The sequence below is a fragment of the Castanea sativa genome, chromosome 6 (assembly GCF_040712315.1).
Source record: "Castanea sativa cultivar Marrone di Chiusa Pesio chromosome 6, ASM4071231v1".
Taxonomy (NCBI): domain Eukaryota; kingdom Viridiplantae; phylum Streptophyta; class Magnoliopsida; order Fagales; family Fagaceae; genus Castanea; species Castanea sativa.
In genome coordinates, this window is record NC_134018.1 from 12,333,855 (window position 1) to 12,405,943 (window position 72,089).

General features: G+C 33.1%; 5 protein-coding genes across 16 annotated transcripts; 2 read left to right on the top strand and 3 right to left on the bottom strand.

Annotated features, from left to right (window-relative positions):
* The first annotated feature begins 14,617 nt into the window (after positions 1–14,617).
* LOC142641544 (receptor-like protein 7) lies at positions 14,618–23,610 on the top strand. 12 transcript variants are annotated; one of them, XM_075815984.1, is made up of 11 exons: positions 14,618–15,777; positions 15,867–18,052; positions 18,332–18,432; positions 20,805–20,892; positions 21,051–21,148; positions 21,392–21,438; positions 21,552–21,765; positions 21,893–22,090; positions 22,244–22,278; positions 22,390–22,489; positions 23,171–23,610. In XM_075815984.1, the coding sequence occupies exons 1-2, from the start codon at positions 14,631–14,633 to the stop codon at positions 17,774–17,776; spliced, it is 3,057 nt and encodes a 1,018-aa protein (XP_075672099.1). In that variant the 5' UTR covers positions 14,618–14,630; the 3' UTR covers positions 17,777–18,052; positions 18,332–18,432; positions 20,805–20,892; positions 21,051–21,148; positions 21,392–21,438; positions 21,552–21,765; positions 21,893–22,090; positions 22,244–22,278; positions 22,390–22,489; positions 23,171–23,610. The 12 variants fall into 12 exon arrangements, with proteins under 12 accessions (XP_075672099.1, XP_075672104.1, XP_075672097.1 ...); XM_075815989.1 differs by lacking the exon at positions 20,805–20,892 and having other exon boundaries at positions 21,893–21,956; positions 22,049–22,090; XM_075815982.1 differs by lacking the exon at positions 20,805–20,892.
* Positions 23,611–28,943: 5,333 nt separating this feature from the next.
* Positions 28,944–40,340, top strand: LOC142641363 (rab GTPase-activating protein 22-like). Its single transcript, XM_075815783.1, has 11 exons — positions 28,944–29,542; positions 30,390–30,485; positions 32,325–32,428; positions 32,982–33,238; positions 34,315–34,437; positions 35,460–35,548; positions 35,870–35,975; positions 37,308–37,405; positions 38,457–38,717; positions 39,291–39,374; positions 39,985–40,340. The coding sequence occupies exons 1-11, from the start codon at positions 29,453–29,455 to the stop codon at positions 39,997–39,999; spliced, it is 1,323 nt and encodes a 440-aa protein (XP_075671898.1). The 5' UTR covers positions 28,944–29,452; the 3' UTR covers positions 40,000–40,340.
* A 2,875-nt stretch (positions 40,341–43,215) lies between these two features.
* On the bottom strand, positions 43,216–46,328 carry LOC142639467 (COBRA-like protein 10). The gene is made up of 2 exons (XM_075813638.1): positions 45,737–46,328; positions 43,216–44,817 (listed from the first exon to the last, which is right to left on the bottom strand). The coding sequence occupies exons 1-2, from the start codon at positions 46,326–46,328 to the stop codon at positions 43,391–43,393; spliced, it is 2,019 nt and encodes a 672-aa protein (XP_075669753.1). The 3' UTR covers positions 43,216–43,390.
* A 1,862-nt stretch (positions 46,329–48,190) lies between these two features.
* LOC142641740 (DDRGK domain-containing protein 1) lies at positions 48,191–54,110 on the bottom strand. Its single transcript, XM_075816226.1, has 9 exons — positions 53,925–54,110; positions 52,807–52,944; positions 52,549–52,657; positions 51,211–51,314; positions 50,604–50,705; positions 50,346–50,507; positions 49,956–50,012; positions 49,647–49,683; positions 48,191–48,694 (listed from the first exon to the last, which is right to left on the bottom strand). The coding sequence occupies exons 2-9, from the start codon at positions 52,924–52,926 to the stop codon at positions 48,489–48,491; spliced, it is 897 nt and encodes a 298-aa protein (XP_075672341.1). The 5' UTR covers positions 52,927–52,944; positions 53,925–54,110; the 3' UTR covers positions 48,191–48,488.
* Positions 54,111–58,686: 4,576 nt separating this feature from the next.
* On the bottom strand, positions 58,687–62,856 carry LOC142638363 (thiamine thiazole synthase, chloroplastic). Its single transcript, XM_075812384.1, has 3 exons — positions 62,218–62,856; positions 60,010–60,498; positions 58,687–59,073 (listed from the first exon to the last, which is right to left on the bottom strand). Exons 1-3 carry the CDS (start codon positions 62,635–62,637, stop codon positions 58,921–58,923), a joined length of 1,062 nt encoding a protein of 353 aa, XP_075668499.1. The 5' UTR covers positions 62,638–62,856; the 3' UTR covers positions 58,687–58,920.
* Between the last annotated feature and the right edge of the window lie 9,233 nt (positions 62,857–72,089).

Below are 72,089 nucleotides of genomic sequence, written 5' to 3' on the forward strand. Positions count from 1 at the left end.
ATGAGATTGTGTGAATGAGAAAGCAAACGAATAAAATATTATATTTTGTTTTAGAATTGAGCTATAGTGCGATTCTAAATTTAGAATCGCACTGTAGTACAATTCCAAATATTTTTGCAATAGTAGCCTTTTAGAAGTTCGGGTGCTGGAGGTTTTTTGAGGCTTTGATGCTAAATATGCCTACATATGGCATTTACAAGTCTGGGTGTGAATGCTCAGGCTACGAATAGAAATGGCAAAAGGTGGGTAAATTATATTGTTCATCTCTTGCAAACGTGGATTAGTTTAGAATTTCATATATCTTTAGATAGGAATTAGTTTTTAGTAGGGATTGCTTAATCTATTTAGGGGCCTAAGGCGAAAACTAAAATTGAGATCTTTTATATATTTAAATATGATTTAAAAAAATTAAATATTACTTAAACTCTATTATCTTGTTTTAGATGTAAAATTTTTACTAATTAACACAAATCAGATATAATGTTTTTTTTAGAAAGTCTATAGACACAAAAAAATTTGACAAAACTTCACACCTATTAGTACGGTAGATTAATAGTGGTAAGTTTGCCAACTCAACTATTTGAAAAATGTTACTTTCACAATATTTTTCACAACAATTCTTAGGTGTTAAGTTGTTACTAGTTATAATTTGAAACCACCACTGAATTTTTTTTTGCCATCAATAACAACTTGTAACAATATGCTACTTAGGATTTGTTATAAAAGTATTGTGAAAAATGTTGTGAACTTAGAATTTCTCTCTTTTTCTTGTTTTTCATTTGATAAAAAATAATATTTTATTTATTGGCTAGTATTTAGACTTAATTAAATTAAAATTTGGGGCATTTTTTTTTACTTGGGGTCTTCAGTGAACGCATCAATTGCTTCTATAGTGGAGCCGGCACCAACGTTTATTTTGTTACAAACCGCTCAATCCCAATACTAGATCCTCTATTGGAACATTTGAAGCTTTTAGTGTTAAAACTAGATAATAATGAGAAAAACTGGATCTAGAATTGAATATTTTTTCTCTCAAATCTTTGTCTCCTTAGAAAGCCCACTTGGAAATTTTCAATTTTCATTCTTTGTTTCCTTTCATCACTTTGTATTGTTTAGTCTCCAACAAAGTGTAAGAAAGTAAAGAAAAATGAAATCTTGAAGCTTTTATCATAAAATGGAAGTGAATTTTGTTTGTGGTTAATCATTTTTTTTTCGTAAGAAAATTTAAAACTCTTGGGATTTCTAAAGTTTGTGGAATGAGGATTGCATATTGTTAACGGACAAAGTTTAGCTACAAAGCTACAACCTTACTCAATAAAATAAATATTACTATATATTTTAAAAATCTAACTGTTAATTTGCATGTTCTATATGTTATTAATATACATGTCCAAATTTTATGTCAATCAGATATCATTTACTATATAATATATAAGTTTATATTTTATGCATAATGTTAAACTATAAAAACTTGCAATTTAAATAATTTATTGATAACATAGTTATTGATCTTTAATTTTATAGAAATTTTGCAAACATGAAGGATATAAGAAGAAAATGTAATCCAATGGTAGATTTGTCAAAATTCACCTCTAATAAAAAGATATTAAGTAAGGTTGCAACTTAAGACTACAACTAATTTTGCAGCTAAATTTTGTCCATTGTTAACATGTAACCCCCAATAAAAAAGGCAAAGATACTAAGTCAATTTGCGTATTGTTAGGGGGACAAAAAATTTAACCCAACAAAAAAGGAATTGACTGCAAAGTTTCCAATTATTTTTTTTATTAGTCTTTTTAAATTAATAATGCCACAGTTGGTTATTTTATTAGTCTTTTTAAATTAATAAAACCACTGCTTGGGCACTTTGGAATAACAGGAACGAAATTTATCATGGAGGTGAAGGCAAATCAGGTCCGGCTTTGGCTCTTTGGGCAGCAAGTTATCTTCAACAGTACTGGTCTGCAATAGATTCATGTGTTGAAGCTGCATCAGATCCGGTTCTGCACTTACCTGATGCACAACAATAGCCCTTGTACTCGGCTTGGTTGCCTCCTTCAGTGGGTTTATTTAAAATTTATGTAGATGGGGCTCTTCTTACATCAAGGAAGCAGGCTGGCATTGGTGTTGTAGTAAGAGATGTTGAAGGCAGATTAATGGCAGCTTTGTGCAGAAAAATCAAAGCCCCATTAAGGGCACTTGATGTTAAAGCTAAGGCCTATGAAGCTGGTATGTTGCTAGCAAGACATTTGGGGCTGTAAGATGGGGTGTTGGAAGGTGATTCCTTGACAATTTCTAATGCTCCCAAGCAACTTACACAGCCACCTACTTCTGTTGCTGCTATTGTGGAAGGCATTCATGAGTTAGGTGCTGAAATTGGTGCTGTTAATTTTTCTCATGTGCGCAGGATTGACAATAAGCCAGCTCACATTCTAGCAAGACAAACTCAAAACCTTGTCAATGATGTAATTTGGATTGAAGAGATTCCTTGCTATATTCAGCAAACTCTTATCCAAGATGTATTTGGATTGTGATGTTATAATAATAGTTTTCAGTGTGCTTATAAAAAATAATAATAATAATAAAACCACAGTTGGAATTGACTGCAAAGACTCCAATTATTTTTTTATTAGTCTTTTTAAATTAATAATGCCACAGTTGGTAATTTTATTCGTCTTCTAAAATTAATAATTCCACAGTTGGAACTGACAGCAAAGACTCCAATTATTTTTTTAATTTGTTAGTCTTTTTAAATTAATAATGCCACAGTTGGTAATTATTAGTCTTTTTAAATTAGATACAGAGATGTTGACTATATTGTCAAGGTGGGTGATTGAAAGAGATTTCTAATGTGCCGTAAAGGGCTTGTTCAAATGATGGATCATTGCTTAATTAATCCATTATATTTGCTTGGTTTTTATTTAGTTATTAGTTTTGTCCAATAAGGGATTGTACCTTGTAGCTTAAATTGTCATGGATTGAGTAGATATGATGTTTGCACCAAAAAAAGAGAGAAAAAGACTGGACATGGATATCGTTTATTACATGCTTGAAATGTTATAAAATAAGCATTCAACATGTAAGAGTTGAGCTTCAAAAATCTTAGATAACATCAAGGATTCAGAGTTTAAAAATTTGTATAGTACTTTTTAAAAAATAGTACAATATAAATAAATAGAATAAGAGTTGGGCTTAAAAAAGCTGAAATACTGAAAATATGCAGTTATGCACCTTTACCGGCTACGAATAGAAATGGCAAGAAGGTGGGTAAATATATCGTTCGTCTCTTGCAAACGTGGATTAATTTAGAATTTCATATATCTTTAGATAGGAATTAGTTTTTACTTTTTAGAATAATATCACTTGGGAGATTTATGGGACATAATCTTTTATTCTTATTTCCTAAAAATTCACCCATACACCTACGTTTATTTTGTTACAAATTGCTCAATCCCAACACTAGATCCTCTACTGGATCATCTGAAGCTTTTAATTTTAAAACTAGATAATAATGAGAAAAACTGAATCTAGAATTGAAAATTTTTTCTTTCAAATCTTTGTCTCCTTAGAAAGCCCACTATGAAATTTTCAATTTTTATTCTTTGTTTACTTTCACCACTTTGTATTGTTTGGTCTCTAAGAAAGTAAAGAAAAATGAAATCTTGAAGTTTTTATCATAAAATGGAAGTGAATTTTGTCTGTGGTTAATCACATTTTTCTTTTCGTTAGAAAAATGAAATCTTGGGATTTCTAAAGTTTGTGGAATGAGGATTGCGTGTTGTTAACATGTAGCCCCTACTAAAAACGGCAAAGATACCAAGTCAATTTGCGTGTTGTGTTGTTTAGGAGAAGGAAAATTTAACCCAACAAAAAAGGAATTGACTGCAAAGTTTCCAATTATTTTTTTATTAGTCTTTTTAAATTAATAATGTCTCAGTTGGTAATTTAATTAGTCTTTTTAAATTAATAAAGCCACAGCTAGAATTGACTGCAAAGACTCCAAATATTTTTTTATCAGTCTTTTTAAATTAATAATGCCACAGTTGGTAATTTTATTAGTCTTTTTAAATTAATAAAGCCAAAGTTGGAATTGACTGCAAAGACTCCGATTATTTTATTTATTAGTCTTTTTAAATTAATAATGCCACAGTAGTTGGTGACTGCAAAGTTCAATTCTAGTTTATTAAATTGGTTTATAATTAACAATTAAGAATCTTCTTGTTAAAGAAGACTACTCAACTGAAGGGTGATTGAATAAAGACGAAGACGAAGACTTGGTATATTATTGTTTTGTCATTTCCACTTTTATTTTATGGAAAACTGAAGAATTGTGGAAGGATTGCACCAGGGAAACTTTGTGGAAGAAGATCTCCCAATCTATACATGAATTTCATACTACTATGCCTAAAGAACTCCATGCTTAAAATACAGTGCGTAACTACATTTTTTATTGATAATTTTTTTAAAAAATTTTCATAACTTAGTACTTAGAGCGTGGAAATTTGAATCATATATATCTTTATTATAAATACTAGAATGTGTTAACCACTTGAGTTATTAGGCTCTTAGCAATTTTATCAAATTTATAACTCTTTTTTCTCAAGTTGTAATATTTTGGTGTAGTAAGCTAGACATTTGAAATTGGGTTTTACTAATTTATTTTTCAATTTCCTTTTATTGAAAAAGTAGTAGATAAGTTTCCTTTTATTAAAAAAAAATGTATGACAAATTTATTGCAATGTGCAACATTTCCAGGAATCACTCATAAGTTTTTTAGATTATCTATTTGCTTCTTCTAAAAAAAATGCTCTATTTGCATGTGTTGACTCGACTTTGTTTCCTTTATATATAAACTCCCATCCGTTTTCTCAAAAAAAAAAAAAAAACTCCCGTCAAGTACTCCTTATCTCTTACCAACTAACATTTCCATTACAACTCATCTTTTTTCTTTCTCTTCTTCTCATTTAAATATTCACAACATTTTGCTCATATATTGCAATGACTTCCCTTACCAACGATAGAGACAAATATCGTTTAACTAATCAAATAGTTAAAAAGATCCCCACGTACAAAAGGTAAGGCATTAGAGACGTGAAAAAAAAAATGGTGCAAGTCTATGAAACCAAACTTTATAGACTAAAGTCTAAACAGAATTACATGTTTAAGTCCACTTTACTTTTTAAACAAATGCTCTAAAGTTTGTACTCAAATTTTCCTTCTCTTTTTAGTATTTGTGTTTGAATAAAAAATAAAATATAGAAAATAAATATTATTTAAGTGATATTTAGTATAAAAATGTCTACTTATTATGTTGATTTCATTATTATCATATTATGTGGCTTTATTTTTTTAGTTTCATTGGTAAAGATCTATCAATAATATTTTTATTATATTTTAAAAATTTATATAATTTATAATGCTTTTAGTCAATCTTTAAAAAAAGATTTTAGCAATGTATTATTTATATACTAGTTATAGGCCCATGCGTTGCACAGTTTTATGAAAAAACTAATAAAATATATGTATAAATAATTATATATTTTAATAATTATTATAACAAAATAAGTACTAATTTGTTAGTGACTTGAAGTATTGTTAAAAATAATATTTTTTACATTCGGAAAATCTTTGAATACCTATTTGTACACAATGTTTTTAAAGTATCCTTGTTCTTCTTCGTCATTATTCTTTATTAAAATCTTTAGACATAGTATCATAAAAATTGGCCACTTTAAAGAGATAGAACTATTCGGAGAATAATAACCTTTAATTTGTTCTAAACATAAATTCATATAATACAAAATTTATTTGAGAAACAAAAAGTAAATGAATAGTTTGAATTGTAAGAGAGACACTACGTGTAAATGAAAAAAAAAAATTGCAGAGCTCTACATATAGATTACACACCTTTCTTAGGATGCTTGAAATCTTTTATGACAAACCTAGAAAACAAAATCAAGAAAAAAATTAAACCAAGTTAAAAAAAAAAAAAAAATTGAACCATATAGATTGTAAAATTGCATATGAGTCTATGACCATTTAATACCAGGCTTTAAAAAAAAAAATTCTATACAAAGGTATCATTTCCACTTTGATTTTACTACTTTAGTCAATAAGTTCCATAATCGCAAGGAAAAAAAAAACCTATTTTATAATGATGGCCCAAGAGTAAAAATAATCAATGCATAAAAACGATTGATATTGGAAGAATGATGACTATGATTCTAAAAAAAAAAAAGAATGATGACTTTTTAAAGATTCTGGAAATTCGAGAATTAAATTTTCAAAATTTTTGCAATTTAAAACCAAAAAAATAAAAAGATTAATGAAGAATTTGTTGGAAATAGAAAATTATACTAATAATTAGCAAAAAAAATATTAATTAATGTTGCAAACGGATACATAATTCTATGCACACTTTACATAAATAAATGTTGATATTCAAAATAAAAATAAAAAGGGAACAACATGAATAAATCATACTCGACAAAATCTATTTCATTTTTTTTTGATAAATTATATGAAATAAATTCTATTGACTTAGTTTTAGTGTATTTAAATGATCTAGAAAAATATTGAAGCATATACTTTTGAGCCTAATCGCATCTAACAAAATAATAAAGCATTCAAAATATTGAAAGGCAATTTAAGTTCATATATGCTTGCATGAGATACGTACCTTTCCATAGTAGCAATGGAAGCCTCATCTTTGAGATGAAGAATCAATGTGATGCTAATAAAAGCTGCCTAAAAAGTTAAAGATTCAATAAAGATAAGAAAAAATTATCAAGTGTAAGTAATTATCTCACTAAAATAAGGGGTAAGATTTCTTTCTAAAACTAAATTAAATTGATAATTCCAAATTGAATTTTAAATTGATAATTATTTTTAAAAAAAGTACTAAACAATTGATAAATCCAAAATTAATATAATCTCGATAATATTATAAATTAAAATTAAAATTAGTAATTCAAGAATACACATGTAGAACATCTTGATAATTTGATGTAACATAAAAATCAAATAAGAAAATTGTTAAAATCAATCTACTAGTTCTAACCATATTTAATCATAAATTCTAAGAACCTAAGCATATAAATTAGATCAAAGCTAAGAAACTTAGTTTAAACAAAAGGTAACCAATACACAAAACCTAATCAATTTAATAAAAACAAAATACAAAAACAAAGAAGGAATCTTCAGAAACTTGACAATGTTTTCAAATGTATTGAATTCATTAATTAAAATCACATGAAGACAAAAAACCAATAGTAACACCAACGAAAATAAACAAAATGATAATGATAATAATAATAATAATAATAATAATAATAAGAAGAAGAAGAAGAAGAAGAAGAAGAAGAAGAAGAAGAAGAAGAAGAAAGAATGCACACCTGCATTGTCATGGGATTTAGGCATTCACATATTGAAGTAAGCTTCACTCCTAAAAGGTTATATAAGGTTATATATATTGGTAGAGTTCCATTTGAAATATAATTCATTTAAATCTTATTGAAATTAAAGATATCTAATCAATGTGTTTGTTTTTATCCCATAAAAATTGGAATTAAAAAAGTTCATATGAATAGAATGGGAAAAAAAAATTTTGATTCAACATATCGTAAAATATAAAAAAATTTAAAAAAAAAGAGAGAAAGAGAACATGGTTGATTGCTATAATGTTAATTAAATGATAAATATTATCTAAATTAAATTTTTGTATGTTAAATATTATCCCTTAATTTAAGAAATATATCCTAACAAATAAAAAAAATAATGTTAATCTAATTTTATTTAATGATAAGAATGAATTAGAGTCCGGATTAATCTAATATTAATTTACCTACAATCTTACATGAAGCAGTTTTTATTTTACGCTTACTATATAATATTTTTTTGATTAATCTAATATTAATCTATACCTACAATCTTACATGAAGTAGAAATGAAGTAGTTTTTTATTTCTTTATTTTTTTTAAAGAGATAAACTACTTAATGATAAAAATGAATTAGAGTCCTGGTAGTATACTATTCCTTTTTAGTTCTTTAAAAATCTAAAAATTTAATAAAATTTCTACAATTTGGTGAAGCCACGTAGCGCAACCACGGCGTCTAAGCCCGACTTTTATTATATATAATATAATGATAAAAATGAATTAGAGTCCTAGTCGTATACTATTCCTTTTTAGTTCTTTAAAAATCTAAAAGTTTAATAAAATTTTTGCAATTTAGTGAAGCCACATGGCTCAACTATGGCGTCTGAGCCCAACTTTTATTATATATAATACTAGTCACTAACTCGTGCGATGTACGAAAAAACTATTGTTGGGGGCGAAAAAGTTTTCCTTCCAACAAATGAGATTTATGTTGGGTTGGGTGCCTAAACCGAAACTTGACGATGGGCTTAATGCACGGCCCAAAAGCTATCAGCGAAGATCCAAAGAATTCACTATATTTTTATGCCTTGGGCCTAGATTGGGACTAACAAGAATGGCCCATAAACAATCCCTATAGCAGACACGTCAGTGTGGTTAAGAAGCATACTATAAGAAATAGCCCAGCAGTAAAAGGTTTCTGCAGAAAATAACCCAGCCGTAAAATATTTCTGCAGAAAAAGTAACCTAGCGGTAAAGTAAGACGAAATAAACTTTCAGCTGTTAGGTATTTCACAGATTAAGGAAAACATCTACATTTTCATACTCATCATCCGTTAGCTTTGAAGAAGAGTCTTCTAATACAATAATATGAGAGAAAAATTTTATGGTAACAATTACATCATAACCATCAGTAGTAAACGAATAAGTAAATATTATACGTTCCATAATAACGAACAATGAGGGAAACTTAGTGTGAGATGAAGGGAGGGAGAGAGAGAGATCCCAGCTAGCGCAACAAGATCATTATGGTGCCAAGGCATGCGCATGGACGTAGTATATATAATGAGTAGAGAGTCATTTGTGAGTAGTACGAGTAATGAGTGAGAGTGTATAGCAAGGCTGCTGGGACTTTCTGCTGGGGGTAGTTGCGTGTCTTTGAGTGGAAGGGTTGCTTTTGAGTTAGGAGCTGGAGAACTTAGTTTTCATGCTTGAAGCTGAGAGCTTAGTGACTTAGAACTGTGCTGGAGTTTAGAGAAAGTGAAACAGAGGAGTTGAGTGAAAGTTCTTCTCTATGAGTATATTTCTTCGTATGTTCTGTTAGTTGGGTTTTAGGGGATAATTAGCAAATAATTTCTGCTAAATCTTTCTCAATCTTCAGAAAACCCTTAGAGAATCGTTTCTAGGATTTTAGCTAAGAGTGGTAAGCTCAAATTTTAAAAGGTTCTTGCTGTTTTAGGTAATAACAACTGGAATTCTGACTTAGTATTGAATGCTGATTGGCCTTGGCTGGTGGGGTTAGAGCACGCATTAGGCTAATGATCTTGGTTATGCTGCTACTAGATTCAGAGCTCCCTAGGGCAGATTGTATCACCCCAAGCTAGGTGTCAATTTTGGAGCCCTTGCTGGGAACTCTGGTGGGATCCCTTTGGTGCCTTTAAACCACATTTTCCTAAGTTTCCTCATTTGGGGTTTATGTACTTGGTCCATGAACCAAAGAATACATGTTTTTAGTATGAAAATGAGCTGATTTCAAGTTGTTTCAGAAGCTTTAATGTTTTGGTCATGGCTGTTCTTGTTTCTTGACTAAATGGGCTAGAGAAGAAAGAAGGGACAGCTGGCTGAAGCTTCCCAGCTTTTTGTCAAGTCACCTTCAGTTTTATGTCACATGAGAAATGATGAAATTTCAGCTTGTGAAGGAAGGGTTCAACTCCTGATGGACACATGTCCTTTTCTGATCTGATTGGACAAGTTGGAACTTGATGGCAATGGGCTCCAGCTATTAAGTTGTACTGAGTTTTGGCTTGTCAACTCACGTGAGCTTCAGCTGCTGGGATTTGTGTATGAGTTGGGCTGGCTTAGTTGAACTTTGTAGTTGAGCTTCTTTGGGCTTGATTATCCCTACAAAATAAAGAGTTTTGCCATGAGTGATTTACATGGGCTTTTATAAATTTTGTAAGAGAAGTATTTCTTGAGAAGTGAGTATTTATATTTCCCATGAGTGAGGGATTTAGTATATGTAAAACAAGTGTTAAGATAATATTTGAGTTTTGTAAGTATGTGCCAAAATAGCATTTGGGTTTTGTAAAATAATTGCCAAAATAATATTGGGCTTTTAGAAATAGTTACCAAAATAATAGTTGCCAAATTAGTATTTGGGTTTTGTAAAATAGTTGCCAAATTAGTATTTGGGATTTGCTAAAATAGTTGCCAAATTAGTATTTGACCTTTGCTAAAATAATGCCAAATTTGTATTTGGGTTTTTAGAAATAGTTTGAGATTTTGTAAAAATATCGCTGTGTAGTAACGGGCTTAGTAAAGGTGCCGTGTAGCAACGGGCTTAGTAAGAGTGCCGTGTAGGAACGGGCTTAGCAAGAGTGCCGTGTTGCAATGGGCTTAGTAAGGTGCTGTGTTGCAACGGGCTTAGCAAGGTACCGTATAGCAATGAGCTTAGCAAGGGTGCCGTGTAGCAACGGGCTTAGCAAGGTGCCGTGTAGCAACAGACTTAGTAAGAGTGTCGTGTAGGTGCCGTGTAGGTGCCATGTAGCAACGAGCTTAGTAAAGGGTTTTGTTGGGCTTTTCGAGTCTTGCCCACAAGTTAAACGATCTTGGGCTTTTTTGTGGAGGAAGTATAATTTTGTGGCCCAATGTTGGTAGCAATGTGATGGGTATTTTTTTGAAAACCCAAGTTGGTTAAAAAACGGTCGGGGGGATTTGCCTGGGGTATTCAGGCTAGCGCGTTCCTATCTCAGCTTCGGGGCACATATTGGGCCTTGAATAATATGTGGAATATAATGGGTAATATTTGTGAGAGGACCCAAGATAATTTGTGAGGTTTATACATAGGGAATATTTGTGGGAGCCCAATAACATGCAGAATATTTAAGTAATATGTGAAAAATATTTATGTGAGCTTCAAAATAATTCTTGGGCTTATGTGGGTATTTTCGTGAGTGGGCTAAAGAAATTAGGGCCCAAAAATTTGTACCTCAACAACTATTGACTCTGAAAAAAAAATCCAACAATGAGTAAATAGACATTCTGAAAAAAAAAATATTTAATTAAAATTAATCCAAACAAATAATTAATTAACAAAAATATAGCTTTTAATAAGAAAACAAAAAATCACATGAACCTAAATAAAAAGCATCTAAGGTGAAGAATTAAGATCAAACTTCAAAATTTATAGAATCCTCAAATTCTACTTCAAAACCAAACCAAATTCAACAAATTTATATATAACATACCAATTAAAAAAATTTGTTCCCTAGGCTGGAAGACATAGGTTGCATCTCTGATTTTTCTCCAAAAAAAGAGAGAGGTTTTATTTGCCATGTACAATTATAAAATAATAATTAGTAAAATTTTTAAACCGTAAACCAAACCCACGATTATCAACGTGAGTCTTTTTTTTTTTTTTCAATGTTAGTTTTTTTTTTTAGTCCTATCATAATCTTTGTTTTTATATAGATTATCAATGTTTAAGTTTGAGTTTAAGTTGGACTTGTTAAAGATATAGAGTTTTACTCCTTGTTAAGTTTTGATTAAACAAAAATAATTTAATTTTAAAAAATTGATAATGATGAGTTTGAGTTTAAGTTGGACTTATTAAAGAGATAGAGTTTCACTCCTGGTTAAGTTTGAACTAAAAATAATAATTTTATTTAAATAAAATAATGATTTTAGTTAAATAAAATGATAATTTTATTTAAATATTGTGCTAACGTGGAAAATTGTGAAAGTTTCAGAGGTTTCGGTTTTATTTTTTTTGAGTCCTATCATAATTTTTGTTTTTATATAGATTATCAACATATAAGTTTGAGTTTACGTTGGACTTGTTAGAGAGATAGAGTTTTACTCATTGTTAAGTTTTGATTAAACAAAAATAATTTTATTTTAAAAAAATGATAATGATGAGTTTAAGTTTAAGTTGGACTTGTTAGAGAGATAGAATTTCACTCCTTGTTAAGTTTGGACTAAAAATAATAATTATATTTAAATAAAATGATAATTTTATTTAAATATTGTACTGACATGGAAAATTGTGAGAACTTCAGCACAATATTATTATTATTTAAATAAAATAATATTATTATTTTCCACGTCAGCATAATATTTAAATAAAATTATCATTTTATTGGGCCAGAAATGGAGTAAAATTACTCTAGTTGTGTAGTTTAATTATTTAGGCATAGAGAGCGTAAACGATGAATGAATAACAACAAAGACGAAGACTTGGTGCATTGTTGTGTTGTCCAAAAAGTAAGAGCATGAAAGCTCATTGTTTTCTTATTCCCACTTTAATTTTCTGGAAAACTGAAAACTTGTGGAAACTGAAACCTTGGAAACTTTGTGGAAGGAGACCTCTCAATCTGTGCATGAATGATAATTATTAAATTTTCATGAATTTCATATTATTATGCCCAAAGAACTCGACGTTTTAAATATGTACAGTGCGTGTAACACGTACAAATCTAATAACTTCATATATTGTTTATTATTATTATTATTATTATTATAAGTTAGTAATTGGAGTGAAGGGATTTGAATCATATATGTCTTTATTATAAATAGGCTCTTAGCAATCCTCTTAAAGTTATGACTCTTTTTTCAAGCGGCTAGACGTTCAAAATTGGTTAAACTTGCCCCACCCTTCTTTAAAAGTTGCCATGAGTTTTTAGTGGAGTTTGTAATGTACCTTTGTGTTAAAACCTCTTTTCCTTTCCCTTGCGTATATGTGTTTATTTCTCAAGAAAAAAGCAAAAAAAGAAAAAGAAAAAGTAATCTCCTTGTTAAAGAAGACTACTCAACTCATTATAAGGAAAGATTTCCTTCTTCTGTTAAAGGAAAGATCATCAACAACAACAACATATATTATCACTATAGAAGCTTAAACAGTTAAACTAGATTATAATATAATTTTTCAGCTATTAGAAACATGATGACATTCTTTAGTTCAAAGTTTCAAATGAAAATTAGTGTTACGTGCGAGACGGAATAGATTTGAGTAATGGTTTTGTCCAAATGTTATTTCATATACATTCTTGATTAATACTATATTTTTTATTATGTACTCATTAAAACGGAACACATAAATAATTATTTAAAATTAGTTGTAAGTAATGAAACATTTCGTGGCACTAGAATTATTAGGCAGGAAATGGATTAAAATTACTCTAGCTAGTTGTCTAGTCTTATGTGTATAGAGAGTGAAGGGTGATTTAATAAAGACAAAAGGCGAATACTTGGAAAATTATTGTGTTGTCCAAAAAGTAATAATATGAAAGCTTATTATTTTGTCATTCCCACTTTAATTTTCTAGATAGCTGAAGACTTGTGGTCATGTGGAGAGACTGCAACCTTGGAAACTTCATGGAAGAAAACTTTTCAATCTATGCATGATTGATAATTATTAAATTTGCATGAATTTCATTTTCATACTATTGTGCCTAAAGGCCTTTCAATCCACTTGGGTTATAAGGCTCTTAGCAATATTATTAAAGTTATGAATCATTTTTCAAGTTGTTATATTTTGCTTTAGTAGGCTAGATGTTTGAAATTGGTTTTTGCTCATTTTTTTTCTCCTTTATTTTCTTCTTATCTCCTCATTCAAATATTCACAACCTTCTACTCATATATTGCAATGATTTTCCTACCAACAAAAGGTAAAGACTTTAGAGATGAGAAAAAAAAAATTTGTGCGCTTGACACCAAACTTTATAGATTGAAGTCTAAACACAATTACATTTTTAAGTCCACTTTACTTTTTAAACAAATGCTCTAAAGTTTTCACAAAATTTTTCCTTCTCTTTTTAGTATTTGTGTATTTAAGAAAGAAATCTTACTTTTTAAATTAAAAAAAAAATATTATTTAAGTAATATTTATGTATAAAAATGTCTACTTATTATGTTGGTAGCATTATTATGTGGCTTTACACCACACTAAAGGGAGTCTTATTTTTTCAGTATCATTGGTAAAGATCTATCAATAATTTTTGTAATTATTTTTTAAAATTTATAATACTTTTGGATTTTTTTATAGAAGAAGATACTTGCATTTAAAGGATAAGCAAAAAAACTAGGTGGAATTTGCAGCCGAGGCATCATCTCTATGAAAAACCCGATTGATAAATCTTAATGGTTGAAATCACAGCTTGATTGATCCTGTTCTTCATTGAGAAAAGATGCCTGGGCTATTTTTCGAAAGTTATTGTTTTTATTTTTATTTTTTTGAAAAGAATAAAGTTATTATTTTTATTATCTGCAATATTATATTATTTTTGAATATATAATAAAGTTATATCTTTCCTTAAATAAATAAAACTGAAAGAAGAATAAAAAAATAAAGCCATGTAGTTTCGTATATAACTCAATGACTGTGATTAACTTTTTAAAAATAAAAAAATAAAGCTGAAAGAAAAGTAGAGGACTTGGGTTGACTTGGCAGCGCTATATAAATGTTCATAATATTCATTCTATCCCACACTTATTCACTCTTTTGCTTCCTTGAAGGCTGAAGGGTATCATCTCATCAAAATGGGTTTAACTTTGAAGTATCAACTCTTCTTCTTCTTCTTCTTCTTCTTCTTCTGTCTACTCTCCTGGCTCTTTCCATCCTCTTTTTCTTCTTCCTTCTCTTCAAACTCACAATGCTCTGCTCTACTCCATTTTAGTAACTCTCTGTCTCTTCACAGTTCCGCTTCTCCTTCTCCTGATAGATCAATAATTCAAATGTGTTATAATTCGTATCCAAAGACAGCCTCTTGGAAGGAGCATAAGGACTGCTGTAGTTGGGATGGTGTCGAGTGTGACAATGCGACACGCCATGTTATTGGTCTTGACCTTAGTTGTAGTTGGCTTAATGGCTCCATTCATTCCAACAGTTCCCTCTTCCTTCTTCATCATCTCAGGTCCTTGAATCTTGCTGGTAATGACTTCTATCCCTTCCCAATTTCATCTGAGTTTGGCAACTTTAAGACTTTGACTTATTTTAATCTTTCTCGTTCCTTTTTTTCTGGCAAAATCCCATATGAAATCTCCCAGTTGTCTTCGCTTGTTTCACTCGATCTTTCTAACAATTGGCTAATCATCGAAACACCAGTCTGGAAAAGAGTCGTTGATAACCTAACTCTGTTAAGGGAACTTCTTCTGGATTCCACAAATATGTCCTCAATTAGGCCTAATTCTTTGATGAATCTAGCCTCCTCTTTGACAACTCTTAGTCTCAATGGCTGTGACTTGCGGGGAAAACTCGAAAATAACATCCTCTGCCTTCCGAGTATACAAACCCTTGATCTAGGGTTTAATTTTAATCTTGAGGGTTCTCTTCCAAACTCTAATTGCAACAGCAGTAGTTCCTTGAAGTTCTTAGATCTCTCTAGTACAATGTTTTCGGGAGAATTACCTGATTCTATCGGCAGTCTAAAGTCCTTGAAGCATTTGGATCTCGGTTTTTCCAATTTTACTGGGTTAATTCCAACATCGCTTGGAAGCCTCGCTCAAATGACTGTTCTAATTCTGTCGGAAAACAATTTTATTGGGTCAATTCCAGCGTCACTTGGAAACTTCACACAAATTACTTATTTGGATCTATATGCAAACAATTTTATTGGGCCAATTCCAGCATCACTTGGGAACTTAACACAAATTACTTATTTGGATTTGTCATCTAATAGTTTCAAAGGTGAGATTCTATTACCACTTTTAAATCTTAGGTGCTCATGGCATACACATGAACTAACAATTTCTAATTATTGGTGAATATTTCAATAGGTTTGCTGCCATTGTCACTATTGAACTTGCCAAATCTCTCAATTTTATACCTTAACAACAATCAACTTGTTGGTCCCCTTCCTAGTCACGTAAGTGGTTTGAATCTAATTGAGCTCTCTTTAAGTTCAAATTCCCTAAATGGAACATTGCCATCTTGGTTGTTCAGTTTGCCATCTTTGGAGATGTTAAGGCTTGATGATAATGAATTTATTGGTGAGATTGGTGAGTTTAAGTACAATTCATTGGTCTCTCTTGTTTTGGGTTATAATAAGCTACAGGGCTCCATACCTAGGTCAATTTCTAGACTTGTGAACCTTACTCAGCTATATCTCTCATCAAATAAATTAAGTATTATGTTAGAGTTTGAAATGCTTTCAAAGCTCAAAAATCTCCAATATCTTGATTTATCACATAACTTACTTAGCATCAAGAATAATGTCATTGTAACTTTTACCTTGCCCAATCTTCGGCACTTGAACTTGTCTTCTTCCAACATTAGTGAATTCCCAATTTTATTAAAAACAGCAACAAATTTAGAATCCTTAGACCTTTCCAATAACAGAATTTATGGTCAAGTTCCAAGATGGTTGGGGGATGTGGGGAGAAATTCATTATATTATATTGATCTTCGGGCCAACTTGCTTCAAGGACCATTTTCCACATTAAATTTTCGTAACCTTCAATATTTCTTTGTCTCCAATAACAGTTTAACCGGAGAAATCCCTTTTTTAATTTGTAATGCAAGTTTCCTTGAAGTTCTAGACTTGTCTCATAACAACTTTAGTGGTATGATTCCTAAGTGTTTGATAAACTCTAGTGGCCTCTCAGTGTTGGATTTGCGAATGAATAACCTTCGTGGTACCATCCCAGCAACATTTGCCAAGGGAAATTATTTTAGGAATATTAACCTTAATGGCAATCAATTAGAAGGGCAATTGCCACGATCTTTGGCAAATTGTAGGAACCTGGAAGTTCTAGATCTTGGAAACAATAAGATGAATGGAGCCTTCCCTTATTGGTTGGAAAGTCTTCCTAAATTGCGGGTTCTTGTCATAAGATCAAACAGATTTCAAGGTAGTATAGGCAATCCTAAAACCAAATTTCCTTTCCCAAATTTACGAATCATTGATATCTCGAACAATCAGTTTAATGGTCCTTTGCCAAGAAAATATTTCAAATATTTGAAAGCCATGACGAATGTGGATGAAAGTAAAGTTAGATTGGAATATACAAGAGACATGTATTATCAGGATTCTTTGAATGTGATGATAAAAGGGCTGTATATGGAGTTGGTGAGAATCCAAACTGTTATCTTCACAACCATTGATTTTTCAAACAATAGATTCATAGGGGAGATGCCGAAGATAATTGGAAGGCTTAAATCACTCAAGGGGCTCAACTTTTCTCACAATAACCTTACAGGTTATATTCCATCATCGTTTGGAAATTTGACCAATCTTGAATGGTTAGACCTCTCTTTCAACAAGCTCAGCGGCGAGATTCCCAAGCAATTGGCAGAGCTACCGTGGCTTGAAGTTTTTAATCTATCATATAACCAACTTACAGGATGCATACCTTTAGGAAAGCAGTTCAATACATTCAATAATGATTCATACATCAAAAACTTGGGATTACGTGGATTTCCATTGTCAAGAACATGCAACAACGAGACAAAGCAACCACCACCTTCGACCTTACTAAAAGAAGACAATTTAGAGCCTGAAAATGGGTTTGGTTGGCAAGCTGTATCGATAGGTTATGGATGTGGAGTGATATTTGGAACATTGATGGGATATCTTACGTTTAAAATTGGAAAACCAAAGTGGATTGTGAGGATGGTGATATTAGAGCAACATATCATGCTCAGAAGGCTGAAGAATAATGCCCACAGACGTGCTGGAAGACAATAACTGTTCAAAACAATTTGTGGCTAGTTTTGTTAGAAACAATCTCTGAATCTGACTCAAACAGCCAAGCCCAGTAGAAAAAAGCAAAGCTCTCCTCCAACTCCTTCCATGTGTCAGAATTGGGATGAAGCTTCTTGTTCTACTCGCTATCTTCATCATCCATATTCACTGTCTTCTTCTTCATTTTTCAAACAATGGAAACAGCACATAATGGTGATTAGGAGAATATCACTCTTCTTTCACAGTCCCCACATCTACAGGACACCATTCTTTGCCAAGGTATTCTTCTTCTTAACTTACATCTTTGGGTGCCTTTGTCACTTTCTTATCTCTCTCTCTAAATGTAAATGCTCATTCATAGGGAAACCATGCTGCTGAGCTTTGTAATTATTATTAATAAAATAAGTATTTGATTTTTTTTAAGCAGCTGGTTAGTGTTGTCTCTGTTGAAATAATTGGTAGGCCCAAGATTCCTTTCCGCCTTGCATTGTAATAATTCTTGTATTTTAGTGATCTGATTTGTTTGCTTTGGGTGCATAATTTCTGCTTTTTTTTTAGCATCAAATGCCCAGTAACTTGCAAGGTTGATGCCCCTGATGTTTCAGAACATATCAATAACCTTTTGTGCTCTTGAATAGTTCAAGACCTCTGTGTAGAAAGTAAGGCCTCATTCTCTTTATCTTATTTTTATTGTTGGGTTTGGTACCATATCCTTATATATTTAAAATTTTCTTTTGTTTTTCGTGTCCATTTTTTGATTCTTTGGTGACACATTTCTTAATATTGCAATGTTGTGGAATTTATGATGGTTTTTAATTATACACTTGCTATTTATGTTGAATGTGAGTATTGTCTCTTTTTGACTAAAAAACAAAAAAATGTGAATGTGAGTATTTCAATGTTGTGAAATTTGATTGAAGATTCAGGATGATTTTGAGATTATAAATAGAAATTGGGTGAGCTGCAAGTCAACTTGTTGGTGTATATTTGCAATCTTCAAGTTATATATATGAACGTGGAGTGAAGGTATATATAAAGTATTTCACTGTATTCTTTTTTTCTTTTTTTGGCTGAATAGTTTCACTGTATTCAGTTATAGAGGAAACTTTCCTGGTTTCATTTTTCTTTTATATTTTTATTTTTTCATTCCTTTTCACTTTTAGCAATAGTTGGTATGCAAAAGGTTAGTTTACTTCCATGTTTGATTTAAAGGTGCAGCCCCATTTTCCCTTGTAATTAATGTAAAAAAGATCTATGCACCATGTTGCGAGTGGGAGGTAGTGAGATCAATCACATTTAGAAGAAGCTGCTAAACTTTATTCAATCTACTAAACTTAGCAATTCTCTTGCAAATCAAGACCAAATGTTCTAAAATGAAGTTGTGGAAATTAATCCAGCATTCATATAGTATTCCTAGCATTCCATTAGTTGCTGACTTGCTTTGAGAAATATACTTTCCACTGTTGAAATGGGGTTATCTAGGTGACGTGTTGTGCGTATTCTGCAAGACCTGTCTTGAGAGTGGGGATCCCTTGTTCTTTGAGTATCATTTTCCAAAGAGGTTATGGTAGCAAGTTAAGCATGGTGTCTAATAAAATCCAAGGTAAATGTTTTGAAAGTAGTTATGTGGGGTAAAGAATAGTTGAAGGCAAATGTTATCAAAGTATTATAACCAACTTGCTAGGTCTGTAGTGGGTTATTATTTTTTCTTAAAAGAAATGCTTGTATATTCATCGGCAATGCCAAGTCTGAGGAGGCATAACCATTTCTTTGGTTTGGTGATAGCCATAATTGAGGGTTTTAGTTCAATGCTTTGTAAGTTTAGTTGCAGCTTCTATTTAGTTTTATGCTTGCTCTGTAAGTTTGATTCTTTTTAAGTTTAGGTGCAGCTTTGTGTTTTGTGTCTTCTGCTGTTGTTTGCTTATTGTATGGTTTGTTTCATTGATAAATTCATTCATTCATTACTTTCTCTATTTTCTTAGAGAAATAAGTTTTCCACTTGACATAGGCTGGTAAAATGATCAAGGTGACATGTTATCAAGGAGCTACCTTTGAGAGTAGGAATCATCTGTTGTTGTTTGATTATCCTTTATCAAAGAGTCTATGAGAGAAAGTTAAGTCTAATGAAATCCCAGGTATATAGCTTGCATATGTGGTTCTGTAGGGTATGGATATGTTGAAGGGTAAAAGTTTTAAAAAAACCATAATCAAACTTGCTTAATCTGCAGTAGTTTATTAAATTTGGCTTCAAAGAAATGCTGTTGAGTTTAGCAGCAATGTCATGTCTGAGGACGCTATCCTGCTTTTGATCAGAAGAAACAATGCTCAAGTTGAGTTTGTGAAGAGAGTGAAAAATTTGCTAGTGAATAGTTTTATGTTGTAATTCTTTGGGGGGGGGGGGGGATTGCATTTCTCTGTCTTGATTATTTTTAAGTATGGTTTTATGTTGCTATTTATTTCACTGATTGCTCTGTTTACGTGTTGCAGCTCTTAGCTGCTGGTGTTTTGTTGTTTGTATGGTTTGTTTACTTTAAAATATTCATTCTTTCAAAGAAAACAAAGTTACGATTATCTACGACTCTCCTTGACCATTTTTCTTACTAGTTTTCTACCTCGCCAATCAAACTACGAAAATAGCATGCACTCAAATTTGAATTCCTTTGCAGTCAAACTTTAATGTTCTCACTAAAGTAACACTTTTTTTTTTGTTGCCAAACTACACTTTTGGTCCTCTGATAATGTGGCTTTTTTAATTTTGTCCCTACACATTTAATTGTATCAATTTTGTTCCTCAACATTGAAGTGAAGTCAAATTTTGAGGATTTATTTGACTTGATTTTGAAAGTTGAAGGATGAAATTGACACAGTTAATAGTTCAAGGATCTTTATTTTAAAAGTTGAAGGACAAAAGTGACAATTAAATCTATGGGTACAAAATTTGGCCAACACTTTTTTATTGATTGCATTGCTCCAATGGTTACTGTTTTTCACCATTTGCTATCTTTTCTTTTGTGATTTTTCAAACTTCTAGATTTGGATAAAAAGTGCAAGATACTGCAAATCTTGAGAAATGTGTTGCAACGATGAAGGTTCATATCCTTTCGTGTTAAAAGACGAAGGTGATATATCTTTTTGAGATTTCTATATCATGTGCAAGTGTGTGTGTATCTTCTTTTTTTTTGGGTCAATTTTATGGTTTTTATTTTATTTTTATTTTTTTATGTAGTCTATTGTTATGATATTAAATTTAACGTTGAAGCATATTTATGTTTTTCAGATTCTACTCTTAGAGACCAAAATGCTTTAGATCTATCAAGGCGGGCTGAAACATGCAATGCTCAATGTGCTCAAATCTAGAGTCCTGATAATCTAAAGGTTTGGCTTTGTTGTTTCATTTTTCATTTTAGGTTGTTTGAAGTGTTCGTGTGATTTTAAAACCTCAGGCAATACCATAGAGATGTTGTTTTGTGGATCTTCTTCTTTAGTGATGTTCTAGTGAATATCCATGAATGGGAGGATCAACACTAAAATTACGTATTCTGCTGGAAAATGTTTTAAACCAAATATTCCTATCCATTCAATATTAACAAAATTTGTTTTTGTTTTTTGGGTGCCTAGTTTCAACTTCAACACATACAAGGACGCATTGGATTGTAAGGCAAAAGGTAAGCTCCTCTACTATGGCACATACTAAAATTTTATTTTTAGCTTTCATTTATGATTAGGAATTTAATTCTTTATGTAAAAACTAATTGTTTCAAATCTTTATTTGGCTAAGAATGCGGAGCTGCCATTACAACAGACTATACTTATGTCAAAGCCATCAAGATGTTACTCTACTACTGCTAATAGGGTAGGTAACTCATTTTGGTTGTATTCAAAAAAGCGTCTTTGGAAGTGTTCCTAGATTTTGAAGTGCTAAAAATAAGTGCAAGTTTTGAATTCAAACGTCAAGACAACAATTTGATTGATTAATCCAAAGATGATATTTGGTGAGCATTTGGGTTCAGATTATTTGAGCTGCGTTTGCCTTTTTTCTTTTTTTAAACCAGCGCCTATTGCATTGTTTATGGGACATGAACAGTAAATTTTTAATTATTTTTTTTTTATTGTTTTCAGTTTTTAGCAAAATAAGCAGTATCTAAACGCACCCTTGGTCTTTTTGAATTCAATCCTTCCATGTGTAAGAATTGGGTTGAAGCTTCTTATTCTACTCGCTATCTTCATCATCCTTATTCACTGTCTTCTTCTTCATTTTACAAACAATGGAAACAGCACATAATGGTGATTAGGAGAATTTCACCTATCTTTGCCAAGGTATTCTCCTTCTTTACTTACATCTTTGGGTGCCTTTGTCACTTTCTTCTCTCTCTCTTTTTAAATGTAAAGGCTCATTCAAGCTTGTGAGTTTTGTAATTATTATTTATAAAATAAGTATTTTATTAAATTTTATTTTTTGTTTTTTTTAAGGCAACTGGTTGGTGTTGTCACTGTTGAAATAATTGGTAGGCCCAGCATTCCATTCTGCCTTGCATTCTGTTTTTCAGTTATTGTAATACTTGTATTTTATTGATCTGATTTGTTTTCTTTGGGTGCATAATTTCTACTTTTCTCAGCATCAAATGCCCAGTAACATGCACCGTTGATGGCTCTGATGTTTAAGAACATATCAATAACCTTTGTGCTCTTGAATAGTTCAAGACCTCTGCGTAGACAGTAAGGCCTCATTCTCTCTCTGTTTTTTTATTGTTGGGTTTGGTACCATATCCTTATACCTTTAAATTTTGCTTTTGTTTCTCATGTCCTTTTTTTGATTCTTTGCTGAATGCATTTCTTAATATTTCAATGTTGTGGAATTTCTGATGGTTTTTAATTATACATTTGCTATCTATGTTGAATGTGAGTATTGTCACTTTTCAACTAAAAAATGAAAAATGTGAGGAAGATTCAGGATGATTTTGAGATTATATATAGAAATTTGGTGAGCTGTAAGTCAACTTGTAGGTGTAGACTTGATATGATTTATTCTCTTATTTACGATCTTCAAGTTTTCATATATGAAAGTGGAGTGAAGGTATAAATAAAGTATCTCACTGTATTCTTTTTCTCTTTTTTTGGCTGTATAGCTTCACTATATACAGTTATAGTGGAAACTTTCCAGGTTTCATTTTGTCTTTTTTTATTTTTCATTCCTTTTCCCTTTTAGCAATAGTTGTTTTGCAAAAGGTTAGTTTTCTTCCATGTTTGATTTCAAGGTGCTTCCCATTTTCCCTTGTGATTAATGTATCAAAAGATCTATGCCTTGAAACATGTTGTGAGTAGGATGTAGTGAGATTAATCACATTAAGAAGAAGTTGCTAAACTTTATTTAATCTACTAAACTTTGCAATTCTCTAGGAAATCAGCTTGGGAGTAAATCAAGACCAAATGTTCTGAAATGAAGTTGTGGAAATTAATCCAGCATTCATATTGTATCGTCATAAGATACAATAGGTTTGTGCTATGTCTTACGAGGAAAAGAACCGGGCATAATAAGTATCGTCATAAGACTACTTAAGCAGCTTGTTGCTTCAAATTTGGGAGTGGTTGCCAAAGGAAGATGATTTGCAGTTGAAATAATTGGGATTACAATGAGTTTGATCATAAGTCTACTCAAGTTGCAAAATCAATTAGTTTTGAATGTTGCATGTTCTAAACAGTTGAAAGTATTATTCTAGTTTATGTTTTGTATGTATTGGAAAGCCCATGACATATCCGATTATTGATTATAAATGGACTATAAGTAAGTATATGTTTAATACAATGGACTATATAGTTTGTGTTCATATTTATTTGAATTTGTATTAGTTCCTGCTTAAGTTTTTCTTTGGTAAGTAAGATAACTTTTATTGTAAAAAGACAACTCCATGTATAATGGACACAGTAGAATAAAAAGGAAAAAATTTATGCACAAAGAGTCAGCGATTCTATAAAACCAGGTAGTGAACTTGCTCCTGTTTAGTTATTCGAGTTGTAATTTTTGTTGTTTGCTCATTTCCTACTTTACTGAATTGGTTTATGTTCTCATCTTTTTTCCCCCTTCTCCCTTCCGATTTTTTATTCATTAGAACGAGAATGAGAACAGAAGTATTTATCATCTTATTATAACATCAGATATTGTTTTATTCATTAGAATGAGAATGAGAATAGAAGGTTCCTGTTTTTTTTTTGCAATTTCATGCTTTAGCTTACGAGACAGCCCATTTTTCCCTGTACCTTTGAGTTTGCCAGCAAACTGGAATTCATAGGATCCATTAATTCCCACCCCTAAGCCTTTGATATGGCCTTCCAACATATCCAGTGTGTGGTCTACATGACTTCAAATTGGTATGGTCTCATTCTGAAACGGATGTGTGGACAACTATCAAAAGCTTTAGCTCTAAACTAAAATAAGTTAGCGTTTGACAGTTAACATGTATGTTCGTATTGAATATTTTTCTCTCTTTCTTTCCTTCTTAGACATGAATATGAACTCTACTCCAGTTCACCTGATTCAGGGTATAGTAACTATACAATCTATTAAAATTCCCAATAGATGAAAAAAAAAAAAAAACCCAATAACTATTGTGACACAAAGAAAATGCAATGGGGTATGTTCTTATAGAAGCTCAAAGGCTAGTGGGAAATGAAAAACAATTCCTACCAACCTGTTTGGGGGAAATTATACACAAGGTTTTGTGATTTTATTGATCAACTGATCAAGCAACAACACAATGGAATTGTGCATTGGTGAGGAATTTGTATGCACCTCATGTAACCAACTCTATTGTTAAGAAGCCTCCTAGGTTGGGAAGTTCAGATAAGCTGATTTGGCCCCATGAATCAATCAGGTCTATTTAGAGAATTAGAGTCTAGTGAGAGTACTGGCTTCTCCATAGTGAATGCAATTTGATGGAAGAGCCAGAACTGAGATATAGTTCTCAAATGTGGATAGCCTTGCGAAAGCTGTAAGTCATTACTTTATTCATTTGGAAACTATTAAATGATAGTCTTCCAATGCGGAGAGAGTTTGCAAAGAGGAATGTCATCCCTAATCCTTCTTGCCCTTTGTATGCTTCAAAAGAGGACTCCGCGCTCTTTGTCCGACATGTACAGGACATGGGGAATGCGTGGACATGACAGCACGTGTGTCCTAGATCCTTTTTTTTTTTTTTGTGAAAAATGATGGACGCGGCAGGACACGATTGAGACATGGCCTGTGTTACCAAAAAAAAGAAAAAATCCGTAACACACTACCTCTCACACTGATCTCCTCCACCGCCAATCTTCTTCCCATTCCGATCTCTTCTTCTTCTTCTTTAGCTCTATCTATTGCTCTTTTACAGTTTCCCCTTTTGCCCTTATTCTTGTTTTGTTGGTCTCTTTACTTTTTTTTTTTTTTTTTTTCCTGTTTCACACTATCACACGTATAGAGCTCTTCTATCTCCAACCACCCACGTGAACAAAAGATGTGTAAATATGTGCTTCTTTTCAAATTTTTGTCTTTTATGAGTTAAAGTCCATTACTAAGGGTCTGTTTTGGGAGAATTCTCAAACTCACATTTTCACATTTTAAACATTACATACATTTTCATACATATTTTCATTCACATGTATTTCAAAAAATTACAAAAATCTCATTTCAAACTACTCTACCAAACACCTCCTAAATAGTTAAATTTTTAAAATTCTTTTTTCATTACCTTGGTATACAATAGACAAATGTATATATTATTGGTGGTTAGGCTTTAATATGCTCATAAAGAATTTTTAACAATTATTTCAAAATAATAATATTTTTGTTATAAAACATTTTTTCTCTTAAATTTTCGAAAATTGTCATTCACCCCGTGTTGTACCCATACATGTTCCCATATTCATATACGTGTCTGTGCTTTTAGCTTATTTACTACATGTGACTTAGATCATGCAATGTGGTTTAAATCACCGCACAACATTAGAATTGAGGTTCTTTAGCCATTGTCAATTCAGAATTGGGTTGCTATTTGGTTGGAAAGGGTGTATAATTTTGTTAAAATTGATATGTAAATTTTTTTTTTAAATTTAAAAGCTTATATGGATGTGGATGTGGCATTTTTTTATGCCAAATAAATTTGATTAATAATCACGACATCTTCATGCTTGCAAGCAGTGCACTACGTATGCAATATTCGTTAGTGAGATGACAATAGAGATTAAAATTAGAACAATTTTTTGAGGACCAAAATAGGAAAAGAAAAAAAGTTGGGACCAAAATGAAAATCAGCCAAAAATGTAGGGACAAAAATGGTATTTCTGCCAATATGTTATACAACAAACATCCAAATGGGTTTTAGGTGTTGTTTGTGCCAATCTGCTAGCATGGACAATATAACTCTAGAGAAACAAACTTCAAATCTCAGAGCTCTCCAACAACATAACCAAGGAATGATTAAAATTAAAATTTTAAAATAGGAGAGAACTCACTTGACATCGTGATATGATGGAAAGATAGCAATAAGAGGGATCAAATTACTAATTTAGTCCAAGTATGAATGGTATTAGTTAAATTGAGCTCTCTCCTACTCTGTGAGAGGGGGAAAAGGGTTTTATAAGCTTTTTAAGTGTTGGTTTGGTAGGCACCTTTTGGATCCAAATTGTACTTATTTTTGCCAACCTACTTATTGTTGCATTTGGTAACTTATGAAGGTATCACAAGTAAAGGAACTTTCTTATACGATATTTTTCTCCTTTTTGGTGATTCACACCTCAATAGTAATTAGTAGAATTCAGATTAGTAAAATCACACTTTTTAATGGTTTTTACTAAATACTCTCAAATTTTTCAAGAAGTCCATTGTCATCAAGATCGCATTTGTTTTTATGCAAATTGACTTTCAAAAAATATTTTTCACATTTATAGATGTCTGAGTGACTGAAATTACTAATCAACCTGAAAATAATATCCAATTAATTGTAAAATAGAGGCATTTTGGGTGTAAAATATTTTATGCTTTTATTTGCAGTTGTAACTTAGGTCGCCCCTCCTACACATTATTTATTTATATATATATATAAAAAAAAAATTTTACACCTCACCCAAAACTCATTAGACCATCCCCCACCTCCACCCCCACCCCCACCCCCACCCCCCCTATTATCTACTTAACCACCACCGGCACTAAAACCAACACTTTTTCAAAAATTCCTCAAAAAGCTCTACTAAATTCACCCAAAGACCTAACAATTTGAAGAGTTACTCCCATAATTATGTTCCTAGAGCTAATGTGCTACTTGAATTTTTGGGTTGGATTCAAATTCGAGCTCGTAGCTTAGAATAATTATGAGGATAGATTAATTTATTAGTTAGATTAGCTCATCACCAGTATTCGTAGCAAGACTTTCTCATATTGGATGGAAAGTCAAAGTTGGAAAAATGCTTAACTGTACTTCTAAAGCGAGATGTAGTCAAGAACCCAAGTCCAGAATACTACAACACATGTTCACTCAATCTATTTTCCAAGATTTGGTATATAATAGATTATATCATTTGATCTCATTTGAAACTTTCAACCAAGTATCTTTAATTTATAAATTAGAGACTTCCAATTTAGTCAAGTATTTCTTTCATTTACTTCTCTATAAATTTATACTAAAGTTTGGGTTTAGCTTAACTTTTTTTTTTTTTGGACAGATTCAATAGTTACAACACGTAGGTGACAATGGAAATATTAGGAGGTGGTAGTTAAGTTATAAGATTCTTAACGGATTTAGCTTAACTTAATTTGCAGTTTTTTGAAGAAGAAAAAGTGTGTTAAAATAGATAACATTAGTGATTCAAGGTTTAAAACGTTGTATGTTACTATTTTTTTTGGTTATAAATAGAATAAGAGTTGGGCTTAAAAAAGCAGAACCTTTAAAATAAATGCAGATTGGATTTCTATCCAAAAAAAAAAAATGCAAATTGGAAAAAAAATTGGGCCAAACTCACATTATAATATAGTTAAAACACTGGAAATATGCAATTTTGCACCTTGCAGGCCGGGAAGAGAAATAGCAAAACGTGGGTAACATAAATAACATTAGGGATTCATGTCTACTTGTATTAATTTTTAACATAAACTTTGGACATGATATACTAACCCTTTTTTCGTTCATATATAATATATAATATAATTAACCTTCCATAGCTTGCAAGTTGCAAATTGAGAGGGGAGAGTGAGAGACATAAAAGGAAAACAGATATGGCAAAGCACAAAGCATGGACAATCTAGAAAAAAAAAGTTTTCGGTTCTGTTGGGAATAATATTGAACAACTAATGACCAAAATCTTGATTGGGATTGGTAATTTAACATTGTTAGTGAAGGAGATCTTAGGCAAATATGTGGAAGAATAAGATGAAAGATGAGGATCTGTGAATCAAAGTTTTAGTGAGCTAAGTTAACCAGAATCCCCCTCATTGATGGGCTTGGCTGAGCTGAGACTAAACAGTGCAAGTCATTGTTATGTCAAGGCCCACTTGTGCCCATTCTAAACCCAAACAACCCCCATTGACTTAAAAAACAAACATTGACATTGACATTGACATTGACAAAACAAAAGCCACCTTCCTAATTCTAATTTCAGTAATTTCTATCATTCCATGCCTCTTTTTTGTTGTACCCATATCCCAATTTTCTTGTTCCAGTTAAATAAAATAAATGAATGGCAGGTCAAATCTAATGATCCTACGCCTCCTTCGCTCCCCACCCTCTCCACCATCCAATCAAATTTAAGTTTTAAAATTTTCCAACCACTTCCACAAAGTAATAAAAATCTCTCATCTATGTAAAACACTAAAACCCAACCAAAAAAACCTACTTGACTCGATCTTTCCCAAATAAAAGGTACAACTCCTTAAAACTTAAAACTAGAAAGCAATCCAATCCCATATGATAAAAATAAAAAATGTAAAACTTATATTCAGTTCCTTAGACCCATTCTCAAAAACAAAAACAAAAAAGTTCCTTAGACCCAATAAATGGGTTTTCTAATTAAAATTTTTTTTTGAGGAAATTAAAAAAAAAAAAATTTAATGTACTCTATCTAAAATATTGTAGGCGAGTAATTTTTTATTATAAAAAAAAGACATGAGAAAAAGGAACATTAAATTAACGCATTAAACGGCCTTGTTGGAGGTTGTCGTGAGAGGTGGGACTGGGAACCATCTCAAGGACACGGACCTGTCCTTTGACAGAGTAAAATCCACCATTAGAATGAGTATGACCATGACTAAATCACCAGCTACTCACCCACCACAATAACTCCATTTTTAAAGAGGAAAACTAATTAAATTTTATGTAATAAAAAGAAAGAACAATAACAACAACAGAATAACCAAACCAACAAATAGTTATTGTTCATTCTCCACAAAAAAGAAAAATTATTGTTTTTTTTTTTTAAATTTATTATAAATATATAGATATAATTTTTGGGTTATGCTCCTGGATATTATTGGAGCCTGTACCTGACCAGCAGCTCGTGATCTGGGACCCCTTTGAAACATCCTCTGAGCCGATTCTTTTTTCTGGGTTTTTGTTCATTTTTCAAGGGGTTCCAGCTTCTGGGTGTTTTTTGTTTTTTGGGTTTTGAAAGCAAAGGAATTTCTTTGATTTTTTGTGTTTTCTGGAAGCGTTTTTGGAAATGTGGAGAGACCCAGGAACTCCTGCTGATTCTTACTACCAGGTCCGCCCTGAGTGCACCGATGTTCCAAAGACCCGCTTCAAAATCAAGGTATGTTTTATGTTTTTGTTTTTTTATGACATATATAATATTCCGATTTTTAGATACCCTTTTGGATTTTTTAGATATATATGCATACACACACAAATATAAATATATATATATATATATATATATATACACACACATACATGTCATGAATTAAGGAAGTTGGAAATAATTAAATGATAGAGATTGGTTTTTTTGTGTTGGAAATTTATGATTTTTCTTGAAATTGAAGATTCGTGAACAATTACAAGATTGTTAATACTTCTATGTTTGACGGCAGGTATGATAATAATATAGTTAAGGTTTTTCTGAAATGGTGACATTGGGGCCATCAAGGTCTCATTTAATATTTCAGATTGTGTGCAATTTCATACTTAATCGGATTGTTATTAATCTGGACATTCAAAGAGAAATTTCCTTGTGAGGATGTTGCCTTAAAATTACTATTGATCAAACTTGGCAGGGCACTTGTTTTCGCAATGTTTCTTACTTCCAATTTAGAGAACGTGTTTCTCTTTTTGTCATTGGAATGGACGAGAGTCTATTTATAAGACTGAACAGTTGGAACCAAAAACTAGTCATATGCATTTATAAGTCTATCATTCTTGGTACTTTGTGAAATGTGATGCATTGAATTGAAGATCCAACCAGTATCTCTCCTATCAAGAGTTGCTTCTTTACAAATCTGATGATGTTTCATGCTACTTAAAAAAATGAATTATATGTAAAGTCATATTGATGCACTCACCCTAGGTAATACAGATGGAATGAATATTCAAATTCGTGAAATTTCTCTCTGTTGCTTGCAATGTCTATTACTGAAGCTTCTACTTTTAATCTGCTTATGCAGGCTGGTAAAACATTAAGTGTAAGGAAATGGCAGGCCGCATTTACTCCAGAAGGGTATCTGGATATCAGCAAGACTCTAGGTCGAATCCATCGTGGGGTAAGTGCCTCTTAATAATTCAAAACCATCCAAAAAGTGTGTTTGAGTTTATTTTTATTGGAGACTATGAAAGTCAGTTTGCACCAGAGCATCGCTATCATTCTTAGTTGATATATAAGATTAATAGCCATGAGCTTTGTAGCTCAACTGGCACTTCTTGATTTTCCCAACAAAGAAGTCTAGGGTTCAAAACCCCTCCCATTGTAACTGTCAAATTATCAAAAAAAAGATGTTTAAGATTAATATAGCATCTTGAGAAGCCCAGAAAATCTCTTCTCTTTAAATCAGGTTTGAATGTTGAACTGTGGAATTAGCAAACTTACTCCCTTCATATTAGATTATATAGCCACTTTTTCCCCTTTCTAAAATAAATTTGTTGGATAGATAAACATGACTTGCAGATCCTTAAGGGATATCTACTTTCTTTTAATATAAACCCTTGTGGGGGAAGATGCCATTTGATCCAAAGATCGTTGCATTGGATAATATGAATGCTGCAAAACGTATTGTTGCTCCTACTAGCATAGTTGACCACCTTTCTGTACACTCCTTGCCCATGTAAAGTTTACTAATCAGGTTGAGGAATTCAATGACCCTCTGAATTGGAGATACTATCAAGTCAAAGTAATTTACTTAATAAATGATTGTGCACATCATAATGATTATACTTCCTTTTTTGGCCTTCATGACCTCCCTAAACACTTGCAGTAATAAGCATTGCTTCCTTAATTAGTCATAAATATAGTGTGCTGTAGTCTGCTGCGGTGTCACTACTAGTCTCTCATCTAAATGCAAATTTCTAAAACAGTTGAACAATGTGCGTTTGTAAATTCATTAGGATAGGCAAATATTGTATTTGATATATGAGCAAAAGTTGTAAAGAACAAAGATATCTCTAAATATACAAATGTTAAAAGAATGTTGGAGAAGCTAATAAAGTGTAATAATGATATTATTAACTAATATCCTAGTCATTCAACTTAACTATCTTATCGATCTTGTCTAGGCTACATTTATTATCTGGCCACACTGTCACTAAAATTTCTAACATCTGCTCTATGTAACATATCTGATTTTATTATTATTCCGTTATTTTCTATGCACCTGGACTACTTGGTTCTTTTGTTCTGACAGCTCTAAATGAAGTTTGAAGTTGTTCTGCCAATTTAGTTTATACTCATTCTAAGTTGTGTTTCTTTTTATCTTGAAGGAAAAAATAACCTAGATATTCTTCACCATGATAATGTTCCTTTCATGTGTTGTGGCTAAAACCTATGTCATTTATAAATTAATCACCCTTGAGGTAGATGTTATCAATATGGAGCTCAATTGCTTTGTAAAATCTATAAATTTGTCTTACGTGAACAAACACCCAATGTAATTCATTAAGGTCTCAATAAAGCTTTTGAATCATTTTTATGGAAGTTGTTTTAATAATGGTTAGATGATTAAATTTGCCTTTTCCTAACTGTTCATGTTTTGGGGACAAATAGTAACTGTGGAATTAGAGCCATAAAAAAATACCTCCACTTAAATGATTAAATCCCATGAGTTGGGCCCCACTTATTAAGGGGGGATTCTAGGCCCACATGTGAGAGGAAGTTTTATAATTTTTTTTTGATTAAATTCATCATTTTCAAATAGTTGATTAATGATTTAATAATTGTTTACTATTTGTCCCAAATAGTATATGTGTACTTGAGCAATCCTTTTACAGAATCTTCTCTATTTCTTCATTTTGTAGATATTTTCTTTTTCATAGTTCATTTTTGTTTTTCCATTCATAAAGGAAACAAAGCTGTGAGGGTTGATGCTTATCATAATTATTTTCCAAATTAGGGGGTACATCCATCAATTAGAGGAGAAGTATGGGAATTTCTACTTGGTTGTTATGATCCTCAGAGTACATTTGAAGAACGTGAGCAGATACGGCAACGTCGAAGGTAGTCCAATTTCCTTTTCCATGAAATCCAAAATTTACTTTCTTAAGGTTTGTAATGGGTAGCACAGTTTCTTTCTTTTCTTTTAATTATAAATTGTAGCACATGGTGGGGAATTAATGGCGGAGGGTTAGGGAGAGCTTAAGGGTGTTGTTGCTTGAAGGATCAAATGGGTGATTAAGTTCAATTTTCTTTTGGGCCATTTAATTGTCCTCTTTTATGTGCTAGATAATATATTCCCTTTTTACTATGTTTTTCAAGAGATAATCATCAATTTAGATTTAAAACTAAAATATTTTTTCCCAAACAATCAAATTAAAGTGACAAAAGCACAGGTGATTATTATCAGTCTTAACCTGTAAAAAACTAACAACAATTATTTACACCTATAGCATAGTCATCCTTTTTTTAAAGTTATTATTCTGTTATTTTTGGATCCACTGTAAGTTTTATCCTTTTAGCATACAAAATATATATAAAGAGTTCAAAGTTTTCTGTACCATCTGCTGATATTTAGAGACTATCCATTTCATAAATCTTATATCTACTCCTTCAGAATGCAATATGCTAGGTGGAAGGAAGAGTGCGGCCAAATATTTCCTGTAGTTGGAAGTGGTAGATTTATCACAGCTCCTGTAATCACTGAAGATGGTCAACCCATTCAAGATCCATTAGTGCTTTTAGAAACAAACCCAGACGAGGGACAGTCTTTACCTCCTGATGACAATGGGGGGGCAAATGTTAGAGGCAGTGGTTTGGAAACAGTGAAGGATAAGAAAGCAATCCAGTGGATGCTGACTCTGCATCAAATAGGTTGGTGGTATTCTTTAATTAAATGCTCATGTCCTTTGTGTTAGGGCGAATTCATATTTACCTTTCTGCATAAGCTCGCATTTTGATGATTGATTTAGCTTGTAAAGTACTTATTATATGTAACATTATTATTAGACATTTCAATTGGTGATGATCACAGATTGATCTTAGATGAATGCATCTTGGGGATGGGATTGTCATCTAAAATTCTTTGTTACAATTTGAAAGAAAATACAATCTCAATAAAGTCTTTTCAGCATAAATTCTAGTTGCCTGGAATCTTCCAGTGTTCAACTCTCTTTCGCTAAATTTGTGCTATGAAATTTAAATGTCAATTTATTTCTAGAGAATTTCTGTCATTCTTATTGTACAATTTTCCTCAATGTTTTAAAGTTGCTTCAATTACTTATTCTGTGACCACTTGGTATTACTTCATTTGTCCCATAATCAGTTACTTTTTCAATTTTGCTTGTTTGGTAATGTCTGTCCCATGTCAAAAAGTCAAAGTTTAATTTTATGTTCCCTTTTTATTGTTATGTTGAAGCTTCCACCATTCATCAATACTTAACTACAATAATAAATAATAATACAATGGCAAGCACATACAAATATTTTGATTTACTGAAGCAATTTAGGAACCTCCTTAAAAAATGTGCATTTTTTTTTCATGGGTGACACTCATTGCAGGATGGATGGAGTAATGGTTATTTATTATATATTATGATTTAAAGTTTTTGTACAGATTTCGAAATTTGATTTAATCAGCATGCATTTGACCTTCATTTCTTATCTGGGTGTAATTGGTGCCAATAAAATTAAAATACTGTTCAACAAATCAAGATTGCATATGAATCACCAAGTTTGTCAATCTTTTCTGCTTGGAATGCTGTAGTTCTTAGTTGTTTGAAGTTTGAGCATTGATTTATTTTTTGGTGTAAAACCATAGCAATATGTTTATTTGGAATTTACTTGCATATAGTAAATTAGAGCATTGTTGTATTTAGTTATAAGAGCATGTTTGTACTCATAGATTTATTTTTTGATGAATTTTCTGGTTGGCTTAATATTAATGTCAGGTCTTGATGTGGTTCGGACTGATCGGACATTGGTGTTTTATGAGAAGCAGGAAAACTTGTCAAAACTTTGGGATATTCTTGCTGTTTATGCCTGGATAGATACAGATGTTGGTTATTGTCAAGGTGGGTGATTCAAATGGATAGCTAATGTGTCGTGAAGGGCTTGTTCAATCAAATGATGAGTCACATTGCTTTGTTGGAAATCTGCTTGAACCATTATATTGCCGTGATCTCCATTCTCCACTACCATTAGCTTTGCCACCCAGTAATTATTAACTTTGTTCAATAAGGGACTGTAGCCTGTAGCTTAAATTGTCATGGGTTTGAGTAGATATGATGTTTGCACCATAAAAGATTGAAAAATACTAGATATGAATACTGTTTATTACATGCTTGAAATGTTATGAAATAATCATTCAACATTTATGGCTAGGGACACATATCTAGTGGACTGCTTTTAGTATAAAGTGTGTACAAATCTAGCATGATCGTCTTCTTTACAATGCTCTTGTAAATGCTACTTGTTTAATTATAACATTTGAATGGAAAAATAATGACAAACATGATTTGCAAATTGGGGTCCATTTGCCAGTGGGTCTTGATAATATGTTTCTCCATGCTCTCATGGCATTTTCATGACATGAAATCATCAGAGATTAGGTCCAGGAAGCTCCTTAGATCACTCTTTCTCTATTAGTAGGTGAGAGAATTGTCCAACTAACCATTTTTTTTACATTGGGGTCCATTTTCCTTAAATTTCTTTTCCATTGTATCTAAATAAATGGCATATCAGGAAAAAAAATTATATATGTTAATATTCACCCAATATCAGCTATCTGTTGTGTTCCACTATACTTGTAGTAATGTTTTTTTTCTAAGGTTCAAGAGTTGGACCAACCTTTGATTCTTTCACTTGTTTATTAAGGGAAGAATAATAATCATTGATGTAGTCTACTTATATTGTTACATGTGGGTCTAGCATTCTTATCTAAATATATATATATATATATATATATATATATATTTCATTGAATTTCTTCTCATTTACATTCCTTCCTTGCATAGCAAGAGGCAACAAAAATTTACATAATTATTGCAACACAATATTGGATCTTCTATCTAAACTTTATGACAATACTGAGCAGGAATGAGTGACCTCTGCTCCCCCATGATAATTCTTCTTGAAGATGAAGCAGATGCATTTTGGTGCTTTGAACGGTTGATGCGCAGATTGGTACTTTTTTGCCCCATCCAATTTTTTTGTTGGTATAATATTTCACTTTAAGTAGTGTACTTTAGTTATTATTTAGATATCTCCTACTTTGCAAAATAGCTTGCTTTGGGTGGAAAATTTTGTAGGCCATATTATTTCACTTTAAGTAGTGTACTTTAGTTAAATATTCTCCGTTTACAAGTAACCACACTATGTTCCATTCTATATGATCTGTTAACATATCGTTCTTCCAGAGCTGGAAATTTTTTTTAGATTAATCGTTTTTGTTTCTCATTTTAATTCCAGTTCCTTACAATATGTGTTCTTGTTTTAAAATTATAGCGAGGAAATTTCAGATGCACTGATAGCTCCGTTGGAGTGGAGGCACAACTTAGTAATTTGGCTGCAATTACTCAAGTTATAGATCCAAAACTTCATCAGCACTTAGGTATTGCCTTCAAATTTTGTTTTCTCATTCTTTATATTCAGCTCATAATCAATGTCATATATCAGTTAATAAAGCTTCTCTCCTTGTCAGTATAAACATTATATTGCAGTTGTTGTTTTGTAACTCATTGTTATTAATAAAAGATATAAGAGTTTGGTGGAAGAATTATTGACCTTTGAGCATTGCTGCCAAACATAAGCTGAAAATCAGCATTCAGGGGTAATTGTGAAACCATCATAAAACGAAAATTTTATTGAATGGAAAGGAAACTCAATTAGACAGGGTGAAGAGAGCCACTAAAAAATTACTATATAAAGTTGATAAGATCTACAATTTAAATAGGTATAGAAAGCACTCCAAAGACAGTAGACCACTCAAACAAAGTTTGCAAGAAAAAAGATTTGGTCTCAATGCTTTACAGTTCCTTTCTCTCCAGCTTGCCCACATAAAGCAAGAGGAGCAGCATTCCAAGTAATGCTATTTTTATGCCAGCAAGACAGCTCTGCAGGGGCCAACTAAAAACATATTTTCCACCTTCTTTGGCACCATCCACTGAATCCCAAATGCATAAAAGGAATGGACCATAATTCTCTTGTTTTAGAGAAATTCTTGGCAAAGGGAGGTTCCTTTGGCTATATGGACTTGAACTGTGGAATTTAAGTGAGAAACTAAAGGCAAGAGTATTAGGGGAAATTTTCAAGTGATTTTTTTTTTTTTTTGGGTTGAGTTATTGATGGGAGGAATTCTCAAATGTTTTAAATTGCAAGGCTGGCCTATATGGCTGGAAGCTCATAATCAATGTCTTTATAGTTTTTATTTACTTTCATATGCTACCCAAAAGTAAGAAAACAAAAATTTATTGCCCAATATCTATTTTTAAGTTATAATATATGAACGGGGGTGAGGAAGAAAGACATCATGTACTTTAGCATAGTTTTTTTAATTAATAGTCTGCCCTGACAAAGCAACTCAACCATTGCTATGCTGTTAACTGGTGTAGATGCAGCTCTCAACTATAACATTGTAATTCTTTTTCTTTTCTTTTTTAATATAAGCTAACATTGTAATTCTTTCGGAGTACCTCATGTAAACACCCTGTGTACATGATGTAGTTCCTCTTCATTAATAAAAACGTTTTAGTAATAAAAAAATAGGCCATTTAATGGTTTTATTTTTACTTTTATTGTATTATAGTACTATATCCTATATACTATTATGTCAATAGTTCAATATTCCCCTTGTGACAATATATTTTATTTTTCTTGCACATCCTTTCATTTAGTTCTCAAGAAAGAAAGTAATAGAAAAGCATGTCTTTTGATTTTGGAGCAGAGACACTAGGTGGAGGTGATTATCTGTTTGCTTTTCGGATGCTCATGGTTTTGTTTCGGAGAGAATTCTCTTTTGGTGACTCATTGTACCTTTGGGAGGTAGGATTCAACTTCAACTGTATCTTTTTCCTTCTTTTTTTGGGAGTTCAACTCCTGTCTGGAGGGTTTAAAACTGTTCCTCAAAGACCAAATTTAACTTTCAATATACTTAAATCTCATGTTTCTCTTCCAAATGTTTTGTGATGTGATTCTATTATTTAAATAATTGTTTGCTGATTATTTTGGTCTAATCTAAATTAAAGTTTAAAAAGCTTATATAAGGATATGGTTAGTGTTCTTTAGAAAACATAGAAAGTTGTTACAGAAATATTGCATGGATAATCATTCAAGACTTATCTTTCACCTAAATATAACTGGTCCGTGATTAAAAGCCAAGAGATTGTATCTAAAGTAGGCATGTGAATTGTGATGTCATTTGAAATTTTCCTGTAGGAGGGATTGTTTATGAGTTATGACTTGATCTCTATGCATCCATTTGCTTCTCAATTGAGAGCATCCAAATGCTCTTGCCTCTATGTTGTGATCACTCTTTACATGTTCAGAATATAAGGTTTAAGCTGTGATTTATGCAGATGCATGCCATGCTTGTGGCACAAATATATTAAAGAATATTGATGCTAATTGTTTGAGCTTACTGATGTGGTCGTAGAATGTGATTTTTTCCCCCTGTTCTTGTGAATCGTGTCCTAGGCCCACCTATAGGCAAGCCCCCCAAAAACTCATGTATACTTGATCTGAAACCTCTTAAATTAGTGCTGGGGAAAAATAAATAACATCAAATAAAATTGCTAATTTATATGGCTTTAAGAAGTGTTCATTCAGTCAGTTTTCTGTTAAATAATTCCTTGGGGTATTTTATAATCGCTTTTATTTATTGGACTTAAGCATGCAAAAGGAAGATGCCTGTGTCTCCTTTTATTCTCACTTATTCCTTTTGTTCATTTTTATTTGTGTATGTTCATGCATGTGTCTGTGTCTATGATAGTTTTTGGGCATTAAGTTTACTGTTATATAATCTTTTTTTTTAATTGTAATCACACATTAGACATTTCTGTTAATAGTTATTGTATGGTGTTTGGACTTTTTTCAGATGATGTGGGCCCTGGAATACGATCCTGACTTATTCTTATTGTATGAAGAACCTGAGTCAGCTAGTGAAAAAGCTGAGGGATCTAAAGGAAAAGCAAAGTCAAGACGTCAATGTGGAAAGTACGAAAGGGAAAATATGAAAAATGGAGCAAAGAATTCAGAAGCCCCCCTCCCAATCTCTATTTTCCTTGTTGCTAGTGTCTTAAAAGATAAGAGCACAAAGCTACTGCAAGAAGCTCGTGGCCTGGACGACGTTGTCAAGGTTAGCTTGGTTTAGAAACTCTAATATGCTGATTTACTTTAGGTCAGTCCATGGGAAAATAAAAAATACGTAGAGAAATCAAGTGAGGAAATAGCATTCAACAAGGAAAAAAGGGGTAAATATTGAAGTTTCTTTAATCCGGATGATGAAGAGTTGGGTGGGGTTGGCATAGGTGTTACACCTTGACCGCCCCGCTTCTCTTCCCCTCTAGAAAAAAAAAAAAAAAAAAAAAAAAAAAAAAAAAACCCATTTAAGAGTAATGAAGCCATGAAGGTGTGCATCAGGAAAATTCACCTACCAACCTTAAGGATTTAGAAGAATTTTCCCCTTCTCTTTGGTAAAAACATTTGTTAAAGTACAATCAGTTGTTCTTTATTCTTCTACTGATGATTAGAATAAATTTTGTAGTCCTGAGGAAACAGTAGTTGGGTACTGATGCAGCATTTTCCATGAAATTAATTATCCAGTTCTAATAGGCATGTGCTGGAACATTGCAATTATAAGTTACTTTATAACTTTGCCTGTCTCTGTCTAAATCATTTTTCTCCTTTTTTGTCTTTTAATCCTTTCCAGATATTGAATGACATTACTGGAAATCTAGATGCCAGAAAAGCTTGCACTGGAGCAATGAAACTTCACAAGAAGTATTTAAAAAAGGTAACATTCTTGTCTTGGACCTTTTTTATAGTCTTGAAATGCATTTAAAATCTTTCCTGGAGTAAGAAACAGTGAAACATGGCATAATAGGCTATAGTTTATAGAAGTGACTGAAACTGTCTAGAGTTTTAAGACTAAAAAAAGAAAAAGAAAAATGATCAAACTGCAAGATGTCATCTTAGCGCCAATCATTCAAAGAGTTTCACTCTGGTGCTTTGTTTGTAGAACCTTTTGGTAGCCAAATTTTCCTGGTTATAACATAGGAATCCTTCAAATGTTACAATTTCATGGTCAACCAACTTTTCTCTCTGCTGGTCATGTTATTAGTGGCCATACTCCATCAACCTGTTCTAAAAGGGTCCCAGAGGCTATTAAAACAAAGGATATTACGCCAGAATGAAGCCATTTTGTTGCCCTCACCATTTCTGGATAAACCAGTAGTGAAAGATTATGCTTGTATTTATACGTTTGATTTTGTACACTTTTTTCTGCCAACTGGAATCCATGGGGTAGTAATATCCTCTATTCATCAGTTGTTTGTGTTGCTTTATTAAAAAGAAAAGCTCTTCCGCGTATTGCTTCAATTCACTGAACAACATTGTCACTGCAGGCCAAGAAGACATAACTGTAAAGAAACCACATGATTTTTTTGGGCCAGTCAAGAAATAATGGATGTTTTTTCCTACTTGCTGGCGATTTGATTTGGCGAGCAATAATGATATACTTTAACTTGAGATTTTGTCTGAGTTCACAGAATCGTAAGATTGCTCCAGCAGCAAACCTTCCACAGAAATGAGTGTTGTATGTTCAAATAATCTTTCATTATTTGTATATCCAAAACAATTCTTTGCAAGATCTTACACAAATGTACTTTGTAAGCCCCTATTGTTTGTAACAATTACAAAAATACAAAAGAAAGCTGATACACAATTGAAATCCATATCAATGAAATTAATTTTATTTGTAGTGGTGTATTTTCTTTTGGGAAGAAATGTGGGAACAGGATGATTCAATTAGACAGCTAATATGCTTGCGTGGTCCAAGAAAACCAGAAGTCACAAGGCAAAACTAGAAAGAACATTGAAACTGATGACAAAAATTAAGTGTCCATTTGATACATTTTATTTTTGAGCAATGGTTATTACACATGCCATACACACGCTTGTTTTAGCTAAAATTGATTTCAATTAAAAACATGCATGCGTATAGTGTGTGTGAGTTATTTTCCTTTATTTTTTGTGGGTTTTTAAAAATGAACTTTTTGAAAATGTTTAAATAAATAAATAAAAAGATTAAAATTTATACTTCAAAAAAAAATGTTGTTTTAAAAAGCCCTCCTTGAGGGAAGGCAAAATTTATTCTAGTAAAATCTCTTATAGTCGAATAAAAAATTTAAGATACCTAAAATATATTGGTAATTTGGTCTAATGATAAAAGTGCATATCATGGAAATGGGCATCATAGTTTTAAAATAATAATAATAATAATACACTAATAAAAAAGAAACTAGAGGTAAAATGTCTTACATTGCTAATTTTAAGAAATAGAATAGGAAGGGAATTTTTTTTATTTTTTTCCTAGGAAGGGAAACTAAAGTGCGCATTTGAGATCATTTACTTTTATTGGCTTATTGGACTTTCCAAAATAAGTTGGTGAAGAGTACAATTCATCTAAAAACAAGTCTTTTAAAAATGGGACATAAAATTGAATAAGATATAAATCAATTCTGGCAAACGAACCCTAAGCATTGGGCAAAGATGATACAAAAATGCCTTTTCAAATCAAGGTTCCCAAAACGCCCCTCTTAAAAAAGAACCTTCTCACATACAGGAAAAGCAGGGAAAAAAAATTTGTTTATTCACTTTTTCACCTGTTCATTATAAAACTTTTTTTTTTTTTGGGTAGGAATTCATTATAAAGCTTGGAGCCATATTGTTGTAACCTATAAAGTTCATACTCAAATCATAGTCTTTACTTGTATTTGATTAGAATTGAATATATATGACATAATCTCATTTCTGGTTAACTAAACTGACTCTGACCTATACGGTGCAAAGTTCCATAATTTTTTGTCCATTGTCCTCTATTTTCTAGTACTCAGATTAAAGGGTTTCACTATATTCGGTTTAATTGATGTTAATTATCATAAAGTGCTTCATATTAGAGACTCAGAAATAAGAATCTTTCTCAATTGGTAGGTTCTGCTAGTAACTAGTAAGGTCTAAATTTCATTTGCAGTCTTGCTTAGAAACCCAGTCTACCTAAATAAAGTCCTTGGTTATGAAAAGTGAAATTAACTCATTTGCATCTCATTGCTCATGCTATGAGATGCAAAAGTTTAATCATTGAAGAGGACACTTCTTCAGCTGCTTCTTTCCTGCATATGGAAGATAGTGGATAGTTCCAAAGTAGGTTATGGGGGACTCTTTTTCAGAAAGAATTCACAGAAGTCTTGGAACGAGTTAGATTGAATCTTCAGGATTTTCAGCTTTTGTAAGATTCAATTGCTTGAAACTTGAAAGCAGTTAACGCGGTTGGTATGTCCTTCATAGCTAAGTCTATTCAAACTTAGAGTGTATTTGGATACCTCTTATAGCTGAAAACTAAAAACAGTGTAGCAAAATAATTTTTAAATGTGCGAATAGTGCCGTATGATCCATTTTTAATGAAAATTTTGCTAAAAAAAGAGGTTTGTAGGTCCCATGAACAGTGCATGAGATCCACTGACAGATGCATTTTTTAGTCTTGGGTGTGACATTTTAGTTACTGTAGCCGTGGGTCCCACGGAGCATAAACGCCAGACGCAAAACGTTGAGAGATTCAGCAGTATCCAAACGCTCATTTAATGTCAAGCTTGGAGTGTCAAAAGAAGCCAATCATCTTATGCTCTCAACATATTTTCAGTTAACTAGCTTGGATGATTGAAAGCATATTGCCAGGAGCCTTGTAGCTCCGTGGCATTATCTGATTCTCCCAATGAGGAAATTAGGGTGTGAATCCCCCCTCTCACATTTCTTGCAAGAAAAACAAATTGAAAGCATATCAGATGGATTGTTACATACAATTTTGTTGATAATATGGCCACTTAGATATAGTAAAATATTCAGCCCCGAATCCTACAATATTTTTTCTTCTCATTAGGTGGCTTGGTTGGTTAATTGAAAGCATATCACATTTTGTTTAGATATCTATTTCTTGAGAAAATTCATGTCTATAGTCTTTTCTTTTCTGCTTGCCTCGCCTTTTTGAGGTTCCATCTTCTATCATATAGGCCTCATTTAATTTAATCAACGAGCTAGACGATGAAAGCATTAATTTTTCCATCTTCCATCATATATAACCAGTTTGTACTATGACATGTTTGATGTTCCTCTTAGTACCAGATTACTCATGTCTGCTATAAATCATATCTGTTGAGGAGACATAAAGCCATATGACTTGCCCCATGCAGCCCCAAGCCCTACCACTCGAGCTAAATATATTTGCGAGCTAGAAATTCTAAAATTAAAATTTTCCAATGTGTATGAAAGGTTGAAGTCAATTCAAAACCAACATATTTGAAGACCAAAGTTCCAAAAAATTTCACAACACTTTTTTTATAAATAAAAAAATAAGTGCTAGGAAACAAAAAGACAGTGAACCAGTCACTCTTCAGTGTAGAATATCTGTCAGATACCATGTGAATCCATCGTTATATAAAAACTACTTGTTATAATTTCATACAGATAATCATAATTTCTGTTTCAACTTGTTACATCCTCCGCATCTGCCATTGGAACCAACTGATAATAAAACAGGCCTTGAAATCCTAGTTGTGCCATTTCCTCATTTTCCATCCACCCAAGTGTAAAAACATCCTCTGATGCTGAGACAGAACAATTATGATATGAGAGAAAGCATTGTACTTAGTTGCATGGAGGTGCTGAACTTGTTTAACTAAATCCAAGAAATGTAAATTCTCACCAAAGCAAACTCCCTACTAGGTGGAAAGAGTTCATGCAAAAATCCCCAAATCATCATATATGGAAGTGATCCGTCATAAGCATAAAAGTCACAGCTGTGATGAACATGATTGCCAGGAAATTAACATGGGATTGGTGCCCAGAATTTCCTGGCCGGGGAATTTCTGTAGGAAGCGCACACTCTTCACCATTGAAAAGAAGTCTTGTTGGGAATCCATCACCAAGTTGTACATTGATTCCAGGTGTGAGTTTCTTTGAGAATGAAATAACTGTTTGCTGCTTGCCAGGCACTCTTGGGTCATACAATTTAGTCCCATTTGTCTCTCCCATCAAGAAATTCAAACCCTTTATCCCTTGTAAGAAGATGGTATCATTTAGGTCTGGTAAGCTGGTACCATTGAAAGAGTAAGCTTTTTCAAAACCCGGAAACGCCTTTTTCATTTGAATTGCAGTGTACCAATCCTCGAAAGGTGACTCGCCCCAGTTAAAGAGTGTAATCCGAGCTGTCCATCCACTCCTGTAATCAGTGTCAAGATGCCAATTGATGCTAACCCCACAATTGTCTGGACAAGGCATTGGTTTTGGTATGTGTTTGTGTTTAATTTTAGCCCAGGCTTTTGCTTTCTCCGTTCTGTTTACAAAAGGCACAAGAAGGGCTTCCGGTGGAAGAAGCATTGCTGCAGCATTCTGATTGCAAGTGTCTGATTCGGAACAACCACAAGCACAAGTGTTGCAAGGAATGACACTAGAATTGTAGTATGCTGAATAAGAAACACAGCATCTAGCTTGCTTAACCTTGGGACGTGTAATGTTGCATACTACTTGCCAACTTGCAACAGCACTAGTTGTAGCCGCAAGCCCACTTGGGTCAGGAAACTCTGATGGATCAACTCTGATTGGAGGGCCACACTTGTATTGCGGATTAACAACACCACTGATAGCCCATTTCTGTGGCGGATTCAGAGCAGTTCTATTCATGTCAGGAGGTAGCTTATAGACTTGCAATTGAAAAATAGACATTGATTTGCTCTCATCCATTACTTTGGGCAAGATGGTTCCATTTCTGCAGCAAAAAGGTAACTTTCCAACTTTGCTATCATTTTTTAAATAAGGAGGGAGGTCAGAAATGGTTGGCCTCTTTTCACAGTTCATGACTTGAGAGAAATCAAGGTCTGCATAGTATTTGGCAGCAGGGCCATAGACACAAGTGGCACCATCCTTTTTGTGAGTGAAGGCTCCTCTCATGCTGTAAATGAACTCTCCTCTCATCCACTCCCAGGTTAAATTCCAGTGATCAAGACGGCCTAATGGGTGGCTGTTATCGATGGTCACTTGGGCAAGATAGTTGCCTGGAAAGGCTTGGAGCACATCATATGAGAAAGAGAGATCACCAGACTGACGAGGCAAGAATTTGGTCTTTTTAGTGGCTTTAGCCTTGTATTTTGGATCTCTTTTACAGCATACATACATCACACTAGCCCCTGGGAAACAAATTTGCACAAAGTAAGTTCGGAGATGTCTTGCATTATATGAATGCAAAATAATGCTAGCAATGTACAATGTATTCTATTGTATAAATACAAAACCGTGTTTTGATACACCTTTAAATTAGGAACATTTAATAGGAATCATGAAATTGATCCATTTCAAACAAACCCGATGATACTGAAAAAGTTGTTACCGTCCAAAGTAACTTTGCTTTTTAGTAAAAACAAAGAAGCTAACATCAAGAAGAACAAAATACTTTTGTTTGGATGATTGAAAATTGCAGGCAATGAAATTTATCAAGAGTCAGCTTTTGATAAAGTGCTATATCTATTGTAATTCCTGAGGTTGAAAAGAAGGAACCCATTTTACATCCTTGGGACCTTTTCAATGAAAACATTTAATTTTTTCTTAATCTCTAAAAAGAATCGCATCCTATTCCTAAGAAAAAGCTGTACCTTTTCAAACTTCTGAACCATAATTTTCAGTATGTTTTTGTTTCCACAAGCATGAATATATTGAAAGAAAAGCTATATCTTTCCCTCCTGAAAATCAACTAGCAAGGCTCCTTTTCAGATTTTCTGGATAAAAATTCCTCCTCCCAAATAGTTTTTTAATAATTTGAACCTTCATATTAAGCAAGTTATTATCAAATTGAGGTTCTTGTTCATAGCTTTACTTATTCATTAGAATCCCATGTTAGATTACAAAACAAAATCACTATACGCCTTGCTAATTCCACAAAAGTTTCATTCAACACATATATAACTACATGATTAAAAATTACCCTTCTCTTATAATTTTTTATCTATTAATGTTTGAAATAAAAACTTTGTTGCAAAAATAAAATTTCCATTCTATAACCACATTCATGCAAACAAATATGAACCTTAAAAAACAACAAAATAAACTTACCACGACGATGTGGTGCAGGACACTTATACCCATCATTTTCAAGCCTAATTGTCTTTGGCATTGGAACCCCAGGCGGCTTCACCCCAAACTGTGTCCCGGTTAAATCCACAACCACCTGAATCTGAGTCTCGTCCCCAGCGGTTTCAATTGCCGTCTTCAAGTCCGCAGTTGGGTACCCCACCAAGTAAGTCCCGTTCCCGACCGGGGCTGGGAAATCAGTCGAGTCCACAAGGATGGCTCCGGTAGCCGTCACCAAAATCTCATTGTGGTGAAACCCAATGAACATCTTCCATGCCTTGAGCTCATGGACCCCGGCATTGAATATTATTGCCTGGGACTTAAACGCCCACGCCTGCGCCGTCACATTCTTCACGTGAGGATACTCTTTCTCGCGACTAATGAAGGTGTATGTGAGAAAGATCCCATTACAGTCTTCTTGCTCGGGCGGAGGGGCAGCCGTCTTGGGGTCTTCGTCGTAGTCTTGTCCATAAGAAACCTCAAATGTATAACAAAACAACACAGCTAACAACAATGTTACGTAAAAGGGCTTTGCATGGTGCCATGCAATTCTCATCCCTGGTGTTTTTGTCATTGCTTAATGAGGCAATGACTTTTGTGCTTGTGTTTATGCCTTTTGCTTTTGCTTTTGCTTTTGTTTTGTTTTGTTTTTTTGTTTTTGGTATTCAACTTTTTTTTGGGTTTTGAAATGAAGAAAAAGAGCGGCGGAGGAGAGGAGGAGCAACCGCGCGAGGACGCGGGGCGAGGGAGGTGCAGAGGAGTCAGAGACCCTAGAAGATTGAGAGGTGAATGGTTTAAATTTGAGAAGAGGCAATGGAAGACTGAGTCAAGCTAAATTCTCTTCCTCTAGTTTTAGCTTAGGATTCGGAGGAGGGGTTGCAAAAGAATGTGTTGTGTCCGTGTGCATGTGTGAGTACACATCGCATCATATTGCATAGGAAACTTATATAGTAAGAGATGGTTGGTTTGGAATACAAACACTCTGTCGTACTCTTTATGTTCCACTTTATACTCTATTAATGATAACTTGTTGCATATTTTTTTGACTTTCCTTATAAATAACCAATTTTTAGTATGGAAAAAAAAAATCAAACACATGTCATGCTATAATTGGGGGAGTATAAAGTAAAATATAAAAAGTAAAACAAATGATTTATATTTATTTTTCTTGGTAGTCATTTTAAAGACAGTTAAGCTACTTGATAGCCGTTATTTTCATTTTTAAAATTCCAACAGTTTCTCGTTCTTTTCTGTTTTTGTTTTTGAGAACATGTTTCTCAAACCTTTAGTTGATACATTGTAATTGATATACAATAAAAATTATAATAATATAGTGATGAATTGCAAAAATAATGTCACCATTAATTACAACTTACCATCCCAATAAATGTGTTAGAAACCAAAAAACTAGCTTGAGCAGGCCCAAAATGGACGTGTTTGGAACTTTGGATCCAACTGTTTAATGAAAACAAGAATGGTTAATCAATTTGGTTGCCAAGAGTTGTGACAAAAGGTTTTTTATTTTTTTTTTGAGAAGAAGTTGTGACAAAGAAGAGAGTTGAATTTAGCATTGGCCCTTTGACCTGCTTTCTATTTTCAATAATTAAAATTTTCGCTGTCTCAAAATATAGAAATCAAATAAAGCATAATGAGATTACCAATAAAATAGTCTTAAGCCAAGTGTTCATTTGGCTATTAACACTAAGAATTCTAATTTCTTTTCCATGACATGCGTGCGCTTGTAGCCAAGGGACCACAATGCCTTACGGCTGAGTTCCAGCATGGCACGGAGGTCTACGAGCAAACATGGTCCTCATTCCAAAAGCATCCCAGAAATTAGCCTGAATCAAACATGCCTAGACCATCTCTTCCCATAAGCATTTTGCAACTTCCAGAATATCATATCATCCAAACATATTTTAGACGAATTTGGGAAAAAAAAAAATCAAACTTAAGTAACCACTTTGCAAAGACATTTTATTGAAACATATAATTGCTAGAATTATGATTAAGTAATTAAATTCACAATTGTCTAAAAGCTTAGCCTTTTGGACAGTCTAATTTATCAATAACAATTAAGGAAAACTTCAATTAAGACTTTAACATAATACAAAAGAACACCATTTAATTCGAAAGCATTAACCTATAAATTCAAATCAATTATGTTATATATATATATATATATATATATATATATATATATATATATTTTTTTTTTTTAATACAAGATAGAATTCTACTCTAACCTATCAATTATGTTATATTAATTCTTTTAAAGTTTTTTTTTATTTTTTATTTTTTGAACTTCCATGGACATTGACATGTTTATATTCGACAAAAGCCTACAAGAGGACAGAGTATTGGACCCTTGTTCCTTCAAATTAATCGAAGACTTGTCGAATTCTTGCTGAAGAAACATTATACAATGTCAAAACATTAATAATGTGGGGTTCAAGTAAAATTTATCTGCTTCAGTTCGTGCCCATAATACAGCAAGTGCGAAGAAAAAAAAATGTTTTGGCAGAATAGTATATATCCTGAAGAATTGATACTCCGCAAAACCATACCCTGCTAATTCCTGGTGTCAAACTATTGCATTTCTTCGCAGCAAAAGATGTGTGTGTTGTAAATCATGTAGAAGGCATGTACACAAAAGCGAATAAAAGCCTCTTTACTTTTTCATTATGCACTTGGTGTACCACTACTATAAATCTATGACATAGATACACTTGGGTCAAGAGACACTGATCTCCTCCACGTTGCTGATTTCCTCAACAAACTGGGCTTTTGGCTCCAAATCAATGAACTGGTTGGACTTACTAGCTAAGTGTGAAATGCTAACCCTCCCCTGACGCTTGATATAGTCAGCAACAGCTTTCATTTCTTCTTGTGAGATGTATATGTATTTTCCTCTATCATCCATTACACCAGAAAGTCGCCCTAAGACAAACACCAAATCCAACATCAAAATCCTCAACAACAGAACTGCACTGTCTTAATAAAACATGATTCAGTGTTAAAAAATACACGCACAAAAGAAGTATGACTTAAGGTATGAAACAACCAGCGCATGGTAGATGTCTTTTTATCTGTCTATGAATGAGGTGGTTTGGATATACTTGACAATTTAATGAGAAAACAGAGAATTTTAGGATATTGGAAAGAGAACGACTGTTTGGGCAACAGACCACCTGAAACTACTTGATTTATCTATTAGACTAATCAATAAGGTGAATAGGCAGTTGAAATGGTAAGAATACTATTCATTTACAAACACCAACTATCAGAGGATTAAACCAAAGTAAATGAAAGATTCACGGAAGAAACATTATACAGCATGACCATTCCCAAGGAAATAGATTTTTTTTAATAAATAAATAAAAAAGGAGCTATTTTTCAAAAAATCAAAGCCGGATTGTGGAGGTAGAAGTGGTGAATGACGGTCGCATCCTAAAACATAATGGGAACATATAATCTGGATCAACACATGGGATAATGGAGACTACAAAACACAATATTCTATGCAGAAGAATTACAAAGAAAACAGAAACTCTAAGACTATGCCCAAGAACAGAGAGAAAAATACAAAACAATCAAATGAGAATAGGCCAAACGTAAAAGAGAACATAGAAAACTGCATATGTTTTATAAAGTTTGATTATACAAATAGGTTCTAGAAGAAAAGGGGAGTTAAATTGGACATGGAAGAATTATGAAGCAGGTTTTAGACATTATATATTTCACATGATAGAAAACACCTTCGAGATTCTAAAATGAGGAAGTAATTTAGGTTATCTTTGACTGCGAAAGTTTCAAAACGGCTCTATTGATTGTTTGAAACAAGATAGTCAATACAACAAAAAGGAAATGTGACAAGACATGACAATCATACCCATACTCTCCAGGGAGGTGATCCGATTGATACATTCCTGCATCAACCAAAAGTTGTAATTGCAAAATTAGAAAGCTATACTTTGTGTAAAATAAAGCAATGAGACGACACAAACCACAATGCACTATCCCTATCTCTTGTGTTGATAGACAGATGCAGACCTACAAGATAAACCTTAAAAGGCTAGTGGACAGACAAAACATGGGTATTAATTGCTTGAAAACAGAGTGAAATCTCAATTCATCTTCACTGTCCAATAGAAACATATCGATTACAGCGTCTAGAATCATAAGGGCGGATAAAGAATACCTGAGTGCGTAATTTGAATTCTGCAGCAATATCTTCTAATTGAACACATTTGTGGTTCTGCAAGATCACACCAAACAAGTTGAAAAAAAAAAAAATCTGCTCATCATCTTTTGACATATCTGTAAAGTGAGTCCAAACATTATTATTGCATATGTTAGTAAATATTCCCTATCCCTTATGTACTTTCAACACTCACTTATTATCAATGCACTCTAGCTCAAATGGCACCTCCTCCCCTTGTAAGACAAAGGTGGAGGGTAAGGTTGTGGGTTCAAGACCCACTAGGTGCATATGTAACTGACCAATAAGGAAAAAAGTATTTTTAACACTCGTGAAATAGAGAACAAAGTCCCCAAGAGGAATATATCAAACTCCAGGACTAGAAATTACCTTTATGTATTCAACGAAATGAGAAAGCATGTCCTGATTTCCATCCTGCACTTCATTCTCTGTAGTACCTTCAGCATCAATTGAAATTTCACCTTTCCACTTCTCAAACTCTAATGCAGCAGCTTCCTCCTCCCTGGCCTTTCGAGCCATGGCTTCTTCTTCCTATATGAGCCATGGAAAAATTCCTCAACAAGGAATCCCACATTTTCCCACATGTGCGCACACACACACACATGCACAAAGGAAATGATCACTTACCAGCAAACGCTCCTTTGCCTCACGTTCCTCATCCTTCCTCCTTCGCATTTCTGCATACCGGTCCTGTTTAGTTAGCCTTGACTCTCTTGCAGCTTGTTCAGCCTTCATAACAATCATGTGGAACTTAGAACAAGAAGATTCTGATTATACAAATATAAATTTGAAACACAGTTCACCCGAACCAAGTGCCCATATATCTTCAAATAAATATTAAATATTTCAATATTTACAAGGCTAATACTTTCACTGTTTTCAGAAGCTCATTTCATTCATGATCCTCACCAGTTAATGAGAAATTTGAGAATTACTTAGCTACCACAACATTCCGATTCCCATAAAACTGAAACCTCAAACCTCATTCAAGACAATGGAAAGATAGCTCTGGTTCAAAATCTTAATACTGTTCATTAAACTATAATTAGATCTAAGGGTAGATAGTTATGGCGAGCAAGGATTACTTGCCCATAACCACAATATTGATGACATGTTAAAGATTAATAATAGCTGAAAACCATGTATAAAGATTTAAAAAAAATAATTTAAAAAGTTATATAAATTAAATAGATAAAATTAAATAAATAAATAAGAACAGGAACAGAAAATGTACCTGGCGCTGTGCTTCACGCTCTTGCCGTTTCTTTTCCCTTTTTGTTGATGCTTTGGCCTCATACTCACCCGCAACAACTTCTTCATCACTTTCATCAGCAGTTTCTGCATTCAAATTATAAATGATTACTTCAAAATACACTACCAAATTTCCAACATACATAAGGTAGTCATGGAAAGCAAAAGTCAAGTCCTATAAGCACACCTAGGATCAGAAATAACCAATATATGCACACTTTTGCAACTTATAAATGCTTCCATATAATTATATATATATATATATATATATATATATATATATAAGTAAAAAATTCACTGAAATAAGATGAAAAAGTACAGTGAAACAAAGTACACAGGCATTGTGCTATGATACCAGCAGATATCTAAACTAAAAGGCAATGAAAGTAAAAAAATCAAGTAAATCAGGAAAAGAACTGAAAGAAGAAACACCCTATGTAAAGTTTTTCTTTTAAGTGTATATATATATACACTTACATAAAACTTTGTAATAATGACCTACGACAGTAAATGCTTTGACCAGCACATGTAATGAAGCTTCAAATTGTGTGAATTTCCTTTACTTGTGGAAGAATGCCATGATGACAGCCTTATGAGAAATTTCCATCTCAACCCAACTCAATAATGGCATAGGTCAACCATATAACATCTCTTAGAACATAAGTACTTACATAAAACTTTGTAATAATGACCTAAGCCAGTAGAAGCTTTGACTAGCACAACTAATGAAGCTTCAAATTGTGTGAATTTCCATTACTTGTGGAAGAATGCCATGTTGACAGCCTTATGAGAAATTTCTATCTCAACCCAACTCAATAATGGCATAGATCAACCACATAACGTCTCTTAGAACAGAAAAAAATATCTTTTCAATTGACTCTATCAGTGTCCTTGTCTTGCCCTCAAGTTTGTAGCATCTGTGAACAGATAAATCAATTAGACCTCTAAAGAGAGTCATAGGCCAAGCAGAACTATACAATTCATTCTCAACTGCCTTTGCCTCATTAGATCCCCACTTACCTCAACTTCAATGTTCTAACATTACATTATTCCCTTTTTGGTCCTTCCCTGTCTTTCCACTTATCCCACCCAAAAACCAAATATCTGAAGACATACTATTTCTTGACTGCCCAAGATAAGACACTGTAGAGTATTCATTGAATTCACAATTCAGTTAGAACCATCTATCCAATAAATATGAGAAAAACAGTTCAGAAATTCACATAACAGTACCAAGACCAAAAATGAAAAGCATACCATTTCTCATTTACAGAAGTGGAAACAAAAAGAAAAAAGCAATCAAATACACCACTCTACAAACCTTCAACACTTGCTGCCGCAGCAGCTGTTGATGTGCTAGCTCCAGCAGCGGGTCTCCGACGCATTCTACGAGCACCAGTAGCGCGTACAACTGTTTCCCTCCTTGGAACCTAAACTTCATAACAGATTAAAAGATCAAATAGAAAGCTTACAGTAGAACAAGAGAAAAGCCATAATTCCACAGACTTCTAATCTTCCATCAAACATCAAACCCTTAAAACTATAAAACAAGCTTAACGTGAAGAGGAGGAAACCCTACCTCACGCTCTTCTTCATTTTCATCTTGTGATTGAGAATCCCGACGGCGTTTCCACAGGAAGAGTGGAATTAATGCAACAATAAGAAGCATAGTAAGAATCCCAACAAAAAGGTCCTCCATCCTTCTTTAAATCTCAAGCTGCCATTAACAACATTACAATGAGCCCATAGATAGACCCGATATATAAAAATCCAAAATAGTCAATTATATACCCAATTTCATAAACTGTGCAAACAAAATTAACATCCCTTTTAACTAATCATCTATTATTACACAATAAAAATTCATACAATGAGCCCACATATAGAACTAACATATAAAAATCCTACACGGTCGCTTATACATTGAAGAGATATTCAATTTCACAAACTGTGCAAACAAATTTAACATCCCCTTTCACTAAACATCTATTACAAAATAAAATTTCATACAATGAGCCCACATATAGACTTATCATATAAAAATTCAACACGATCGCGTATACATTGAAGAGATGTGCAATTTCAAAAACCATGCAAACAAATTTAACACCCCCTTTCACTAAAACATCAATTACCCAATAAATTTTCATACTTTTCCACCTAAGATTGACTAGCTAATTTTATATTCCATCATTTAGCAGCTAAATTTAGCTAAGTATTTCAAAAATCAATAACTACTCAAAACGAAGCTATGAAGCAATTGATAAGAAGAAAATGGATACAATTTCAAGATTTGGAAAAGCGAATGGAACAGTGAAAGTTACACTGCGTTTGATTCCTCAGAAAATAAATCAAATTAAATATTCAATTTTTTTTGGGTACAAAGATTAATTTAGAATTCTTATTATTTTGAAGCTGGAAAAATAAAAATAAATAGGATCTACAAATAGTTTTGACTCAGATAGACTTATGCTTCGTTTGGTTTCTGAGAAATACAACGAAAATAAAAAAAGAAGAATTTAGAGTTCAAAACGAGAATTTCGGCCAAGTTGAGTTTTGGGCTGACCTTTTAATTTCTCGGGAACCAAACGGAGAAGCTAGGGTTTGATAATTTTATTTCTGATTTTTATTTTTATTTAAAAAATAACTAAACAAATTGTTTAGAATAAAGTTCAAATTTGGCGAACATTTACGTACCTTGGAAAAGTGTTGGAGAAGAAAGTGAGAGAGTGACGGTTTCAACAATGAGCAACGTCGAAGAAGTTAAGGAAAAAGGAAAAGCAGGGCTGAAACGGTGTCGTCTTGATACACAGTCCACACGTATAGTATAGATGCATATGACATGGCTTCTCTACGACTACTAGCAAAAACCCTTTTCTTTTAGTAAACGATTAGTCGGATAAGCGTTGGCGTTTATAGGAAGTATGGACTTGTTAAGGCATCAATAAAGTATACTAGGACACTATATTTCGCAATTTATTTAGCAGCTATTGAAAATTTCTTTTACGTATGATAAAAATAGTGTCAATGGTAAATTCATACAAAAATAGTATCTGATATTTTAATAATGGTGGAAAATGTTATATCCTTATTGCTTTTTATTATTTTTGGACCATGTAGGATGTGTCATTAGATTGAAATTGGATTTATAAAAACTTACCCTGAGTTATTTGGTTTGAGTCGCACAACTTAGAAGAAATTACTATATTAGAACTAGAAGAATCTCAAAGCAAAGAAGGAAGACAATAACAGAAGACCCTCATACCTCTAGTACTCAGGGTGGTCGATATCGTACCGGAACCGGTCGTACCGGCCGGTACATATCGTACCGGTCAGTGCACCAGTATCAGTACACTTCTATTTTGTACCAAAAAAAATGCCGGTCGTACCGGCCGCGTACCGACCAATTTTGGGCAATACCGGCCGGTACCGAGCATACCGGCCTGTACAGAAAAAAGCTTTTTTTTTTTTAGTTTTGTAATTTTTGTAAGGGCATAATGGTAACTTATTTACATTAACTTATTAGTATTATTTGTTTTCTTAGTATGCAATAAACAACTAAGCTTTCTATTTTTTATATTGTGTTTTTTTTTTCCTTTTAATTGATACTAAAGTCTAAAACTATGAATAATTTGTTCTGAATTGAGGTAATGTTTTGTGAAAAACTTTTATATTTACTATAATATAAATGAAATATTATATGCTTATAAACATGGTTCTAAAGATTTTGGTGTGTGTATAATATATATATATATATATATATATATAATAGCGGTAAATCCGAAACGGTACACCAGTATTAACCGGTATCCGAAATATATCGTACTGGTGACCAAACTGGTACAGTCTCCGGTACGGTATTGACTTTCTTGCTAGTACTCGCTTTCCACAAAAAAAAAATGGTGGGTTTGCATGGCATAGACCTGCTTTTATAGTTCTCACAATAACTTGCCATGTGACATTCGACTTCTATATTACTTAGGACTCCAATCTAGATTTGGAGGCATATTGAATTTCTTGTAAAAGAATGCAAGAGCACTTGAGGTTCCATCAAGATATATATTGGAAAAGTGCTTATATTTGATATTTTTATCTCTCTGTAACTTTTATCTATCAATGTTTGAGTTTAAGTTGGCCTTCTTTAAAAAGATGGAGTTTCAGATAGTCTGTAGTTCTGTGTTTGATTCTTATTAGAACTAAAAGTAGTCTAACCAGGAAACAAAGTCCTCTAGTTGAAACTAGTATTGTTAAAAAATCTCATGCAATATCCATTATTATTGTTATAGAAAATTTCATTAACATACATATTGAGGTTTGGGCTAATGCCAACCAAATCTAATACATTTCAAAACTAATCAATTTGATCCTTAAAACCAATTAAGTCTCTACATGCTATTAGGTCCATTAGTGATTTTTCTCGACTATCTTAAGGATCAAGTTGGGTTTAGGGACCAAATTGGTCTCTAGTTTTGAAATGTCTTAAAACTGATTGGTATTAGCCCAAACCTTAAAATATATTAATGGAATATACCCTTATTGTTCACATGGAGTCGTCAACAAAGAAGTCTTTATCTCTTTGATGACTAGAAATTCTAATCAAGTCAATTATTGAATGGAAGATCTCCTATGTAAAAACATACATCCTAGCATACGTGTGGACCTTTCTAAAACCTGTCCTAAGTTACAGCTGGACATTTTGAAAAGAGTTTTTCTCTACCCAATAAAAAAGTTTGAGTTCTAACTTCTAAGATTAAAAAGAAGCTGTGGCACAATGGTAGGAAACTCTTGAAAGCCTCATAACAAGTCAGAGGTTTAAGTCCTAGCTTGTGCAACCTAATCTACTATAGATTGTGGCACACCCGCTCTCATTCTTCTCCAAGTTTTTTAGAAGTCAAAATTCTGAAATTTTTTGCCTAATAAACATTTGAAGAAATTCACTCGAATCTGTCTTCCAAAACTTGAAGTTTTATTAGAATCAAGCTCAAAAACCTCCTAAAACTTCAAAAAATCATTGAAACTCTATTGATCAAGTCTCTAAAGTCTTGAAGAACTTTCGTTCAAATGCGAATTTTTGCCTAAAAAAATCGAAGAAATTCATTCAAATCTTTCTTCCAAAACTTGAAGTTTTTTTAGAATCAAGCTCAAAAACCTCTAGAAACTTCAAAAAATCATTGAAGCTCTATTGATCAAGCCTCTAAAGCCTTGAAGAACTTCCATCCAAAAGCCTTCACATTTGAAGAATCTTCAAAGAACTTGAAGAACATTCAAAGAACTTGAAAAACAACAAATCTCTAACAAGTTCAAAGTTAGGAATTCATTGTGAAGATTATTCGATCCGTCTTCCAACCAAAGTAGAGAAGATATCATGTTCGAGTTAAGACTACGAGAGGATGGAATCAGAGGATCTTTCTTATGTAAAAGAATTAAAATGAAGAATTGTACTCACTCATTATATAAATACAAATTTATATTTGTGAAGCACTTTGAATTGTTTGATTTTCAAACTTGAGAATTTTGTGTTTACAACAATGAGCTAGGACAAACAAAATCTATCCCCGTCCAATCACCTCTTCAAGATAGGAAAAATTAACACAAGGCAAGATAGATCATATGGACAAGGAATATTTATCATTCATACTAAAAATGCCACTATCACTTCTTTTTTCTTTTTTATCATGCTTAGATGGCAAAGTCATTTGCTCGGCTCTACATATATGCAAGGGTGACCACCCTGACTTGCAAAAAAATGTATATATATGCTTGCAAAAAAAAAAAATTTATATGCTAAACTAACATATCCTAACCACCCTAATAAAAATTTTGAACACCTTAACTTGAAAATCATAGCAATTTGGGTTCAACAAAAATAAAAGTAATGCTGCATCCACAACATTATCACAATGAGTTGGACCCAAGATTAACATTACTAACATTATTTTTCTATCTATCAATAATAATTTGTCAAATAAGATTTGTTATGAAAATGTTATGGATATTAGCATTACACCAAAGATAATTTTGGCCTCCCAAACATAATTCTTAACCACTTAAATCCCCAAAAAATGGCTTAAATAATAACAATAAAAATTAGCCCAACTAACAACAAAAATAACCCAAACAAAAACAAGATTAGACCAAATAACAATAAGTGAACAAATTGTTCAATAAAAAGCCTATTCAAATTTGTAACTTGTTTAACCCATTATATGAAAATAATCTATAATATCATTGTTTCTTAAAATATTAAACCAAAAGAAATATTGTAGTCTTGAGTTCTCATTAATAGTGCCAACAATGATGCTCTCTATGACTTTATAGTTGCAACAACAATTTTGCTCTTCTTAGCAACTTGACACGTAATTGTAGCAAATATCATCTCTCTCTCTCTCTCTTTTCCTCTTTTCTAATATCATTTTAGACTCTTTCACTTTATTATTCTCATCTCAACACTCTTAGTTCTCACTTTATTTCTTATCAATTTTTTTTTTTCTTTTTCTCTTTGATAGTAGAAAAAAATTGTAATACTTCATATATTTGTATGTTTTTTTTTTTTGAGACGTTAATATTTAAGTTTCTTAGTGATATTTAAGTGTATTTTTCTTAGTGATATTTAAGTGTATTTTTTTTTAATAACGTTGATATACTCAAATTATTTCTCAAAAAGTTTCTTAGTGATATTTAAGTCTTTATTTTTTTTTATGACGTTGATATACTGAAATTATTTCTCAAAAATATTTCTAGAACCGCGGCTATGCTGATAACCTAATGGTTTAGGTACTCCCTTCCCCATCCATTTGCACTTCTTCGTTGACAAGCATTCATCTCATGATAACTTTTTTTTCTTTATTTTACGTGGAGATTTTGTTTAGATTTGTTATGGTTGAGTCAATCTTCAATTGGATGCGCCTGTGAATTAATGTGGGTCGACAAAACAAACAGCACCGAGCGGTAAAGCTGATCCTAATGCAGCTCGACTTCCCCCTCATAATTCTCACCCATTCGCCTTGACTCCCATTTTAAAAAACCGTAGAGGATGATGCTGAGCAAAAACCCCCTCCAAAAGCTAATTGCTACCAATCATTAGGATTAGCAGTGAAACTACGGGTAGCCGATGACTAGGTGAGTTCATAAAAGTACTTACTCATAATGGCTCAACGAAATTATAAGGCTTTTTACATCAAAGTCTGATGACAATTTGAGCTTTTAATTTCTAATTTGTAGATGATCACGGTTTTGGATGATTTTTTCTCAACCATTGATTTGGAGTCATCTATAACACATTAAGCAAACTGTATCATACACCTAAACACACAATGAGTCAATGAACATTATCTCATCACGTGTACTGTTCCTGCAAAACCTAGACTGTATGATTTCTAGCACAAATCATGGACCATCTAGCACATGAAGAAGAAGGTCCAAATCATTGAAAAGGAAAAAGGAGAAGATGGCCAGGGACTATCCAGAAAATAACACTTTTGTCTCTAGCCAAAGAGAGAAGCATACAAGAAGTAAATAAAGCTAAATGCTAAATGCTAGCACAAAGCCACCATTAAGTACTAAAAGAAGAAAAGCCCACCATATAAACATCATCCTCACTACACCACACCACACCACAAACTCATTCCTATGAACCATATTTTATTCCGGCACATATATATTTTTTTATTATTAAAAACTCTAAAATTTGATTCTAAGCTTCTGCAATTTCGGCAGAATCTGCGGCAGCTAGAATCAATTCCGGGTGGATGGCTCCTTCATCCAGAGCGTTTGGAAGTCCCAGTGCCTTCAAGGCCAAATGGGCAGCTTTCTGCCCTGAGATCATCATGGCACCAAATGTGGGTCCCTGCATTACCAAAAAGAAATTCAATAACAAATAAACCACTTTCATCAATATTGCAGGCAATCTTTATGCTCTCCCTAACTAGTGGCATTTCAAAAGACAAAACTTTGAGGACCATGCATTCCCTTTCAACAAGACAAATCTTTTTGCTCCCCCTAGTGGCATTTCAATGGAATTATTGCTTCATTTTAATTGGTTTTTCCATCACTGAAAAAGACACAGTAGGCCCGTAACATATATGACAAAAGTTTCAAACGATCACTGGAGAGAGAAGCCAAAAAGAGACCACATTGACATGAGACCCTTATTGTGAGCTGTGACTCAGTTTTTGCTCTACTAGCTAAATTTGATTAGTCTAGCCCTTCAGCTTCCTAAAGTTTTGTTGGTCGCTTGAAAATCAATTATAGGAAATGGGAAAGCTTAGCAGGAAAAGGAGGTGGTGGGGAGTGGAGGAGATAATCCTAGAATGATGAATGGACCACCTGCTCTTGCTACAAAGAAAACTTCAGGCAACCATACCGTGGCACTCACATATCTCTCTAGTTGCTGTTGGGTCCACGCCCTCTATCATTGAGGTTGTCAATCTTAAGTTGGGCCCAATGTAATTGCCTTTATTCTCTCTCTCTCTCACTCTTCACTATCTCCATAATTGCCTTTAAGGGTCAAGCCTCCCCATCATTTCTTTCTCATTCCATTACATTAGTAGCAAATTATCTAAAAGAATAAGAACAAAAAAGGCCTTCTGCAATTATGTACTTGGGACTACATCTATTTGCATTATAACCCATCTTCTATTTTCATATCTTAGAACATGGCATCCAATATGCAACAAGGATAAGATGAGTATCAATTTTGAATGTTACAACTAGGCATACAGAAACAAAGTTTAAGCATATTATAAGCTTATAGACACAGAATATATAAAAAGAAATAACATACCATTCTTGGAGCTCCATCAATCTCAGCCACTTCCATCCCAGTAACAATCATCCCTGGCACAATTTCCCTAGTAAGCCTCACAATGGCATCCTCAGCTGTGTTCATGTCCAGTGCCTTCATTCCAGGTACGCTGTCAATCATCCCAATGCTCTTGAGCCTCTTGACCCCAGTGGCCCCAAATGGCCCGTCGTGCCCACATGAGCTCACTACCACCTTAGCCTCCATGACATTGGGGTCCATGCATGACTGTGTGTCGTGGTTCATGGACACCAAGGCCCAGTTGGTCACCACCCCACCAACTCTTCCTTCCTTCACAATCAAGTCCTCGGCTGCCACCGCATTGAAGAGCTTGACATTGGGGCGAGCCAAGAGCTTGCTCATGATGGTTGAGGTGAAGAGAGCAGCGTGTTTGATCACAACATAGTTGTCTTGCTCATCGTACTCAATTTCAAGCTCGTCAAGGAAGAGATGAGCTGGTTTGCGTACAACCTATTTAGAAAATTTTAGTAAAAAATTAAAGCTAAAATCTTTCATAAATTATAACCAGTATAAATTGGGGGGACAGATTTTATTTGAGTAATATATTCAGCCTCACGCTTCACTTAAATATTTGAATAATAACTTCTTTTTCTTTTTTCATAAAAATAATCATTTGAAAGAGACACTCTTGTTTTCTTATCAGAGTCGTAAATAATAAATATCTAATTGTACGAAGAGATCAATAAATATCATTATTCATTCCTTTTCTTTCTTTTCTTTTTCCTTTCACCAGCAAATTCAAGAGAAGTTAAAGGAAAGGAAAATTTTGCCTCATCTTTCTGACTTTCTTCTCTCCATGTCCATTTATTAGGGACACAAAATTTCAAGAATATTTTTCCCGTGATATGGCAAAGTGGTGCAAGTGATTGGCTAGTGTAAAGACAACGTTGCTTCAGTCACAACTTGCCAGATCAACAATTGTGAACAAAAATTATGAAAATTTTAGTGTCCGATAGCATTTACTCACTTGCCAAACATGAAGAAAAAGCCAAACACACAATTAAGGGTCTGCTTGGATACTAATTTTTGCATTTTTTCGTATTTACAGGTCCCGTGAACCGTGCACGGATCCACGTTTAAAATACCAGCCACTAAAAAATTCGCAAAACGCACTTCCCAAACGGAGGCTAAGTAGTAATTAATAGTCCCTTGGGTCTATTTAGATAGACTTATTGCTGAAAATTGAAAACTAAAAACACTGTAACAAAATAATTTTTAAATGTGTAAATAGTATCGGGAGATCCAGTTTTAAAGTTGTTTTTCTGAAGAAAAAAAAAAAAAAGTATTTATGGTCTTGTGAACAGTACACAAGACCCACCACCAAAAAAACCTTAAACGCTGGATGCACACTGGAAGCGCAAACACACTATGTGTTTGCATGTTTTCTGTTTTCTCCTCTCTCTTTTTTACCTTCAGCACTTATGAACAGTTACTGTTCATGCACGTGATTACAGTACACGGGAGACAAAGTTACTGTTACACACTGTTCATGGGATCCACAAGCACTTTATTCAGGAATAAAAATATTAAAAAAGAGTGTCATAATACTATTCACACATTTAAAAATTAATTATTTTACTACCGTATTCTCAGTTTTCAGCGTATTCTCAATTTTCAGCCGTAAATTCTATCCAAAAAGACCTTTAACTCCATTTGAATACCACTTAAAAATAAAAATGATTTCACTATTATTCATGTACCCACCACACTTTTTAGTATGGTTTATTGGATTATTTCAACTACCTTTTACCGATTATTATTTACCATCTATTCTCTAGTCTTTCAAACATAAATTTTTGGTTTCAACAAAATGGGTAGTATCCCTAGTAAATCTCATCTCTTTATTCAAAGCTCTTTTCTTGACAGTTCCCACTGAGATGGGCCCACCTACCCCTTCTAATCAATTATTTAACATAAACAATCGGACAAACAAATCATAAACAAATCAATTTAAACTTAAATAAAAATGGCATCATGCCCATTATTCAAAAAGGACCACCCAAAAGACCCATAAACAAATAAATTAAAAATAAATAAAAATCGTATCTTTCTTAATCTATATACCTCCAATAACCCAATATGAACCGGAAAAAAAAAATTCTTGGGATTCGTTTATCATTTTCACTCTTAAACCAAAACATGCAATATGATACGCTGAGATTCACGTACCATAGCAGAGAAGAGCTGACCACCGAGCCATGCACCGCCACCAGGGCTCACAGATTGCTCGATAATAGCCACTTGTACGGATGGGTTCTTGCTCAGTTCATAAGCGCATGAGAGACCAGCTGAGCCAGCACCCACCACGACCACATCGGTATCGGCGAAGGTGATCATGTCAGTCATGTACCTACGTGTCATCTCGCGTGAGACGATGGACTCCTTGATGGGCTCGAAGGTGAACCCTTTAAGATCGTACGGCGGAGGAGAGGCGGACATGGAGATTGCATGTGGGGCCACGGAAGATTTGGCGGGTTGATGGACACGGAGAGAAGAAGGTGGGGCCAAAGGGGTGCCATGGAAAGAAGAGGAGTCAAAGAAAGCGAGGGTTTGGGGCTTGGAGGTGAGAGTGGAAGCCATGGTTGCCATTTTCAATGAGATTAACAAACGACAGGCCGGGTTTTAGGATCTGTTTGTGTGTGTGTGTGTGTGTGTGTGTGAGAGTGTGTCTGAGATTGTGAAGATAATGAGGAAGTGAAGAGGGGTTTTAAGGAGGAGTGGGGTGGAGAAAATATCAGGCTGGTGAATGGTTGACACGTGCGGAGGGGATAGGATATGAAGGGTCTAGAATGGCTATATTGTTGTTACAAGTGGCACCCATGAAGTGGACCTTATTATAGTGAGAGACTGTGTTGACAGTGCGAGTGATACAACTTTTTTGAGTAATGCCGGTACACCAACTTTCCAATAATTTTATGCTAATACTTATCATACGGCAAGTTTTGATTGATATTGATGTATTTTATATAGTTTATTAACACATTTTAACCAATTAGAATTCATTATGTGGCGAGTTGTGTTACAAATTAGTGTCAAAATTAATATCCCTTACTCAACTTTTTTTCAGCTTTATTTTTTTCACAGTAGTAATTTACTAATTTGTTCCAACTATAATAAACAAATTTGACTTTTTTCTCCTGTTTTTGGTTTAGTTTAATTAGTAAAGCTTTTTAACTCCCAATAATAGAGGTACGAGTAAAACTTGGGAGATTATGGCTCCCAATATTTAAAAAGAAAAAATGAGCATATATAAATATATATGTTTAAATCCAAAATATTAAATTAGTCATTTCAAATTGAAAATTTACTCAAAAATTTTTAAATTTAAAATAATCACTGGACTTATATGTGTTTAGTATTTTAATTGCTTGTTTCATGTTTGAGACCCAAAGTTAAAAGTTTGAGACTTTAAGTTGTGAGTGATGTGTTACATTTTCACCCAAAGAATTATTTGAGTGCTTGTTATCTTTTGTCTACTGTATGTCTTAATTTTTTTTACATAAAAATACTAATTGAATTTTTCACCAAGAAGAATATTGTATAGAATAGTTATACTTCTATCTAGTTTTTCAATTTTTATTATAATTATGAAACAAACATTTTTAGTCTTAAATATTGTCAAAACTAAGTTTACAACAAAATAAAAGATTTTTTTTTAGCAGATTCTTTGATTTTGTACATTGAAAGAGAAATCGCTACAATACTGGGTACAATTTTTGGTCCCCCAAAGCATTAATCTTGATTCTGTCCCTATTGACTGGTGAAGTCTTTTATGGTCGAATGATTCCCGCTTATATCAAATATAAGTTGGTATTTTGATTTGATGATAAAAAGTTTGCCTACATCAAAAACTATTTGATGTCTTGATCTGATAATAAAAAGTAATCATCATGAGCATACCCCATAATTAAGTTGAAACTATCTCTTAAAAAAATAATAAAATAGACTTATTGAAGTGGTGGGTTGTGAGTTGGCATAATAAATTTCTTCAAATTAATTACAGTTTATCATCTCAGGAGTGATAATAAATGCATAATAATGCAACAATAGATAATGCTATATACAAACACACACACAATTCTAATAAATGACTATTAATAACTATCATAATTATTAGATTTTGTATTTAAACCAACTAATAATATTACTAAAAGAGAAAAATATGTATATAAAAAATAAAATAAATAAATAAATAAAGAGGGGAAATATCATATTATGTTAAACAGTTCCACAATTTATAACCTCAATGTATTATTAAATTAAGTATGCTTAAAAATTTATTCAACTTTTTTAATACTATAATATATATATATATATATATATATATAATATTTCTATAATACAATATAAAATCTATTGTTTATAATTCACAACTGTGCTAGCCATTAATTTGATATATGATTTTTAATTTAAATTTGAATTTTATTCTATATTTAAACTCTCTATTTAAATTTTGACACATCATTTTTTTCTTTAATTGGTATAATATATAGTTCTATATACAACAGTCATAATAAATACATAATGCAACAATATATAATTCTATTAAGGGTGTTAATGTTCGACCCAACTCACGAACATGACAAGAATCTGACACGGGCTTTTGCCACTTAGGGTTGGGCCTTAGTGGGTTTAGGTTATAAACGGGTCAACCCGTAAGCAACACAATAAGAAATGTGTCATAAGCGGGTCAACCTGTAATAAAAACGTTTAACACTCCAATTTATTTGTGTCAACTCGAAATAACACATTTAACACAACCCATTTAACTCGTATAACAAATATATATTCATTTTATTTTAGATTTGTCAAATACCTTTTATATCCAACCTATACTTTAAATTAAAAAAGAAAAGTAAGTAATTACAAAAACTTACAAGGGATATAATTGATAATTGAAACTTTACAAATCCTGAGGATATTATAGTTTTGTTGAACTATGTTATTTTGAATTAGAGTTGAAGTGTATACACTTATTTTGGCGTGTAAAAAACTTATTTCTAGATAGACGTTATATTTTTGTTGAACTACATTATTTTGAATGTGAGTTGAAGACTTAAAGTGAATGCACTATTTTTGGGATTTAAAAAATATATATATTACTAGATGGATGCTAGATTTAATATTATGTAGGTTGGAATGGATTATGTTACATTCATGTTAACCCAACATGACCTGTTTATTAAGCGTGTCAAGTAGGTTAAGTAAAAGGATCATGACACGATTATTAAATAAGTTGGGTTCGAGTTGAGCCATTTAGTCGAATATTCCTACCTCGACACGATACGACACGCTAGCCCGAATTGACACATCTAAATTCTATATATAGACACAATTCTATCATTATTAGCAATTTTTGTATTTGAACCAACAAATAATATTAATAAAAGAGGAGAAATATGTTTCTAAAAAAAGGAAGAGGGGAAATATCATATTATGTTGAACTTTTCCGTGAATTGCAATTGGTTACTAACTTATAGTATGTATAAAATTATTAAAATCGAAACTATTTGATTTTCTCATTAAAAAAACAGTATGTTTTTGGATTTTGGATTTTGGTTAACTTCAAAATATTGTACCGCATAAGTTTGAGTGTTTCAAAATTTTACATTTTATCTTAATATTATATTTTTAATTAAATTTTGAGCATTATATTCTATATTTAAACTCTCCATTAATGTTATAAAAAAAAAAACCTCCATTAAAAGTTTGCCACATCATATTTTCCTTAAAAAGAGCAGAATGCATAATTCCGTATACAAACACAATAATAATAAATGTCATGCTAAATTATACCGTATAAGCCAAATACCACTTATTCAATAAAAAAATTAATATTATTATATAATTTCATATTTAGAACAAAAAAAACAAAAAACACAACTGAGAAATATCATATTTTGAGAATACTAAAATGTGCAATATCTTTTTATAAGAATTGACATATCTCATGATAAGCAAATAATAAAAATAATATCAGTGATAATAACCTCATGTAAAAATAATATTAATTGCTTCAAAATATCAATTGATGTGTCTTATAAAAAAAATTTATGTGATGACTTATTTTGATTATTGTATAATATAAATATTGTTAACGATATTGATCCAGCAATAATAGATCATCTAAATATTTGAGAAAATGTGATAAATTCAAACAAAAGTAACATCCTCCCATAACAGTAAATCATCTAATATAATGTGAAAAATATTGTTGTTCGAATTATTATTATTATTATTATTTGTGTGTCTGTGTTTTTTTTTCTCCTGGTTTATTAAGTCAGTGCTCTGTACTTTTGTGTGCTGATTCATGTGAGGGTGAGGCGTCATTTTGAACGTGAACTTTTGGCAATTTGTTGTTTGTGTGCAATCTTTTTTCGTTTGTGGTGCCACTGCCATGCATCTTTTGGCAATTTTGTCGTTGCTTGCTGCACTATGGCCTTTAATTTTGTCGTAGCTTGTTTGGACACTTCTCATTTCCATTTTGAATGCAATTAAAATTGCCTTCACTTTCTTTTGATGAGATTAATTGACGTGAGGGAAAAAAAAGATACGGTTTTAATTGCACTTTGACGTTATGCCATGAAAGGGATTGTAAATTTATAACCCACTTGTTCATACTTCAAATAGCTTAAGCTGGGAGAGAGAGGTTTCTAAAAAGAGTTAGGAGAGAGAGACTACTACACTGCCAAATTTTACTAACAGTAAGAACTAATATGCAACGTTCTCGACCTACTCAAAGATTAAAATGATGTGGGTTCCAGTTAATTCAACTGGAAAAGTCTTCGATGGTTGTATAAGAGATCTAGAGTTCAATCTCCGCCTATACCAAAAACTGATCGGTGTCTTAGTCTGATGACAAAAAGCTATCATTAGGAGCGAACGCTATAAATTGAAACTCTCTAAAAAAAAAAAAGATTAAAATGAAACTTATGAAATATAAGAACTAAAATAAAAATGGCCTATAAATATAGGGATAAAAAATATATTTTTGTTATATTATCAAATATAAATAACTTCCTGAAATATTAGATTAAGGGTTTTCTAAAATCATTTTTATAGTTCTTTGAGTTTTTTTTTTTTTTTTCCTAAAGAGTAAATAAACTTTTAAATAAAATATCTCTCTTCTTTGTATGATAGTTAAAATGGAATACAAATATATTTTCTTTTTTTATGAGAATATTGTAACTTTATTGAAACGAAGATAAAACCAATACATCATGAGCCAAAGCAGACTCAACTATACTTAGATTTTCCTATACTTTTTGGAGGGGCTCATCAAGCGCTTTCTCCAACTTGCTCGTGGGTTGGCCCAATTTATTCTTATCTATATTCCTCAACTGGTACACTGAGCTAGTATATGAGCCGGGAGATTGCCCTGTCGCTTTACATGAGAGAATTGTACTTGTTTAAAATCTTGTAGTTTTTGGTGAATACCATCAAAGATGGTGGCAATACCGACTGGTGGTTCACTAGACCCCAATAATGTAGAAATGAAATTTGAGAATCACTCTCCATAACCACGTCACGAACGCCCACGTCCCATGCAAACATAATACCCTCCTCCATGGCTTTAGTTTCAGTTTCAAGTGGACCCAAAGGAGCAAAAAGTCTTTTACTTAGTGCCACCTCCACACAACCTACAAAATCACGAATAAGAACACAAACCCCCACTATCTGAGATTGGGCAAAGGTCACCCCATCCCCATTAACTTTGAACCAATGATCCATCGTTGGCTACCACTCATAGTGTCATCATAAGCAGGCCGGTTTAATTTAAAGTTCGCTATTTGGAACTTATCCAGTAAATGGTGAGCCTTCTGCAAAATGGCCGAGGCTTGAGATCGCACCTTACCAATCCCCACTTCATTCATACTGAACCACAAGCACCAAGCCACTGTACAAATCAACCCCAGCAATTCCTCATCTACTTGCTGCCAAAACTTAAGGTGCCACAAGAAATCTTGAAACTCAAGAAAAACATCACCATCCAAGTAGAAAGAAATTCCAGAAAGCGTCCATACTTCTCGAGCTATAGCACAATTCCAAACAACATGCCCACTACTCTTAGCTGCATCTCCACAAGCTTCACAAATAGGAGAGTTGATAACATTCCTTTGATATAGGTTTGCTTTGGTGGGCGGAATATTCCTACTTGCCATCCGTGCAAAAGATTTTATTTATTAGGAATATTGAGTCTCCAAATTAATGTCCAAAACAGCTTGCTCTTTTGTGTGTTGGAAGCTTAGCTATCTATGGCATTGGCAGATAAATATCTTACTAGTTTATAGGTACTTTTGACTGAGAACATGCCCTTGGGTGTGTAAGCCCACACCAATCGGTACTTGGGGAGTCTTGAACTTAAAGGTATGCTTAGTGTGGCCTCAGCATCATGTGGGGTGAAAAATTGTTAAATCATGTCCCTTCTCCAAGCTGTGGTGTATGGGTCGATGAACAAAGAGAGCTTTGCATCATCTGGGATAGCAACAAGTCTGGAGGTAAGGCGAAAAGTAGAGGGTTGGTTCAACCATTTGTCATTGCAAACATTGATGGACTGGCCATTGCCTACCTGCCAATGAGTACCTTGTTGAACCGCTAATTATGTTGTCATAATGTTACGCCAAGCATATGATGGGTTGTTCCCTAATATAGCTAAGAGAAAATCACCATTGGGAAATAATGAGCCTTGAGTACTCTAAGGACTAGTGAATCTGTACATGTCTGTAACCGCCAACCTTATTTTGCCAATAACGCAAGATTGAAAGCTTTGAGATCTCAAAAACCTAGTCCCCCCTCATTTTTGGGAGTGCACATTTTGTCCCAACTCAGCCCAACCATCTTATTTTTCTCATTAGATTAACCCCATGAAAAATTACAGACCAAACTTGTCATCTCATCACAAATTACATTAGGAAGCTTAAACACACTCATAGTATACATTGGGATTGCTTGTGCAACTGTCTTGATAAGAATCTCCTTCCCAGCATTATATAGCAATTTCTCCTTCCACCCTAATAGTTAATTATTCAATTGTTCTTATGGGAAGTATTGCGCTTATTTTTACCCACTAAAGAAGGAAGGCCAAGGTACTTTTCGTGCTCCTTAATTATCTCTGCTCCAAAGCGATTCTTTTTATCATCTTGGACGTCCTGGGGAGTGTTTCGACTGAAGTAGAGGGATGTCTTCTCACGATTCATATGTAAGATAGAAATTAGATTGGAACACTCGTCTATTGTAGCTTAACAAAAAATCAAACTATCATCTACAAAGAAGAGGTGAGAGATATTTAAGTCTCTTGCACACGTTGCAACTCCCTTAAGCACTCCCTGCTCGGCTGACCTACGAAGAAGTGCTGACAAACCTTCGAAATACAATAAAAACAAATATGGGGACAAGGGATCCCTTTGGCATAAGCCCCTAATAGGGGTAATATTGCCTCTAGGATTTCCATTAATTTTTACAACATATGTTACAGACTGAACACATCTTATCATAATTTCAACCCAATGTGTATGAAAGCCCATCTTCAGCATAATTTTTTCCACACACCCCCATTCAACCTCTATCATAGACCTTACTCATATCAAGTTTGAGAGTCATCTCCCCCACCTTTCCACTTTTTTTTTGGGGGGGCTAATATAGTGCATTGTTTCAAAAGCAACCAGGACATTGTCAATGATAAGGTGATTATTCATAAAAGCACTTTGATTTTCACTGATGATTTTTAGGAATAAGAGTTTCAACCTATTAGCCAGAACCTTTGAAGCAAGCCTGGAGACCACATTACTAAGGCTAATGGGTCTATAATGAGTAATTTTGGTTAGGTTTTTAATTTTGGGAATGAAGATAATTTGGGTTTCATTGAATTTTGGGGGTATAATATCATGATTAAGGAAATCAAGAACAGTATGTGTAACACAATTACCTATTATTGACCAATAATGTTGATAAAAAAGATGAGGTATACTATCAGGAACAGAAGTTTCTTTGGGTGCATTTGTTTAAAAGCTTTTGTTACTTCTTCAGCTCTAAACTCCATAAGAAGAGCCCTATTCATTGATCTAGACACCACGGGTTGGATAGCTTCCACCACTTCAATTGCATCTGTGGGTATATTATACTTGAATATTGAGTTGAAATAATCCAATGCAATGCGTTCCTTAGCCTCATCACTTTCCTGCCAAGACCTATCTTCATCACACGACCCCTGAATCGCGTTTCTTTGGAACCGGTGAGATGCTTTAGCGTAAAAAAATTCTGGTATTTCAATCCCCACTAACCAACCATGTATTTCGAGATCTTTGCCTCCACATTGTACTCTCAGCATCTAACCGTAGATTAAGGTTTTTTCGAGTCTCCCTAATCTCCTCATCAATCGTTCTAGATGTCACCTGCTTCTCCAAACATTGAAATCATCACTATAGTTCTGCTATTTTCCTCCCCACATGGCCGAACTCCACCTTATTCCAAACTCTAAGGTTATCACAACAACTGTCAATACAGTTTGTGAATTGAGAACCACCAATTTTATTCAACCTTTCCTGCCCAGAATATGTCACTACCTAGTCACATCGAGGATTTTGTAACCACATCGCCTCAAAACGAAAAATTGTGTTGGTCACCCGTGGTTGTGCCCTTTCACTTTTTGTCAACTGGAGGAGTAACATAGAGTGATCTGAAGTTGAGGCTGATAAATGATAAACTGCAGCTTCTATCCATTAGTTACCAATGCCCTGTCCAACCGAATCTTTAACTTACCCTCTTCAGATTTATTTTTGAACCATGTAAATGGTGCACCATAGAAACCCATATTGAGAAAGCCACATAAATTAATGACACTACGTAACAGGTCCATTTGTTTGAATGATCGTACATTTCCTCTCTCCTTCTCCGATGCTCTTGTGATTTCATTGAACTCACCAAGACAAAGCCACAAAAGTTGATTGATTTGGCTAAGCGATTCCAACAAAACCCATGTTTCCTCCCTTTTACTGGTGTTTGGATGTCCATAAAATCCAGTTAATCGCCACTCGTCTCCATTGTTTTCATAGTCCACCAAAGCATCTATATACCAACGAGAACACATAAGTACATTTACTAATGTCTCTGGTTTCCATAGTAAGGCAAGACCCCCACTGTTACCATCACTCGATACAACCATACCATGTGAATAACCTAACTCATGCTTTAACCTATTCATAATGTCACAATGAAGTTTAGTCTCTATAAGGAAGACAAACTTGGGATCTTTGGCCCTCAAGACCTTCTTGAGAGCTTGAAATGTTTGTTTGTTCCCAAGGCCCCATTAATTCCAACTTAAAGTACTCATTAATCTGACCTAATACTATAGCTTCCTTTTCCAATTTTTGCTTCTTGCTATTTTCAATCTCCAATCTAGCCCGATCCTTCTTATCCCTATCCTTTCTTTTCATCCCTAAAGGTTCTAAAAGTATGTCAGTTGTATCCATCATGGTATGTACTAGTAACTTCTTCCAATTACACTGCCTAAGGTCCAAAAGTTCTTTATCCTTTTGACCCACAAGATTCTCTTTGCTTCCTCCATGCACATTGTCACACACAAAATCTGCATTGGTAATATGTACACAACCATGTTCCTTTGTTGAAAAACTAGTCACTATCTCTGCCCCCAAACTTAGGTTGTCCTTATTCAAAAGTATTGGGTGAACTTCCTGCCCATTTGGAGCAACTACATCACCCTTCTCCATATTAACCAATCACAATTCCCCATTATCGTCCATGTCCTGATCTCCCACCTTAGGATTCAGCTCCACATTGGCAGGGAATTTATTCAATGCTTGATCAATTTCCTATAGGTGATGAAGAACAGGGTTAGAAAAAATTTCCTTTTCAGTGGGGACTTGTCGTGAGTTAGTATCTTTCACAGTGTTCAAGTTATCATTAGCCACACCACCATGGCTTCTCATCTCATCATTGTCACCTTACGCAATTATTGGAGTGAGCAGCAACCGTGTGTTGCTCATTGTTCTAGTACTATTCTCATTATTAACTCGATTTTCCTC

Bases quoted from the DNA above. Each gene is read 5' to 3' on its own strand.
- LOC142641544 (XM_075815984.1), top strand. From the start codon at position 14,631: ATGGGTTTAACTTTGAAGTATCAACTCTTCTTCTTCTTCTTCTTCTTC. The intron at 15,778-15,866 runs GTGAGATTCTAT...ATATTTCAATAG, and splicing joins GTCATCTAATAGTTTCAAAG to GTTTGCTGCCATTGTCACTA.
- LOC142641363 (XM_075815783.1), top strand. From the start codon at position 29,453: ATGTGGAGAGACCCAGGAACTCCTGCTGATTCTTACTACCAGGTCCGC. The intron at 30,486-32,324 runs GTAAGTGCCTCT...TTTCCAAATTAG, and splicing joins TAGGTCGAATCCATCGTGGG to GGGGTACATCCATCAATTAG. The intron at 37,406-38,456 runs GTAGGATTCAAC...GACTTTTTTCAG, and splicing joins ACTCATTGTACCTTTGGGAG to ATGATGTGGGCCCTGGAATA.
- LOC142639467 (XM_075813638.1), bottom strand. From the start codon at position 46,328: ATGACAAAAACACCAGGGATGAGAATTGCATGGCACCATGCAAAGCCC. The intron at 44,818-45,736 runs GTAAGTTTATTT...TTTGTTTCCCAG, and splicing joins TCCTGCACCACATCGTCGTG to GGGCTAGTGTGATGTATGTA.
- LOC142641740 (XM_075816226.1), bottom strand. From the start codon at position 52,926: ATGGAGGACCTTTTTGTTGGGATTCTTACTATGCTTCTTATTGTTGCA. The intron at 52,658-52,806 runs GTAGGGTTTCCT...TATGAAGTTTAG, and splicing joins AAAATGAAGAAGAGCGTGAG to GTTCCAAGGAGGGAAACAGT. The intron at 49,684-49,955 runs GTATTCTTTATC...TGGTTGATGCAG, and splicing joins AATTCAAATTACGCACTCAG to GAATGTATCAATCGGATCAC.
- LOC142638363 (XM_075812384.1), bottom strand. From the start codon at position 62,637: ATGGCAACCATGGCTTCCACTCTCACCTCCAAGCCCCAAACCCTCGCT. The intron at 60,499-62,217 runs GTACGTGAATCT...TTTTCTAAATAG, and splicing joins GTCAGCTCTTCTCTGCTATG to GTTGTACGCAAACCAGCTCA. The intron at 59,074-60,009 runs GTATGTTATTTC...TTGGTAATGCAG, and splicing joins TTGATGGAGCTCCAAGAATG to GGACCCACATTTGGTGCCAT.